A 72,089-nucleotide genomic window follows, 5' to 3' on the forward strand; every position below is an offset into this window, starting at 1 on the left:
CTTCAGTGGTGGTTATTACAGAGGTGGATTTGAACCCAAAATGACTAAACGAGAAGCAGCTTTAATACTAGGAGTGAGGTAAAGGAGATTGATCAGAAGTGAAAGGTGAACAGCATTCCAAAGCCACTTGTAGTCCAAATAAGCCATTTCAGGGAGCCTTGGGGTTCACTTGGTGTGAGGAACACAGTTCTGATGTTCCCTGTGGTTCCTGTCAGCGCTGAGGGGTTCCAGGTGGATGCAGTGTGAAGGTGCTGCAAACCCAAATTCTTGGATCTGGAATGCATTCATCACTTCTGGAACGTTGTAGATCTGACTAGGGTGGCAATCCCTGCCTAAGCACTTGAGGCCAAATACACAAATCCATCAAATAACAACTTTCAACTGTGAATTTTTTTGGGATTCTGGAGGGTTTTTTACCTTAATAAATCTAGCAATTTTTTTTTGTCTTACAGCCTTTAAAAAGTTAAAAAAAAAAAGTTAAAACATAGTTCTGTTTCTTTTTAAGTGTGTGGATGACCCCCACCCCACTAGCGTGCTGTAGCATGTCTTTGTCAGCAAACAGTGCTTTGCAAAAGCCCTAGAAAGCCTCTCCAGGTTTTACACACTGCATATCAGTAGTGGGAAAAGATAAACATACATGTTAGTTAGAGAATTTATGGTGAGACAGAGTGCTCACTTGTTCTCAGACAGCTTCTGATGATCTGGGGAATTTCATGAGGATCCCTTAAGTCAGTTTTCTCTCTCTTTCAAAGCCCTACAGCCAACAGAAATAAAATTAGAGAGGCTCATAGACGGATCATGCTTCTGAATCATCCAGATAAAGGTAAGGAAATTAAGCCACTTTGATGAGTTAATACATGTTTCTAACACAGATGAATAGTTGTGTAGGGAGGAAGTCAGTGATACATAACCACCTCAACTTCTAAAAAGCCCACAGAAAACGGAGTGAAAACAAATCTTATGAGGGTGCCTTCATCCACATGGTCTAGAGCATATTTTTGTGTGTGGATGTTTTAAAAGCAAGCAGACAGGTTCAGCAGGTCAGTTTGTTAGCTGCTCTATCTTCTATGAATACCAGAGTAGAATATTGTTTGTTAAAATGAGACTTAAAATTGCCTTAAGTTTAGATGAAACCCCAGAGTACCCGTGTGTGTTTTATATTCCATGTGAAAGTTTGAGTCCATGTGAATGCCTTGGGAGTTCCCCATAAATGGCAAATACTGAGCCTTCCACAGCTGCTGGAGACATTTAATTATGAAATATTCCTGTTAGTGGTACTCTGAGGCTCAGAATCTAGTTATGCTTGAAGTTAGTAACTCAGGGCATTAATACCTATTCTAAATTCTGTTCAGTGAGTCAGAATCATGTGTTGGTGTTTGACATTTAGCTTCTTAATCATTGCTTAAAAGGTAAAATGGCTTCTTTTAAAGTGACTGTTGAATTCCTTACTTCTATGGACCAGAATGATCCATGGGGATATGGCTTTCATAGGTATTATCAGCTGAAAGTTACCTCAGAAATTAACCTTACTGAACATATGCAGGAGCTAAAAATAGCATTTGATGTTGTACATGACCTAAACACATTAATCTTCAAGTAAAACATTATAGTGCAATTAATGGTATACGTGCTACCAACACAGTCATTGTCCCTCATAGCTTTACAGTATTTCACTCTGGATTCTGTCTCAGTTTCTCTGAGCAATTTTTTGCCTTGTTTGAAAACTGATCCGGTCCCTTGGTACAGCAGCACTTTAGCTGGCCAGGGTTATCTGCAGACCTGTTAGTTCCATGTCTCTGTACTCACGACTGTGCTAAGTCAGTGGTGACCAATTCATGTATGACTGATAAAACTGGAGGGGAAAAAACACTCCAGGAAAATTAAAGCAGCATAACAGGAGTGAGTGGTCTGACACCGAGCTCCTGCAGTGGCTCTGAGTGAACTCAGGTGCCTTCAGTCATATCAAGTTTGTTCTTTATCTGGCAGAAAGACCACACTCTTTCTTCCTGTATCCTGTGGCAGTATTATCAACACAGGAGAAAAATGTTGGGTTTTTTAATCTGAGGTTCTTTTTCTTCTAGGTGGATCTCCATATGTAGCAGCCAAAATCAATGAAGCTAAGGATCTACTAGAAGACCAAGCTAAAAAATGAATGAGAAAGAAAATCACTCATTCAGAGGGTTTGTCCCTGCAAATTATTATTTTTGATAAATGACTTAAGAAAAGTTCTAATGTCAGTTTTTGACTTGATATAAATGAAGCTGGAAATACAAATCCAGGGAGGTGCTCCCCACTTGGTCACTTTTTTTTGGAAATACGTGAGGGAGTGAAGCTTAAAGATTTTTTTCATAGCTGTTCTTTATTAAACAGCAAAATCTGCCACTCAAATACTGTCAGTGCTTGAGAGCAGTAACTTGGTAAGGCCAGTGTGTTACCAGGCACAGGTAAACTCATGTGCTGTCTCCTAATTTCTGTTGAACTGGCCCTGCTTAAAGTTCACGCTGCTGCTCTTCCATCTGCTAAAATTAGCACACTGAACCTGTTTGGGAAGGGGGTGGAAAAACCAAGAGGATTTATTGGACAGGAGGAACTGGGAGAGATGTGTGGTTGTCTCTGCCTGGAGAAATAAAGTACAGGAAACAATGTACTCCCTTGTCCTTGCCTTGTGAAAAACAAGGTTGGTTAAGTGTTACTGATGGATCTGGAACACCCCAGATTTTTTTAGTAACTTTTAGTTTTGACAGGTTTTAATAGCATTTAATAAATTCCATATTTGTAATAGAAGTCCTGTAGTTTTATACATTATTGTACACTACAAAGCCAGAGCTCACACTGAGGTTTGCATTTATGGTGATTAGGAGACAGAAACTCTTTACATCAGTTGCTGATTCCTGAGCTGGATTTGTGCTCTGTGGAGCTTTTCACACCCAGCAGCTTGTGAGGATCTCAGCTGTGGCCAGGGAGCTCTGTCATACTCCCAAGAGTCTTCCCAGTGTTTCTGCCACTACAGCAAAGCACTGCACAGCACCTCTGGGAGTTAATGCCTACCTGGGCATAAACACAGTGGGGCTGAAAGCTTCCACTGCCAGAAACTGGATTTGGGAGTGCTGCTGGAAGCATCTCAACCTGTGAGTGCTGCCTGCTGTGCTACAGCATTGCTGTGGATGAGTTCTGGGCTGTTCAGGAAGGATTACCATAGTAATCCTTAACATTACAACCTCCCCAGAAAGGCAGTAATTTTGCTCTGCTACAGAATTTAAAGCAGGGTGAAGGACAGCTGGATCTCTGGAGTCAGCACAGGCCAAGCCAGATGCAGAATGTTCTGAAGTATTTCCCAGCCAAACACTACTGACTTATTACCTGTTTTTGTAATTTTCTCCACTCCTGTGCCTGCCTCATCAGCTGCGATACTTGTGCACACTTCAGTTAGAGCTTTTAACTGGGTGCGTTGTCCCAGAGGGAATGTTGTTGCTGAGTGTCCAACCCTGAAGTCCTATGACAAAGTGCCCACCCAGGTCGCTGCCTGGGACAGCTTGGCTGTAGCTCTGTCAGGCAGAGCAGCTGGTTAAGAACTCTTGGTTTTGTCCTTCTGACAAAATCAGCTACGACAACTTTTTTCATTAGGTCAGTACAACTTCAACACTGCCCTTTGCTCTGACTTCTTACATCTCCTTGCTACCCAGATGCTTTTCCACACCTGTTTTGTGCTTCCTTTCTCTGGCTCATGTACTTGAGAGATGTGGGGGTGTGCCATGCTTTAACTGATCACACAGAGAATCTGCATTAATGCCTATATATATATATATATCAGGTTATGCAATTCTCCAAGGTAAGGAGTCTGGTTTTAGACTTAACTGGTGTTTGACACCACTGCCTTAACAAAAGGAAGATCAGCATGTTAGAAACTCTTATGAAAAAGAGTTCAAGGTTCAAGCTGCCTCACAAGTAGGTTTGCATTGTTAGTTAACAGCTTGAAAACCTTAAAGTCAATAGTAATTTAAATTTCTGATAGAAACAGTCAACAGATGGAAGATCAAAGTTTATTTTCTTTTACTACCAGCATACAAAAAAAACATATTGCACATCAAACAACCAAAAACAAAAATAAAAATACTCTACTAAGGACTAACATATGTAGTTTATACAGAATAAACTTTCTGGAAATTGATCTTTTCAGTAGTTCAGGTTATGTCTTAATGGACATGACTAATTCAGCTTAGTGTTAACTAAAGCTATGTTTGATTTTTAAATACTGTACAGTTTAATAAATAAACCAAACAAAGCCTCAATGTAGAACAGTCACTGCCAATGTCACCCAGTATCCCTGCAGATTATGAGAATTTAACAAATGCATTCCAGTGGTCTGCAGATTTTTCCTCTACATACAGCATTTAAAAAACATGTATTAAAACAGACCAGTTTCCAGACTAAACTAATGGAGAAATTACATTTCAGTGCAAAATATTTTAGACTGCATTTCTTTCTAGTATTCCTCAGGTGAAGAAGTGGTTGCATATTATTAAAAATGTAACAAAAGCAGCTAATGCTTTCATAAAGAGTATTATGTTAGGGATCCCCCTCACATCTTTGCCATATTTTGAAAACAAAATAACATTTCCTATAGCCAGCAACTTTGTTTATTTAAATGTTACATATACTATCTCAAGGCACATCTGATGATATATTTATAACACAGTAGGTGTCAAAGTATGTTTAACATATGATTTCTCCAGGATCCCTCCCCTTTCTGTATTCCAAAATGGAGGAACTGAAAGTGCGGTGTCAAGACTGGCGATCCATATTCTATCTTTGGCAAGCTTATACAAGCACTATTTTAAATGTAATGTAAAAGAACTGTAAACTAGGAACTTCAGTTTATGAAACACCATTCAGCACTGCTTCTTCCTGATTATTTCCATCCTCCTGAACAGTGACTTTCTTTTCATCAGGGCTGTGCTGTAGTTTAGAAGGCTCATCCCCAGAGGTGCTGGCAGGACCATTCACTGCCTTTTCAGAAGGGCTGTTCTCGTCAATCGCATCTTTTGCCTTGCAAAAACAAGAAGAGGGGAGTATTAAAAACATAACAATACAGAATGTAATCTCAGTTTCTCTCTGGCTCACACAGCAGCCTTGCAAGAGGGAACATCTCTTTGTCTGTCTTTGCCTGTATCCTGTCACTTAAAGCATCTGATCACTTACCTTGTGGTTCATGGTATATTTCTCTATCTGCCACTTTGAGGAAAACACGCCAACATAACCCCAGCACTGCACACCAGCACACCTAGAATGCTTATTTATTTCTATTTGTCTAAGCCCATGAAGGAGTTTACTGAAAAACTGAGCTTTACACCCCTTTTGAAGTCTATGGCAAGATGACATTATGCTAATGGATCTTTCTTACATAACTTGTGGCAATACATTGGCACTTCAGAAGTAAAGAAATTCTGCTTTATTCAGTTCTGATTATTTTTCAGGATAATGTAATGCTACTCTGATCCTTTAAGGAAAAAGGATCAAAGCCATACAATCTTTGTAAAATTAATTCCTTCTAAAATAGTTTATACAAGTCACTAAAAATGCCACATAGTATCCCCTATCCCTAAAGTGTTTTAAGGAATAGTTCTCAAGACTTACCACGGGCAATTTTCACATTTTATTACATAATGCAATATTACTAAATATAGTATTTTAAAAATGTGTACAGACTTAATTTTGTCCCTAAAATCTGCAACAACAGACAACAAATCATTGTCATTTCTGTTTACTCTGGGCCCTTTCTGCTTTTAATGATTTGCTCTTGAAATCAAATGCACTTGTAGTCAAATGAGGGTGAGCTAACTGAAGCCTTCACGCCTTTACTGTTCTGCTGCAAGAGAGGAGAAAAAAGGAAATGCATATTAAAAAAATCTTACCGTTTCTTTCTTGGTTTTGGCTACTGTCTCCTTTGGAGGGTTTCTCTGTCTACTTTGAGATTCAGCTCGTGATATATAATCAGCTACTGTTACTGTTCAAGGAAAAAAATCACAGTGATGCTCACATCAGCAGTCAATTCAGCATGAACCTTCATGTCTTTTCTGCACAAGTTATGCTCTAACTGGGAGACATCTCACAAAAGGCCTTCACACTTACAGGTTATCAACCATACAGCAAGGATCAATTTGTTTCTGTTGTTAAAAACGATTTTCACTAAAATCGGCGGTAACAATGATCTGAAGGTGGACTCTTAATAAAACCAATTTTGGTCCAATTGCAGAATTTATTGGAGAAGGGCTTTCTGTACTAAGTTTGAAGAGATTTGGCTGCAGCTCTTTGAACTACAGACTGTGTGTGTGTCACTGGGGTTTTATTAGCTGAGTAGTGAAGAATTTCACTAAAATGAAGACACTTAAACAGTGCCCAGAACTGGGATGGATCAGAGCCTGGAATCACTTAGGATGATGTGGCATCAAATCTTTGGTACATCTTGGTGACTGAAGAGGGAACTTTCCCTTCTTGAGATACTAATAGTGCCACCAGCACTGTGCCCTGGCTCAGGTGTGGCTGCTGTGGGGTGTGTGGACACAGGCGGTGCTGCCAGAGCCAGCTCAGCCCAGGGGCAGCACAGCTGTGTCTGTGCCAGTACAGCTGCACTCACTGGGGACAGCCAGGACTTCTCTGACCTCTCCTCACCACCTCAACACATGTTCTGTAGCCGGGTTTTGTCTGATCCTGCCCTCCTGTAACCACACCAAGACTCAGTTGTACCCTTAGAATACAGAGTACTGCAACTTTAAATAAACACTTGTATCGCTGACAAGCTACAGCACATTAGGGTTGTCAAGCATTACCTATTGAACTGCACAGTTATTTGTAATTAGTGTATCAGGTATTTAGGTGAGCTATTTTTCTGGATTTAGGAATGACTGTGCATGAAGTCCAAATCAGACTGGGAACTACAATAGATGAATTTTCTGTTAGAGTAACTGGACTTTTTACAACTGGGTCCTTCATGAACTGTGAAGGCCAAAGGTACTGCACAAATACTTTTTCTTTAAAATGAGGTTTTGAACCCAACACCTCTAATATTAGTAAAGAGGAAGCATGTTTCATGCACACAGTGCATTCCTAATATTCCTCTATGAATAAGGCACCATAACATACAGCAGTGTAAATTAAATGGTACAGCTAAGTGACTGAAATACAGTAGCTGGCACTGGGGAAGAAGGGAAGAGTTCCTTCTGTATTAACTTCACTCACACTTTCTAGGTATTTATGAAGACTTTAAATTATTACAGTATTTTACCCAATATAATTGTAAATTTTGTTATATTCTTAGAATACTTAAGATTTAAAACAATTCCCATGGTTTTCTAGAAATGACTAACATTCCTTTACATTGCTGGCTGAGATAAGTTTCTTGGAAGTAAAAGCTGAAATCCTTTTCACTTTTTCTGCCCCTTTACAAATCACTGCTACGAAAACTGGAATGTTGAGAAGAAATGTGTGGGTTTGAAGTTTTTTAGGAGGGTGGAGTGTTTGATTTTTTTCCTTCCCCCAAGTTTTAGCACAATAGAACAACTTTTTTCTTCTTAATCAAATGTTGCATGAGCACCACAGATACAAGGAAGACAAATATGGGTGAAATTTTGAACCTGTCAATCTAGAAGACCTTCTGTTACTACCCTGCGCCGTGTACGTACAAGCATTTTCTAAACAGGGCATTGTATTGATAATTAGCCAGTTCACCTTTAACATTTCAAGTGTTAGTACACACAAAAGAAATGCAACAAGCCACAACAACAAAAAATTGGAAACATGCAATTTCACTTAAATTCCTCCTCCTTCCCACCCTCAATTTGCAGATGACTTAAAACTATTCCCAACAGCCAAGGACTGAGAGCAGCAGTGTGATGCAGGTGTGGGGCTGGCAAACCCCACCTGAGTTCCCTCACTGAGCTCTGCCAGGACCCACATCCTGCCCCTCCAACACTGCTGCTCAGCCAGTGCTGAAAAGGTTGTGTCCCAGTCAGTGCAAGCGCACAGATGCAGTGAGTGCAGACCATGAACCTTCATGTTTGTCGTGATCCTGGACCACAGAACTCAACAGCCCTTTGGCCATTGACTTCAGTGAGAACTGGATCAGAAGCGTAACTCGTATGTCCAAGCAAAAAGTTAGACATCAATTAGTTTCATTAGACAGATTTTAGAAGTTTTCCTAGTAGAAGAAATGTCTTTCATCTTTATCTAGTAGTCTTATTAGTTATTGAGTAACCTTTTGATATTATGCAGCTCTATGTAAAACAGCAGACACAACATTCTCTCATGCTTTTGACCTGAGATTACCCACAGCTCCACTCGAATTACCTGGCTGTCTATCTTCTGCCTGACCCCTGAAGCGACGCCTGCGGCTACGATTGCGTCGCTGGGGTTTTTTGTCACTATCATCTGCAATTGCAAAGTTTATAATGAACTATTTCTGATCATAAAATAAATAAATTCTTCAGCAGTTTCAGCATGGGGCAATTAAAATGGCTTCTGTTAAAGACAGAGACTAAGACAGAAAAGCTAAAAGAGAATTTTATACTGAAAGCATACACAGTAACACAAAAGCTAGATTTTACTTTTTGTTCTTGGTTCATTAAAACATTTAGGCACGGGCTTAATGACCTCAGATTTCATTTATTAAGTAACCATATGTCAAATTTTAGCAACATAACCCAGATTTTTTTTTTCTACATTAAGCAACAATTGTATTCTCATCCCAGTGAGTATTTAGAGAATTTACTGAAGGAAAGTTCTTAAGTAGAAGCTGGCTAGAGACAAATTAACAGCTACTTAAGGAGCTTTCCCACACCAAGACTGAGGTTACCAAGGACAAAACAGAATGTGGATCTGACAGTACTGTTTCTATCAAAGCAGCAGTGCAATGGGAAACAACAAGTAAAGTCTTTGGTGTCTCCATCAGACAATTTTTACAAAAAAAGGCACATGAAAAGGCTAGTGGAGCTCAGTAAACAGAAGATTCCATGGCACTGCCACGGAGGGAGTCTTTCTTTAATCAGACAGCAACCTTGAACAGAACAACAATTTGTCACTTACAAAAACAAACAAGGGCTTTACTACACTTACAGGGACAACACATTTATTTCTTAGCTTGCTCTGGGACTACCATCCAACCATTTACATACCTAAACCATTCTCATTAACAGAAGCTGTATCAGACTCTGTCATCCCATCCATAAGAACAGCATCTTCATCAGTCCTTCGCCGGCGTGACCTCCTGCGGCGGTTGCTGCTGTGGTGGGACTCGCTGGCGTCCGTGTCCACGGTCTGGTCTGACTCCGTGTTATCCAGCAGGCTGTACGGGTTGCTGTCTGGGTCTTTAAGCACTAAACAAACAGAGAGTGTCCACCTAAGACACTGTAGAGATGTATAACCATTTCCAGGCTGACATACAGCTGTGTCTGCAAGTTTCAAACTACAAAGCAACCTTAAGGCAAGGTGTAACACAGAGCTGAAGTATTTGATCTCAAACTGGATCCTCTGACTCTAACCCAACAGTAACAATTTCGGGCACCACATCAGCCCAATCTGCACTTGCACTATTTAACCACAAAGATTTCCAAGGTGACATTTAGAAAACTGCTAAGTATATAAAATACCTTACACTTTGTGGCTGTGTGGTACTTCTGACACTTACAGTGTTATATTAGCACAGATTTTGATAAAACCTAACTTCCAATCAATGATTTCTTCTTTCATTCTGTATCTAAACATGAGCTTACCTCAAAAGGCAGCCATAGGCAACATGCCAAAGATTTACCAACTTTGCTAATAACACTATTATATGTGAGCAGTAAAGGAAGGAAATTAAGATCACTGTGAACAGAAAATAAACAAAAACCTAAAACACTCTGTATGATGTCTGATACAGCTACCACACAACTGCATGGAAATCCCAAGGTATTAAGATCATAATGTAAGAATGGAGTATTTTAAAATAGTAAGAGGTTAGAGAGAAAATTGCCAGGAAGAAAATCCCAAAACCCATTTGGAACACAGTACCAGAGCTAATGGATGACTTTCCACCACGAGGTCCCCCGCGCCCACGACCTCCAGACATGCTACGTCCTCGTCCCCCAGGACGTCGCCTGTTGTCACGTTGGTGCCTGCTCTCCCTGTCATCTTCTCCTGCCAAGGACCAGTCACTAAGTTCATCTTTTCTCTCAGATTCTGTTTCAGAGGGATTAGAGAGCTCAGAGTTTGTACCTTGTATGAGAAGGAAAAGAAAATAGGAAATTAATATGAATTTGGGGATTATATTCTGGTTTCATATCCTCACAGAACTATTCCAAGCCAGCATGGCTGGTTATATATGTATGTTATTTTAACAAACAATATAATGCATATATATAGATATATATATATATAAAAATATGAATATGCACACAGGTATACAATGATAGATATATTTTAGTATTTATATATACACTCATATATAAAAATATATGAACACATAAAATATAGAAGTTACTTAAGTGAGATTCTCATTTTAAGTTTGTTTGTACTAACATGTGAAATAATGGCTGAAAGATCACCAAATCTGTAATTTCTGTACACAGATAAACCAAGGATTTAGCAGTGTTTCCTCTCTTTGTCTACACACTGCAGGCATTTGGTGCAGTTTCTAGGCAACTTCTCTGAAATTCCCAAGGACAACTTTGCCACCTTATAGCCGATGGCTGTTGCTAAGCAACCCCTTCTGGATGCTGTAATGCTGCTTGAACAATTTCAGTGTTTATATCAAACAGCATCTGTAACACCTGGCCATCTCCAAGTACCCAAACCCACCCAGATTTTTACTACCTGAAAACCCAACACCTACTCTTCATTTTAGGTATCCAGGAAATCCCCCTACTACCCAGTCTGGAATATAAAGTTTTAGACCCATATGGCTTAAATTCTTGATTCTTGCCATTTTGGGAGGAAGAAAATCACAGTGTGTATATATAAGTAAAGTGAACAAGTTTCCTTACAGTTCAGTCAGCTCACTGGGAAATAATAAAAAATGAAGTTTATAAACATCATCATCAGAATCAACACAACTAACACCTGGCATGATCCAGGAAACTATAGCCAGGGACAGACTGTAAAACTTAAAACGTGTCTGTTTTTTTAACAGAAATGAGCTACATGCAGATATCCAGAGTAATTTACTGTATTGGATAAATAACATTGTTGTTCTTTGTGAAACATGCCTATACAGAAATGCAGGGTTTCCATTTGGACAAGCTGAGGATGTGCACACCTGTCAGGAACTGAACAGTGCTTTTTAATTGAGAAATGCATCAGAATACCTCACATTAAAGAAATCCAGTTAGTTCCTGATCAAATTAACAAACCCACAGGATTTTGTGCTGTCTCCATTTTACAGTATTTTGGTTCACTTTTCAGAAACATGCTGCTAAGATGGCCATGATAACAGGCAAGCAATTTTTCTCCTTCTCAAAACGGATAATGCTCATTTCAGATTTTTAAAAATTTGTGTCTCCTGAAAAGCATCTCTAGCTCTCTTCCTAGCTTTTGTGATGTTGCTTACTAAGTAACTAGCACAGAAGGACAAGACGTTTCCAGCGCTCACAGTTTGTTCATTTCTTCAGTTTTAAACTTAACTTCAATACTGCAAATCTAACGAGGTGTTTTGAGCTATGAACAAAATAAAACAGCAATTCTGACTTTCCAACCCTATCTTCACTCAAGTACACTGAACACAAAGAAATCCAGAGACAGCTTTGGGTTCCAAGGTATCCTGAGGCCTCGCCCAAGGGCACTCACCGTAACCAGAGGTGTAATTGGGGCCCCTGCGGCCCCGGCCCCGCCCGCTGTAGGACCTGGAGCCTTGCACAGAGGAGAGGGTGCTCTCGTCAGTGGTGTAACCCTTCTCCTTCTCAGGAACTCGAGCAGAGGAGGGCCTGAAGCCCATCCCAATCTGCCGCAGCTGTTCATCGATCTGGAGCCTTTCCAGTCTTAGTTGTTCTACCTCCTGTGTACAACGAAACAAAACCCATGGAAAAGACTGCTGACAAATGTCCCTCACAGAACACCATCCCCACCCAGTCATACTGAAAATAATCACTCCTGTGGGAGAATTAACACCACCTGGGAGGTGACTACAAATAATGAAATTCAAGATGAGTTTTGGAAGAGATCTAAAAACTTTCACCACTATGCAGAAACTTGGCTTTAAGACTACTACTACGTTTCTTCATTACAGTTGAGCAAATTTTTCCAGTAAAATATAGGGGGAAAAAAAATAAAGTAAACTGATGAGGGAACACAATGCAAACTCATAATCTCTGTTAACATCACAAAGCAACCCAACCTAAACAGACAGTTTCTAACACCACACTGTATTACTGTGTTCTATTAGAAATTCTATCCTTCGCCAATAGAGCACTAACCCGACAACAGCAGAACTCAAACACAAGACAAAAAATTCTGAGTTAGTTCCCAAATGTCCCTTAAACCCCCATTCTTTACAGTCTGATTCTTTCTACTCCAACAACACTAAGTAACCATGACAAGGTATTTATAGGCCCATGATACCAATTGGTAAGGGGTGGGCTCAAGGCACCAAGCTTTAAATCCTGATATACAGAGGAACAGTTCAACAACTGCAAATCCCACTGAAGTTGCTCAAAAATACTTCAACCCAAGTTTTCTCTACAGATTCTCTCTCCCAAAACACACTCACTCACCTTTAGATACGCGATGTGATATTCCAACAGAACTTGGACATTCCCAATGCTTTCTTTAGTACCAACAAATACAAATGGTACCATTCCCTACAGGAATAAAGTATCAAAGGTTTTTATCAGGGAGAACATTATCATTGAAACAATGCTTTCTGACCTAAATTACCAAAGTGAGTTAAACAAAGGCAGCAACTGAGCCTTCAGTGGCAAAGACATCTAGGAATAGCTCAGGTTGGGGTGACAGCAATGGCTTCAGACTGTCCAGTTTTCCCAACAACCTCTTCTGGAGCTGAGGTAACTTCATATCCCATGTTCATATTCATGCAACACATGCTTGTGGGGTTAGCACAACAGGTGTATGGAAATATCCACAGTTTACCAAGAAGGTGGTTCATTAAACCACCTTTATAAGACCAAGCACCTTTACGAGCTTTTCCCTTTTGTTCTTTTCTATTTCAAGTATGGGGACACTTTTAACACTAACAATCCCAAATTAGTTATATAGTCCAAGTACATGTAGGAGAAAGAGCAAAAAAACCACAACCTCTTACTTCAGCAGCAAAAACATTCCTTGAATTACTTAATATACAATCTACTGCAAGATGCCAGTTTAGAACTAATGCTCTCTATATCCACAGGTTTTGAAATAAAACTGGGTTTGAAAATAAACCTAGTCACAGCAGGAAAGAATGAAGTACTTACATCTTCACGGGGCAGCTTATTTTCATTGTCTCCTTCAATTCTCACCCTGACGACTCCAGACTTGTCGACGATCTCCTGAATCACTTTTCCATTTTTTCCAATAACTTTTCCTTCAGAGGGCAAGAATAGTTAATTTTGCACCCATGGTCAAAGTATGTTAACCTGTTTATTGGTATTTTATACATAAAATCTGCAAAGAATACCCCACACTATGTCAGAAAAAATGGGTAAAAACTTTTAAAATTAAACTCTCTCTCTATATGCAGAATGACAAGCAGTGATGAAGATCACCACTGCACACAGGCTTCCCATAGAACCAAACCAAGAGTAAAACGGCACAAGAGTTTCTGGTCAAGTTCTAAAACCTTTAAAGTCTTAAGTTATGGGAGATTGCACATGAATTACTTAAATGGCATTATTTATAATATGCAGGCTCTAAGCTCCAAACCACAGCAGGTTAAAGCCTGGGTTTTAACTTCTCCTCTGGATAATCCAAGCTGTTCAATCAGGTACAACACCTCCTAACACTGCCTCCATGCCCACACTGCCCACAAACTGGGCATGGGGAGCAGGGAGCTGCCAGACTTGAGTAAAAAGCAGGACAAAGGAAGGAGAATGAGGGAAGAGGAAAAAAGCTCCCTGTGAAGACCAGACTAGGGGAAGATGTTTGTGTCTTCAAGTGAAACACAATAAACCTTACACCTTCAGGTGGTTTTCAGTACAGAACCTACCAGACTATGCTACACCTTCATAAAGCTGCAACATGGGAAAACGTCAATTTTGAGACTGAGGCCAAGACCTATGAGCACTGCTAATTGATACAGGAGCTCACCAGCATCCAACCACCACCCGTGACAAACCTCAACCCAGGAGGGAGCAGTACAGAGAACTGTCTCGTGTCATTCTTGCAACTCAGCTGAGCATTCCCAGATTAAACTTTGGAATTTAGCTTCAGCACTTTTAAGAAGCCAATTTAGTAGAGCGTGTTTTTTCACTAGAATCTGAACTTCAAATATCACCATTAAATTAGGTGGTACAAGTCTGTAATCAAGTCAGTTTAAGTGCTAAAATCCTGACAAAGTCTTCTGCAGCAACAATACATCCAATTTCATAATAATTCAGATACATATAGTTTTAAAAGATTAATCACTTTCTACTTAAATGGAGAAATCAAATATTGTACTGGCACCTAATTACTCTGTGCAAAGTTATGATTAGGCTCCCTTTTCCCAACTTCTCAAGTTTTAGCAGTATTACATACCAACAAGATTTCTGGGAACTTGAATAAAATCCTCCACAAATTCCAAGTAACTTCTGGCCTTTTTTACTGCATCAGCAGTCTGGAAATAAATTTAAAAAAATGGAATTTATTTGTGAATACAGAATGTTAAGAACAAAATCTTGTAGCAACAGTTGCCAGTCTTCCAAATAAACTTATTTGCAAAAAGAAAAGAATAAAGACAAAATTAATCTCGTTTTGACTTAAATAATAAAGGAATAATTGAGTGAAATGCCCATAGACAAAATTCAGTAGAAAAGCAAAGCATCAGTGACGAATAAAACTTTTTTTTTTCATGTTATTTCAAGATGTTTTGAGATATCAAATGGATCCCCCATCCTTGGAAGAGTTCAAAGGCCAGGTTGGATGGGGCTTTAAGCAAACACCACAAGTGATTTTAGAACCAGGGCACTCTCTTTCCAGAATGCTGGTTTCTGGCCACAGTTCATCTACAATGCTTTCCAAGATAGGACAGCAGCTCTGGTTACTGGGGAGAACTCCTGTAAATGCTCTCTTGCAGCTTTATTATTAAATGACGAAAATCATTTAATTGAGAGTTAACTGAGATGCTGAAACAAGAAACAAGGCTTTAGCAACAGCAGAAGTGTAGAATGAAGGAAAGAATATCAGCATCTAGTCAGTAACAACAGCTTAAGAGCACAATTTCCATTTTACACTAATGCCTCAGCCCTTTCATCTGTCATTTTTAGGCAACACGTGAAATGAGAGTACCACCAGCTCCTGCACCTTTTAATCAAATCAGGCAAATTCTAGAAGAAGATGTATAAACCTCAACTTCTGGCAGAGGTCAAAATGATGGCAAAAGAAACATGGCCAAATTGGATTTCAAGATAATGAAAGCATTGATCAAGCACAAGAAACAGATGAACAGGAAGCCACTGTGAGGAGCAGAGGTTATGCTGTATTTGCAGAGCAACTGCTCAAATGATACAAACTTAACACACAAAGGCCAATTCTTCATCCTCAATGAATTCTGCAGAGTTCTTGCCTCAGGTATGTTTATCAATTCTTTCCCCAAAAAAGACAAAGGAACCATGAATGCATTTACAGAAGCAGAGTCAGGACAAGAAAATATACAGCTGCCAGAGCTGCAGCTCTCCAGGACACCCGTAAGTCTCTCTACACTTGTCATGGGCACTCACTCAGGATTTTTACACAAGTACAACCTGTGTAACTCACTCACACCCCAACATGAGTGAGCACATAAAGCTGACTCAGACAAGGTATTCCCAGCTCCTTGTAGTAGAACATGGATTAACGACCTCACAGGATCCCAGTCACTAGCAACTACCTTTGTTAACTCTGATTTACAGTCTACACGACCACTAATGTTCTCATTACTTTACACAGGAGCCCAAACAATCATGAATGTCCATGCTACCAAAGAGTGTAACAGAATTAAATGCAGGATATTTTTCTAAATTCAGCATTATACCTACTAGTGTTAAGAATTGCACAAGAATTGACTGCAATTCCATTTTGACAGCAATGAAGGTCTAAGAGGAATTTTTCTATTTCTGACACAGCTCTCCCACTCTGAGAAGCACAAATTTCCATAACCACTCCAAGCTACACTGTCCAAACAAGTTCACGGGCCTGTGATCTGTACAGGCATCACAATCAGAAGTTCAGGCTACCAGGAAAAGGGTCTTGAAATCAAAATGGCCTTGACCAGACAGGGATAAATGCATAAACAGCATGCCATACAGTTTAGATTCCTTCTATCCACAGAGGTTTCCAATAGTCTTTAAAACTTATCTTCACGTTTCTTCCCTCAGAGAGCCTGGCCCTGAGCAGTGACCTTTTATTTGTATGCAAAATATCAGCTACGGGAAACCTTCAGACCATGACTGCTATGTCAACAACACTGGTTCACTACACCCACACATCTCAGCCTGAAATTGTCTGCCTGTGCATTCAGCCATTAGGGCCTGGCTGGTTGCCCACTGCAGCTGAAGAGAGGCAAAAAGAATAGGCAAGAGTAGCCAGATGCTGAAAACCTTATCAAGTGGAATAGTTAAGCTGCCTGGCGTTTTTAGAAGCACTTATCACTTCTACGAAGGACAAGGCTGGATGTGCCTAAAGGCATTTTTATTTAGGGGGCATCTGGTATTTATAATCATTGCTGTGACCCTCTGTAAGAGGCTGGTGACAGTCATAACCTTTCCACAAGTTCCAGCATCACATCATTCACATGCAGGAGATCAAAACTGGAATACACTGGACATTCCACTGCATTTAAACTTGTCCCGTTCTTCCTCAGGAACTGATATGCAATTTTCTGGCAGTAGTAGATGAAAGAAGGATCTGCTGCCAACCTGATACCCTGGAAGCATTTAAGGTTTCCAAAAAAAGGACAATTTCAGAGATAATGCAAAGTACAGAAGTTTGACCTCCTCTCCACAGGATCAATCTGAACCTCTGATCACAACCAGGTGCTACTCCTGACATAGATGGTACAGAATTCAAGACCTCAGATTCCTGAAACAGGAGACAACCACAGATTTTCAGTAATGTTAACATCAAAAACTCAGTCACACCTGTAGAGTTAGGGACAAGGGATAAAAACCCTCAACATATTTTCTGACAGAGCCCTGGTGACAGTGGCATTTTTGTCACTAGCCTTCTGCTTCCTGAATGGATCCTTGTTTTGGCCCAAGGACCAACTATATTTCAAGGCAGTTGTGAGATTCAGAAGAGTAACACAAACGGAATCAACCTGGAGCAAATCATTATTCTGCCAAAGCCAGCATTAAATTGCCAAAATGTAACAGAAGCAATAGACAGAGGCTTTAACAGACCTGGATAGGTAGAAGCAGACACCACACAGTAAAACACACATGAAGTTGGGGGGGGATGGGGGGAGGAGGAGGAGAACCAATAAGGTTCTGAGTGAGAAAAGAAACCCCAACAAACCCATGATCAAGTAAAATAGCAGGAAATGATACCTCTCTCAGGTTGACCCAGGATAAACAGCAAAATTGAGTGATTAGGACAGAACACACCTTATGGAGGTCACCACTGCAACAAAGGCTTGTAATTCAAATAAATGCAGTAGAAGCTGCCACAGTGTCAACACACACAATGACACACACAAAAACTCAGGAGGTGTTTTCTGTTCTGAATTCTGGGTACAGCTCTTGCCACTCTAAAAGCAGACACAGAGTGAAATGCTCCAAGGATGCATATGAAGTTCCCCCTTACCTCTCCATAGATTCTGAAAGTACCGGTATCCTCCTCAAGCTCAATGGTTGTAACTCCTGGAACCTTTCTGGCTTGTTGTATGTTACTGCCATGCGTTCCTATAGCAAGTCCCATTAAATCTTCTCTGACTACAAACTCCTCATGAAATGCTGCAGCAAGCTGCTTTGTGCACTGAAGGGAAAACAGAGGCAGACTCATCCACGTGCACTCACTGTAAAGCACTGCTCTGAGCTCAGTTTCAAGCAACAAGAGCCACAAGCTGTGGCTTTACCTCCAAGTGTTTTGTAGCCTCCTCATTTCTCGACATCAGCATGAGCTTGGTGCGAATGCTGCGCAGGTGCATGTCACTGAGAATGTTCACTCTCTTCACTGTTGCTTCACTGGCAGACTACAGAAGAGAGGGAACCTAAGCTTTGGCTTTGTAAGCAAATATACATTCAAAGATTAAATCAGGAACCTACTGAAACTAAGTCATAAACATTATCTCAATTTCCAGAAGTTACATGAACATTATTCTTCCTCAAAACAAAGCACAAGAAATTCATCACCACCAACAACTATTGGTTCTCACTCACAACTTGTTTTATATTAAAGACATTGCTGCTGAATTACACAGTAACCCTTTCCCCTTGATGTTGCCCAAACAAATCTTTCTACCACATACATACTTGTCATGGTGTTTGAGAATAAGAGAGCTAAGGAAATAATCAAGGATAACACAATCCTGCAGAGTGAGGTTCAAGTGGATAATACTGAGTAAATGGAGTTATGAAGAACAACTAAAGCTGGTACAACCCTACATAGTAAGAAAATCACCACAGAGGCATCTAAATGAGCAATTCCTTAATGGCTACACTGAGCTGGTGCAGTTCTCCACAGGGAACTGCAGCTGTGGGTCAAACTGCACAGTGTAATACAGCACAAGGGGAAAGCTCTTGCTCCAAAGTGGAGGGAGATGACTGACCTCTGAGCCACCTGCTAAAATCAGTGAAACAGAACTCAGCTGAGAATGACAAAAGTCATACAAACAATGAGACTCAAAGCTGCTCCTAAATTTAGGCTGCATGCATTGGAGGCCTTACCCCCAAAGATTAAATGCATCTACTTATATTAAACCTCTCACAATTTACATAGCTTGACAAGTTAAACCATTTTCCATATACACACACAGCTGGCTATGTATTTCCTGTAAATAATATACTGGGAATTCATAAAACATTTACACAGAAGCAATTACTTACCAGTATTATTAGTTGAGCAGTTTCAGCATGATAAAAAATTCGACAAGCTCCAACAGCTTTCTTGAAATCTTTATGGGCATTTTCATTAGCACACCTAAGGAGACAAAATGATTGTTATTTCAACAAGCTGCAGCAAAACTGAACACGTAATAAGATGATCAGACCCAAGAACATTCAGTAGTTTATGGCAAGGATTGTTCAGAAACAGGAACGTTTCCGTTCTCCTCAAGATGGTTCCAGTTTCTCTGTGGATTCTATGGCACCAGGGTTATCTGGAAAGCCTCAGTAAGAGGCCCACTGTGAAGTGAGTCACCTGGGCAGGCACTAAGTCCCTGCCTGAGAACTTGTTTACTGCCCCCACCCTGACAGCTCAGCAGGGGTCCCAGTCCGCAGTTTCTAAATGAGCTTGTGCAGCCCTAACCGCCCTTAAGGCTCTGCATGGACCGGTCCATCAGCCTCTAAAACAGAAGCCAGGTGGGCTGTTCTCCCCTTTCCATAAAGTAAAAGCCTTCTTGCATTGTCAGAGCTACTCACGCATCTCTCAGGTCTTCAGGAACATCCACTGTGCACTTGAAGAAGGTGTTCTTTTTGACAGTTTTGTTCTGATTCACAGGTCGCAGTCGCTCGTAAGTGACAATTTCATTGTAAGTGGCATCACAAGCAGCGTATTCAATGACATAAAACTGGGAGAAATTTTTTAAAAATAAGAACTTCAGTAAGGAATAACAAAGACATAGCAATATTACCAGCACCAGCAAGGAAGCACAAAATATGAGTATATATACAAAACCTTAAAACAATGAGACATTTCTGCACAAATGAGCCTGGATATATTTCAGCATCCCTGTGTTCCCCCACTGAAGTCAGGGCATTGTTATCAGCATAGTCTCAGTCCCCCACAACAGCATCTTGGATTGATTTTTCTCATGCCCATCTCTTTCAAATATTTTCATTAGTTCAGTTCAAGTTCCAAAGCCCAAAATGTTTACTGGAGCTCTAATTCTAAAATGTATCAAACAGAGAACACTTCTTCACAGAAATATCTACTCTGCAACACCAAAACAAATAAGGTGAATCCACTGATTCAATGGGCAAACTACCTGGGACCCATGCAAGATCAAAATAAATACAGAAACTCCAGCTTTTTGACACACTGCCAAATTTAGGAGGGCAAGAGAACTAAGAAGATTTAAGTTACCAATAATCTACTCCTACGCTTTCACCCAACAGATGCAAGTTTAAAAAAGCTTGTGTGCACAGCATCCCTGCAGCCTCTGTGCCAGGGATGCTGCCTTCTCCTCTCCTCCCTTCCACCTAGGCGCAGTTTAGGGGTGCAGCAGTACATTCACCTCTTCCTCCCTCCAAGTTGGGATCTGTTTGTCTCAACACAATTTGCTGAATAGCCAGAAAAAGGAAATCACTCTTGTAATGACACACTTTTTTCTAATTACAAGTTTATTTTAAGTATCATCCAAATTATATAAAGCTGCTTTGAAATGTATCAATGCATCATTAACACCTCAAGAAATAATAAGGAACAATAAACACTAAACTACAACTAAATTTAGGAGATCTACCACTACATGCTCTAAAAACCTAACTTCTGTAGTACAAGAAAACTCTGGGTATCAGAACAACCACACAACAAATTCTTGGACATATGGGTTGTTTGTGAATTGAATTTAAACTCTACAGAAAAAATCCAAATACGGAAGTGTGTTAAAGACTGTACAAAGAAGCCAGCATGAAATGTGAGGTTTTTTTCCAGGTTTCATTCCAACAATTCCCTAAAATAACTGATTTGACAATCCTACACAATACATTGAGGGTGAAAAACTTTTTTCTTGTAAAAACTAGGAGATTTATAATTGGTAAAATTTCAAATTTCTGTGTCATTTAAGAAAAGCCTATTAGCTACAAATGACAAACTATCATTTAAATCAGTTTGTCTCCTTTTATCTTGATTTCTTAATGAGCTGTTTATTCACATGGGTCAACACACAGAATCTTCTCTGGTAGGTCTTTACTACCACCTTGCCCTTAGAGAGCTCAACAAAAGCTGGTATTTGTTGACAGTTTTTAAACAATACTAGAAATTGGACAATTATTTTTTCTCGATACTGTTTCCTTTGGTTTTAGGAATCTGATACACCAGAAGCATCAAAACACAGGACTATTTCCACTATGAAGCTCAATTCTCTTGCTGTCATTTCACAAAATAAAGCTTTAATGAGACTGGGTCAAACACCGCCACACCTCTATACACTCAAGTGTCTGAATCTGCAAGTTACTTGGCAGCTGCAAACAACCATTTATTTATGGTAAAATAAAAACCTGACACATGTAAAAACAAAACAAGCAGTGTCCTTCCACTACACTCTAGTAAAAACACACACAGAAAAACCAACCCACAGCCACCCACAGCAACAGCTTGGCCTAATTTACAGATGACAAACAGCTTTTAACCACAGGTGCTTTACTACATTTTCAGCACCAAGTTTAATCCACAGAACAGGTTTGTCAGAAATCCTGTCCTTGTGCATGCCTTCAGTCCTTCGAGCAATTAAACTGCAGATAATGGCAGTCACTTGCTCAGGTCTGAGGGCATGACCCTCTGCTGTGCAATGCAGCAAAGGTCATTCCAAAGTGGTCACAACTTATATTTCTCTTTTGTCATGTTTTTGTATTTGTAGTACTTTATTCAGAGCTTTTTCATGACAAAGAACTTCTATTTACTGTATCTAACATGAAAGCATGAAATCATTAAGTTTTAAAATAATTTACCTCTCCTTTCATCATTCGAACTTTTGCCAGCCACCAGCCACAAGGTTCTTGGTCATTTGCCCTAGAATAAACCTGGAAATGAAAGTAGTAAGAACCACTGAAAGCACATACAAGCAGAATTCACTTGTGCATATATAATGAAGAAAGAACCACAAAACTTATCTAATTTTCATTAAAATGGAATAATATTCTACCCTCATCCTTCTTGCACTACAAGGACTGTGAACAGACTTCCTTTGTATAAATTACTTACAAGTCAAAGGAAATTTTTAAAGGAAGATAAAACTTTGGCTAAACACTTCTTTGGGGGCAACTCCTCAGTAAATTCAAACACTGTCTTCAAACTTGAAGTCCACACACAGAACTAACTTCACACTTCAGATTGCTGTTTTGTCCTTGGCTTACTCAATAAACCAAGAACTACTGAAATGAACCAAGTTATCACATGACTACATATCCCATATTAAAAAAACACTACTAAGTTAATGCATGACCAGCCATAGAACAGAGGACTTCTGCAACCCAGTTTTCTCATCTTTAGGTTCCATCTGCTCCTCATACACTTCCAACAGGCCAAAGTCATTTGCATGCAGACTGAACGAGCTTTAGAGTAGCAAGGAATATTGAAATAAATTCAATATATGTCTGGATGGAGCTTGTCCGGGCTTGTCTAGCCTTTGCTGCGAAAGGCGGCACTGCAGTGGTTTCACCTCAGAGACACCTCTGGCTAAGCTGGATGCTGCAGCTGGCCTGGAGACAAGCTCAGACACACACAAGCCCGCGGTTTACCTCTGTGCAGATGCTTTAAGGCAAGGTGAAGGAAAGAGTGGATCCTGCCAGAGTTTTGATCCAGAGTTTATTCAGACGGCAGGCTTCTGAATCCCGTAACAACTACTAACAGAATGCAGAACCGCGTGGTTCCTGGCTCTTTTAACCCCCGGGAGAGAGGGAGGGGAGGGGTCAGGAACCCACCAACCAGGTACAGGTGGGCAGGTCTCAGGTGCAAGGGAAACCTGGGTGGGCCAATGGACCTCCAGGGTTGCAGGGCATCTTTTGAACTCTGCCAATCAACTCCATGCCCCTCCGGAATGCCAGGATTGACAGACAGCACCCAGCAGGGGTCAGGGTGGGAGAGGGGGAAGTAATTGACATCTGGGAAAGCACAGGATACCTGAGACAAACTATGACATCACACTGCTACAAAGGAAGTAGAAAATAACCCTTTACATCTAACAAAGACAATGTATTTCAAAAAAAGGAAGAGAAAGCCTAGCAAATGTGCAACATTTTTTCTTTGATTAGTTGCCCAAAAGTAAAACAGTATCCTCAGGAAAGGAAACTCATTACTTTGATTTTAAGGACAAGTACAGAAAAAGCCCTAGAAGTTAAACCCAATCCCTCATGATACTAGAATGAGCAGGGAACAGAACATGCATATTTTGAGTTCTAGATTTAATACATCACTCCTATTAACACTCTCTCTGTTGAACACCATAATTCCTACAGTTTCCTACCAGACTGCACTAGACATTTAATCTGGGTTACAACTCTTGTTATTGGAGGAACTTTATTACATCTTCATATTAATTTCCAACACTTTACACTCCAAATCAAAAAAGAAAACTGCCTACATTTTTTGTCAGAATTAAAAGCTTCTCAGCTATTTTAAGTTTTAGATTTTGAAAAAATTTCCACTGGCAGTTTTGTTGGCAAACTGAAATGTCACAGCTTCACTGAAATTCTAATAAACCCACGTGTAGAGACATGCTCCATTTTAAACCTTCACCTTGCTAATGCCCTTACACCCCTCCCCGCTGCCTGGAATGGACAATCAGTTCCAGACCAGCACAGCTCATGAGCATTCACTCACCTCCACCTCATCTCCTTCACCAATTTCTTTCTTGATATCAGGGGGTGGTGGTAATCTGACTTCATTGAAGGGCACCTGGCGCTCTGGTTGCCAACTGCAAATTGAAGAAGCGTTACACATTAATTCTCAAATTTTCCTATTGTTTTCTTTGATTTAGAATTCTATTTCATTAAAATTCTTTCTTTCCATATAATGAGGTCTGTTTTCTTATTGCTAGAAAGCAAATCTTGTAAGCAGAGGAAAAACATAATCGTGGCAAGGCAAAAGTAGTATCTGGGAAGATACTTAACAACAAAATTTGAAAATTAACTGAAAAAATTAACTAATGGCTTTTATAAAACCCCAGTGAAAGATATTGTATGATGTAGTCAACATTCCTACTGCTCAAGTCATAGAGCCCTTACACAGATTTAAATTCAACTTTGCAGTCCGCTATGGGGTTCATCCATTTCTCCACCTCATATTTAACATTTCAACTGCTTACCACCAAAGTTGTATGTATTTCAGGAAAGCCTGACTCAAATCTTTAACAAAACTTTTCACTTGCAAACTTTCTGATGTTCCCCAGTAACAGATTCAGATCAAAATCCATCTTTATATCTGCTTCTCAACACCAACTATTTCTAGGCATACAAAAGAAAGGTTTACTTCCTCATACAGCAAGCCTATTTGTTTTACTATAGTTGGCTGTACAAAAGTATTTTATTTGTAGAAGTGTATGTTTCCAGTGCATTTTATGAAGACTACTGGAGCAATTAAATCCACTGTGTTCTCCTGAAAGTCTTTCTCCTTCTACTCTGTGAATGTCACAGAATGCCATCAGCTGTTCCTCACTCAGTCAGAAATGCAAATAAAGACTCTACAAAGGTTGAAATAAAACCAGGGGAAAGACCCTTCCAAAAACTCATGTTAATTTAGAATAACTGAGGGACTTTTAAATATGTCTGTCAAAGCACTGCAACGTCCATCCTTTCTGCCCATCTGAATCACATTAGACACCACCAGAATCAGAACAAACCTCTGTAACAGTAAGGATTACTGCAAGTCATTTGCTTTGCTGACTTTTAATATCCTGCAGACAGAGCAGCCTGCATTCGAAGAACAAGGCTGAGCATAAGGAGCAAAGGGCATTTCTGCAACTTCCCAGATGAGAAGATGGATACATTTATTCACATGTTTGCTCTGAAACCACAGCTTACACTCAAGTACCTCACTTAATAAAGATGTTATGTATCATATAGTTTTAATCTAGACATTATAATAAACTTTTTCTTTTAATTATAGTTTGAAACAACAAAAATGCATGAATATTATTACTGAGGTGCTGGAATACGTCCAGAGAAGGACAAGGAAGCTGCTGAAGAGTCTGGAGCACAGATCTGATGAGGAGCAGCTGAGGGAACTGGGGGGAGCTTGGCCTGGAGAAAAGGAGGTTCAGAGGAACCTGAGAAGAAACGGTGTCAAACTGTGCTAGAGAGGTTTAGACTGATAGAAGCAAAAATTTCTTCCCTAAAAGGGTGGTCAGATGTTAGCATGGGCTACCCAGGGAGGTGGTGGAACCTCCATTCCCAGAGGTGTTCCAAGGGTACATGGATGTGGCATTTCCATACTGGTGAACACTGTGGTGCAGGGCTAACAGCTGGACTTGATCTCAGAGGATCAAGTGTCAGCCTTCCCAGCCTTGAGGATTCTAGACCACGGAGAGCTTTTGTTTAGGTTGGAAGGTATTTCAGCCACAAAATGTTAATTAAATCACATTCTATTTCTGAGAAATGGTGAAGGGGGCTGGCAAAAAAAATGAGTTGCAATTAAATTGTCCTTGTTGCAAATGTAACAGTTACTAATTTCATGGTCTGGGTTTTTCCATCCCCTCCCTGCCAGTGGAGCAAGCACAAAGCAAGTGGAATAGTGCACAGAAGGCTCAGCTCTCAGAATATAAGTCCAAGTTCTGGTGGCAAAACTTTCTAAGTCCACAATTGGAGCACCTCACTGGTGAAATGCAAACCAAGATGTTTTAAGAATTACTTGTGATGGAATATAAATTGCCTACTAAGACAATCTGACAGAATTGATGCTAAGATACAGGGCACAAATCACAAAAAAAGGAGGTTCTTGCTTATAACACAGAAGCCTCTCCTGCAATACAGCTGCTTCAAACTCCAATGAGTCTCAATGAAACTGCAGATCCATCAAACTCAAGATCCAATTTTCCATCTAACAGTAACAAAAGTTTCCAGGTCCTGAAGCTTCTGCATTCGTTCCTTGCCTCTTTACCCTCAGAAAATGTCTCTTAAAAGAGTTAAGGCTACCTGCCCAGAGACTGAGTGTTGCTATGGCCACAAAATCATCATTAGCAGTCTGTGCTGGTACACTTAACTTTGGGAACCTTAAAATAGCTGTAGATAAAGATTGGCTAACAATAGCAGAAAATGCAAAGTGACAGTTTAGACTGCCTATTGTGGGGTAGATGTGTGTATTTGTTAGTGATTATCACTATCACAACACCGATCCTCTCAGCACAGGACACTCTTGCCAATTTTGGTTCCACTGAAGCCCTCACAAATTTAACTCTGTAAAAAGCATACGAATTGATCAGATTTACGTCACAGAACAATCTGACTGTGTACACACTTCCTGATCAGATCTATTTTTAGTCAACAGAACACTCCACATATGCTGCAGCCCATCCTTTTTGAAACATGGCTGCTGCTGCCAGACTTTCTGTAGAACACATGGATGACATGGATACTAAACACTAGAAATGATTTGCCAACAATTCAACCCTTGCTGTGAGCCCCTGGCACTTCCTTTAGCTTACTCAGTTTCTGACATCAAAGTATGCATTTTAAATGTAAAGAGAAGCAATTACTTTTCTTTAGAAAGTAATACAGATGTTGAAGATGACACTCATGATTTGTCCCATGTTCTTAGACAGTGGACAGAATGAGGTTCATTTTTTTTGTTTGTTCGTTGGGTTTTGGGGTGAGGATATGAAAACCTAGGAGACAGTAACAGGTTCCATAACCACCTCAGATTACTATAAATTATGGCTGCCACCTCATCTCTAACTGTCTTCATAAATAAAGGACTAGAAAGCACAAGTTAGAAAGAAACAAACACTGGGTTTTGCAGGGTAAACCCCGGGATTATTTATGTTCCCCTCTAAGGATTTCTTTTTACACACGTGTATATATGTACACACACAGACACACCTGGGATTATGTCAGCAGGATTATAAATACTGTTTATGAAGACACACTTGCACACTCCCTAGCATTACCTTTATTACCCAGCAATCTTCCTTCGAGAAAGGCTCAAAGACTAATTAATCTACAGGTTAGAGCTGAGAAAGGTTGTAACAATTTTCACACCAAAGGTGACACATTTTATAGGATCTCCACCTAGTAACTGGAAGAGAAACAGGAAAGAGGATGTAGCTCACAGAGTATTTGGAATTAGCACTGAAATCTCCCAGGTAATCCACAGTGTTACCTGTCAGACACTGATCAACAGGTACTCATTTGTACTTTACCAGCCCATGGATTAGCCTTGGCTTGCCACTACAAGTTCCCAGCAGCACTGCTGTGTTTATATATTAAATTAAATGGACCTCATGGATAATTCTTTTTCAATATTTGCTGATGGATTTACACTCTTTTCCTCTCAAAAACAATAGGACTTTTGACTGGATATGTATGTATATTTATCGTCCTAATAGTCAAAGGAAAAAAATCACCATCAGGATATTTTTACTTTTTTCTGGTTGAGAATACTGGTCAGCATTCCAGACAGCAGACACAGAATTGCTCATTTGAGTACTTTGGTATTTTCCATCATTTCCTGCTTTTGTGTAAGAGTATCAAGCCTGTGCCACTGAGTCCTCTGTTAATTAAATTTGGCTGTCACACCTATGGGCATCACTAAAGATACCAAAGAATGTACAGGACTGTGGAACTGAGGTCTGACACAGATTCAAGAAGGCAGTTCATCGAAGCTGAACAGAATAGTGAGCCTGTACTTTTTTTTCCAGAACTGTATCTAATGAAATCTACATCCTCTTAAAGGCAAACAATTAAACAAAAGAACCAGCAAAAGCTGAAATAATCTAATATTCAAATACTTATTTTAAAAATAAAATACTTACTTGTTTTCAAATGCAACTGTGAGGGAGTCCTCATGAACATCTTTGATAAATCCCTAAAACAAAAATATTTTTGTTACAAGAATGCATGTGAAATCAAAAAGGCAGCAATTTCAATACAGCCTGAACCTGAGCTAAGACTACCACTAACACTGAGGTTTCAATCTCAGAAAGCTCCAAAACACACTCCCACTCTTTGCAGGAGGTTGCTGATATTTTTAGCTGGCTATTCCAAGTTATGCAGAGCACAAGGACTGCTCCCAATGACTGCTCAAATCTGACCAGCTCATTTACAACTGAACTCACTGGCACGAGTTTCTTACTCTACCCACACGTGTGCACAGGTGTTTTACAGGAACAGAATGAGAGGGATCCAGGCAAGGACAGTTATTCCAATAGCTGTGCACAGCACTATGTGCTTCACTGGTGTTCCTCCCAACATAAACTGAATCCTAAACAACTGTCCCCCCAACTTGAATCACATTTGGCAGCAGAGGCTGCCACACAGCCAGTTATGGTATCATCTTTCGGGTACTAAACTGGGGACTGGATGAGACCAAATGCCTGTAGGACCTCCCAGGAAAACAAAGAGAATACAGTATTTCATGGATTTTTTTGTGCTTGCATTTAGGGGGCATTCATTATACCAAAAACTTAAAGACAAAGATCAATCTCACAGAGTTATACCCAAGTATCCATGCAGAAATTAAGCTGCTACATTTCTTGATTAAGGAGGGTAGGCACGCTGAAAAAAAATTAAAATATAAAAAGCCTATTCCTGCCTTTGCTCCAGCCCGGGGTTTGCCCAAGCAGAGGTGGTCAAGGAGGACCCTGCAGTTTTAAAGGACGAAGAAAGCTGCACAGCTATGTTCAGAGAAAGAAGTTCCAGGAAATGTGCTAAATGGATTATATCCATTTAAGAAACTGACAACTCAGGAGGACGAAGAACACAGCAGCTGTGCAAGCACCACTGAGGTATTATGTGTCAGCTCAGGGAAAGATAAATTTTGACACAGTCGATCCCTCCATGTAATGACGGACAGTAAAGGAGCCCACACTGACAGCTGGCTGCAAAGGGCCTATAAAAACCAATCTCCTTATACCTGAGCTCATACTCAGCCAATGCTCTGAAAGAATTTGCTCAAAACCTGCTTTTCTGCTCCCTGAGCTCCCCTCAAACCCATCTGTCAGCAACACATAAGACTGGTTCTAGCAGAAAGCACACTGGTAGCCCTCAACAAAGCAGGTCACCAGAAATCACCTTGTTGAACCACCTAGTGTGCTCCTAATAAAATAAACCCTCTCAAAGGCCATCCTGCCACTGCAAGGAAAGACAGGCAAATCTCCCCCTTTGAAAGGTGAGCAATTGAAACAGCTGAAAGTAAAATACACCCAGAATCAGGGACTTTTAGTTTCAAGGAAACTGGATGGGAGTACAAAGTCAGGTCTGTTTAAAGATGCAAAGAGTATATAAAATTTTACTGCCTAAAGCATGTGTAAGCCAGCAACAGAGATAAAGCAGAATTTCTCCCAAATTTATGCTACCAACAGTTCCCTTCAAATGTACCCCAGCACAGGGACAAATGAACTTGGCATACAGTGCAGGAAATAGGAGTTTCTCTCCTACAATTTATCCAAATTCTACACAGGGACTAAACACTGAAGTCATAGCACTTCAAACCAAGTCCAGCGTCCTGCTACATGACAACTTATCAACAGACAGGAGTATTTACAGGGAGAGATTAACTCCCTACTAGAGACAGCCATTTATCTGCATTCCAAGAGTCTGTGATCCAATACTAGTCTCTGCCTCATTATGCTACTTTATTTTGTAGCTGAACCTGGTCTTCTATCCCTGTTGTGCTCTCACAGTACTCAATGTGTTTCTAAGGTAAGCCTGTAGTAGCTAAAAATTTATTTTGCTGAACTGAATTCAGTTCTTTCCTTCACTGAAAAGCACAGCTTCAGAATCAAGAGAGATTCCAATTCAGGCATCCTAAAGCATCTGATTAACATTCAGAACTTAATGCTCTGTACAGTTAAAAAAATTCATGAATCCACTGACTCTAGGTTTCCTTAATAAGACAAAAGAAGTGCAAAAAAGGAATCTAACTGCACTGACTTTTGAGGATTTAAGACAATTAGCCCATGACCAGGTAAAGTGTGGGTTTCTGTGTAAGGTACAGACAGGTTTAATAGAATGCCAAAGCTGAAGTGGAACAGTAATGCAGACACACAGCTCTCAGCAGACCAACAGCTGACACTGCACAAACGTCAGCTGCAGAGGGACAGTTTTTAATAAAATCCAAAGTACAAATTCCAACAAAGAGTCTGTACATTTTACAACACCATGTGGTTTTCAGGAACTCCTTCACGGAAGGAAGTCTTTCAGTTCAAAGTGTGCACACTGCTCTTCCCTCCCACAGGAGAATGTAATGCAGACTCACTGCTGGCAGACACGTAGGCAGCAACTGCCTTGGAATCACCTGCACAGCTTTCTCACTTGGTATTCCCAAACTTTCACTCCCTAGTATAATCAAGGACAATACCTATCAAGTATGCACTTCGGGTCACAAATGCACATATGTAAAGTATCAAATGAAATTATACAGCTATTAAATAATTTTATTGTTGTGAGGCCTGAAAAAAATCTGATTAGAGTCTAACTGTATACATTTACTTCTGATATTATCAATTTCTCTGCAGCTGTGGGGAGGAGATCACATTTACAGCAACTGAAGTACAGCAGTGTATGAGGTATTATGGACTGTATGGTCCATTTGCAATAAAACTAGAAATAATGAGAATTCAGTATGGCTTTCAAATAGTTTTCTAAGAAATTATTTCACTACCATCAAGAAGAATGTCAAAAGTACCATTAGAACATTTTCTAAAAGCAAAACTTCCTGAGCACAACTTTGGTATGGCATTCAACCCTGCCTATACAAATTATCAGCTGTCACTTACAACTTCCAGATAAAACCAGAAACAGATTTCATGCATGTCAGGATGAGATTTCGTGCAGTTTCTAAAGAAGTCTTCACAGAGCCTACAATAATTAAATTTAAAAATAAAGGTTTTACAACAAAACTCGTGGCATTAGGGTATTTTGGTATTTCATAATACAAAAAGGACTTGATGGTAAATCCTATAAATTCACAAGGATTTTTCCAGAAGAGGCATGATGAACATAAACCAGAAAACTAAATAACCTGGTTTTCAATCAGAGAGTTTTGAAGGAGTTCTTTATTTGTGAGGTAACCTATATAAATAGATTTGCACTAGTCATGCCTGATACTGTGTCAAAAACATTCTCTACTAAATTAAGTAATGATCCATCACCTTAACTTCTGCTCGCATGAACAATGTACTCTGTTACTGAAATTTAACTTAGCAGTGTTGCTTAAGACAAATAATGCCAGTTTCTAAGTTTGAAGAGTTCTATGTTCCTAACATATGATTGCACGTACCTTGGGTGACGAGGCAGAGCTAAGAGGAGACCACCAAACACATCATCAATAAACACAGTGGCATCAAAAAGAGTGAGTGAGGAATTCAGTATCAGCAAGTGAGTTTACACATAACCTTTATATGTGTTTTATACCACACACAAATCTGCAGAGGGCAAGAGGGGAAGAAAAATTGTCATGACTTCATCTTGCCAGACCTCTGATTCAGCCTGTGCAGATACGAGTGTCAGTCACTCCTGGATCCCGGGCAGTCCATGTATGCCCTGGCTGGAGCAGCCCTGCTCAGGAGCAGCAGGAGACTGTACTGTACTACAGGCTATTAATGTCCTGCTGCCTCCACAGGCCCCTGGGCTCAGACCTGTCTCTGCCACTCACTTGGCAGGAGTGGGGCTCCCAACACCAGCACCTGCAGAGGGACGGGATGGGAGAGCCAAGGGATCGAACCTGGGGCTGGACAGGGTGCGCAGGGTGAACTCTCAACCAATCATCTGCACCAAAATCACTGCAGCTGAGACTTCCTCATTTCATAACAGACACCCACACACACTCTTTCCCTTTTACCTGGGTTTTGCTCATGGATTTAGGATTAGGATCTGCTGATAACATAAACGGATCAAGACTTACTGAAGTGCCCTTACAGTGAACTGTATGTCTGTGTGTGTATATGCACACACACTTTTTTTTTTAAATCTAATTCCAGGCAAAGTCTCAAAATCTGTAAGACAGGAAGATGCAATCCAAGTTCCCTCCATATCCTACTTTCTGTAAGTTTATCTGACCTCCAAGTAGGGTGATCCAATGTAAAAATGAGGTGCTGTTAGTTTAGCTGCAAACTTTGTTTCCAGGGACAGCCACTGTGTTGGCCTTTTGAGTCACACATACCTGCACACTAAAACTGTATTAATATCACCTTACCCACTGCTGAGCCAATTTCTAACAGCAAACACTTCGGCATCTAGTACCACGGACTGCTCCTGAACCACTGACATAAAGGTCAAGCAGCCTGTATCCAATTACCAAGCCTTTCACTCATTTTCAGATTCAAGAACCCTTGGTATTTCTAACTAACTGCAACACAACTGTTCTGTGTAACAAACACAAGAAATAATTATTGCTAAAGGATGTCTCTCATGCTGAGCCCCCAAAGGAAAAAAAAAGAAAATAAAGCAAACAAAAGAAACTTGTAAATACACAAACCACTTGACAAGAAAGACTGAACTTGGTACTACTTTCATTATAAGTGATCAGCTGCACCTGTTTATACAAGGAACCCATAGAAGCAAGCAGCTGTGGCTTACTGCAAAACACAAACACTATAAGCAGGTATCAGGAAAGAGAAATATTCTCAACTATCACATCAGTTTTAGCAAGCACAGTTTTATTTATGACATTACCTCTTATTTCCATCCACAATCACAATCACATGTAAATTCAAGGGTTGTTCTGACAGTTGTGCAAGAGCCTCAGCAGTGAATTTGTCTCAATGACTCATTTCTTACACTGGGTTCTTCCTATGCATCCTCCAAAAGGGCAAAACTTCTGGAAGACACCCTCCACTGACCATGAACCTCAAAAAATCAATAACCACTCCCTCTGGCATCTTCCTTCCATCAGCCTAAAAGGCTCAAGCAAACAGCTTACCAACAGCAACAACTACAGCTACTTCTTCCAAGACTACACAACTTTCAACTGATCAGGAACAACTTTAAAATTTCTAAAATTCCCCACCCATACAGATGTAGGGCTGGATGTAATAAAATAATGCTAACAATCATAACACAGTTAATATCTTTAAAGAAAAAAAACACCAAAGCTCATTCCAGTTACAGGTTCCTGGTGTAGTAATTGGGCATGAACAGTGTGTAAGCTACACTCCTAATGACAATTTCCTACTTTAATAACTGTCAACCTAAAAACCACTCAGAGCAACTCAAGTTGTTTGCAAAGCCACTAATTAAAAATTGTAAGAAAAAAATTTAAAATAATTGTATTTTCATTGATGCATAAACCTTCACTCCCACAGAGTTGCTCATCAAGCTTTGGCTCTACAAGTGAAGAAATGGTGTGTACTTGTCATTCATCATTTTTTCCCCTTAGTAATATTTTGGCTTGTGTCTGCCTTGAGGCCAATGCCAACTCTTGCTACCAGCATTTTGCTTAGTCCTGTTAGCAGAACAACTGCACCTCTTGAAAGAGGAACAGGCCAACAAGGAAACACTTCAGAACCTGTTAATTAAGGGTTGAGCTCCATTTTAATTCATAGGGGTTTTTCCCCTTGCATAAACAGCTGCTACTGTAGAACTTAAAGAACCACCAGAGCCATTTTCCAGCACAGCTAAGGCCCTACAACGAAGAACACAATGGATCTTCCAGAGTTGTTCAAATGCCACTGAAAGGCTCAGTCAGAGGAACTGATCTGATGTTCAATTTATGTACCTTGGTCTTACTGTAAGGTCCAACCTATTTCAGGGAAGCTGAATGGGAAATCATGAATAACTTGCATCAGCAGGGCTCTTAATCTGCATACAAGGGAGCACATACAAGTGAGCTGATGGAGATACTGAACAAAACTGAAGTTTTGTCTTGTTCTTCCAAGACCCTCCACAAGAGGCAGGTCCAAGGTAATGGCACAAATGGGAATATGGGAATTTCTGTATCAATGTCAAGAAACTTTTTCTCCTACTATGAGAGTGACTAAGCAGAAGCACAGGTTGTTTGGGAGGCTGTGGAGTTTCCATCCTCAGAGATACTCAAAAGCCATCGGGACAAGGGCAACTGGCTCTAGGTGGCCCCACCTGAGCAGAGGTGTGGACCAGGTGAACTCCCACAGACTCTGCCAGCCTCAGCCATCTGTGATTCTGTCAATTACTTCATCATCTTAATGACAGTGAACCATCATTCTGAAAACACTGCAGGCAGGCCAAGACAAGGCTGGGAGCACACAGCTTTCACTCTCTTCAACACATTCAGAAACCAAAGAAATCCAGGTATTTTTGAACATTCCATACATTAAAAAAAAGTCTATTCTTATGTCCCAAAGACAAAAACTTTCCTGCTATCTAGTCCTCACCTAGAAAGCATTAACTTTTCTACTCTCAGGAAGCCCTCACAGCACATTTAATATATGCCAACCCATAACCAGTGGTCTTCAGCAACCCTGTCTGTTCTCCCCAGTTCCACAGCACAAACTCCCCCATTTTTCAGAAGCCCACAACCATTTCAAGTCCCTTCAGTGCCATCTGCTCTCCAAAGACAATGGGTGCTCAAAATTATGATATATGCAAAGTCTCCTCAGCTGCAGGAAGTGGCTAAACACCAGCTCTGCTGTGTAATGATTGAGAACCTGGCTTAAAATATACAGTAAATGCTGTCCTGTTCTCCAGATTATATTGCTTCTTTAAAGCAAATGGGAGAAAAAAGAAACCACAAATTAGTCTGGTGACTTAGATACACAAGTTTAAAATTAGATCATAATATGCTCTTTTAATTTTTTAAATTACCTTGGGATTTACCATAACTGCTCACTGCTGCATGAAAACTCAAAATGCTTTTCATGATGCATGAATTTTAATACAGAATATTAATTTTCCATACTAATTTATTGCAACCATAGTGCATACATGTCATGTATGGTCTCCTGCACTTAGGAAGAATTCCCTATTAAAACTGAAGAGCAATTATTAGAGGAACTAATGAGACTTTATAATAAAGAATACCATTTACCATGGTCATACCTCTAGTAAGTACTGAAAATCCACTAGATTGCTCCAACAGATTTAACCACTATATTTGTTCTACTGCAGCTAAGTTGCAGATCATAGTAACAACTCCTTAAATGAAAATCTCTCATGTTATTGTTTACATAATTATTTTGGTTTTTCTCTCTGTTGACATAGGAGGAACTTTCTGATCTCATTTACCTGGGGTTATGCTGTGCTAATTCATCCAAATTCATTGTTCTAAAGGCAAACCTCATATCTTATTCCATCTTAGAAATTCTTCTTTTTATCTTCTGAAAACTTTTGCCACCTTCCATGGAGTGTCACACAGCTTAGAAAAGATGAGCCTCTCGTCATTATCTTGCAATGATCAATGCTACTGGTGCCCAAAATAGGACATTTCCTAAAAGAGACTGACACACCTCTTTGCTTTAGGTCACTTTAAACAGCAAGTGACCTAGGAGTGTTACCTAGTTCCAAAATAAATGCAAAACCTCTGCCCTCCTCAAGAGTAAGACTCACAAAATGGAGTCACTAACACACACACCTCACTGCATTTAGCTCACAAGAGTAATCTTTGAAGTTGTGTTTGTTTGAATGATTTGGTTTGGGTCTTTATTTATGGGAGTTGTGTTTTTCCCCCCTCCACACTAACAGTGGATTACTCTGAGTTGGGGCTTTGATCATTGTGCATCCAATCATTCTAACCTGCCTTCATCCACCATCTTCACCACTGGACATAATCCCCAGTTCACTGATCTCAAAGCCATTATGCCATTTTTAATTAAAACTTCTGCTTTTTTAAGTCACTGTTCACAGGGCTAAAACACATGATGGTGCTAATCCAAGGCTGATAAGTCTCACTGATTTAGGAGGAGATGTCATCCTTGCAGATTTTAGATCAGGCTTATTGTAGCAAACTCTGTGCACACATATCCCTTCAGTCCAAAAATTCAGCACACCTCATACTCCCGTGTGTCTGACATTCCTATTAAGCAGAAGAGCAACTGATTCATCATTTGGAAAGTTGTCCAAGATCACAAGGTATAAAATGGAAAGCTAAGAAAAGTGTTTCCAAATTCTGGGCTTCTTAATGCTCAGGGAAAAAAAAAAAATCAATTCTATTTAGGAGCATCCTGTTCTGGACGCAAATGATTCTGATGTGGGTTGCTGTGCGATACTTCAGGTTCAACAAAAAAGTCATCCACTGTATAAAATTTATTATCTCCTCCTTTGGGTAAAAATTTCAGAGGGTTCCCTACTAGGGATGCAGTTTATCCCACAGCATTCTTTCCCCATAAGGGTATCTCCCATTTGTCTTGGCCAGTTGAAAGAACTAACTCCTAAAGTCAGCTGGTTACAATCCCTTACACCCAACTGCCTCTACATACTGTACAGTCACCACATGATTCCCAAGCCAAATCCACAGCTGCACACAGGAAATTCTGAAGGGGGGAGGGGGAATCGAAAGGGCCAGCCCCACACCAAGTGCAGTATTGCCTGTGCAATGCCACACCGTGCATGTGGTTAGGCACAATAGCTAAAGAGAGTCCCGAGATTAAATCCTCCCAGAACACAGCCACAATTGCGTGCTCACAATACTGGCTGGAATCAGCCCTTCTGGAGAGGAAGAGAGGAGCCTACTGCCATAAAAAGAGCTGGGATTCTTAAACATCTGAAGCCAGGCTTAGGGGAAAATGACTGACAGGCAACAGCTGAGAGTATTCTGCATTGATCTGTACCATCCTGACATTCCAGGGAGGGTGATGGTGAAGGAAGATTTCTGAAGGCATAAATAAACTCGAAATCTTTAAAAAAATTATTTGAAATCTTTTAAAATCATTATTATCGTCTCGGTTCACCCCATCCCACCCAAAAGCCCCTGCATCTTCCAACACCAATCCCCCCACACGCCCACCCACCCTTCCCGAAACGAAGGCTCAGGGAATCCCCGCGCCGCGCATCTGCTCCCCCCGGCCCCGCCAGCGCTCTGCCTTCCCCGCACACGAACCTCCCCTGCGCGCAGCCCTCACCAGCCTCGTCACCGCCGCCCCCCCGCCGCCGCCGCCCCGCTCCATCCCCGCGCCCCGGCCCCGTACCCCCCGCACCTTCCCAGCTCACCGTCCCCTCCCCCGCCGCCCTTCGGCCCTGGCCCCGCCGGGCGCGGAGCCGCCCGCGCCGCCCCCGCCGCCGGTACCTTGTAGAAGGCCCCGTTGGAGCCGCGCACTTCCACCGTCAGCTCCTCCATGTTGGGGCCGCAAAGGACGCCGGGACGAGCTTCTAGAAACTGTCACCGCGGGGGGAGCGCACCGCGCCCGCCCCCTCCGCCCCCCGCCCGCCGGGCCGCGCCTCCGGCCCCTCCTGCTCCTCCGGGCGGGTCGGCACCGTCGGAGCGGAGCGGAGCGGAGAGGGGCGGGCGCTGCGGGGAGCGCTCCCCGCCGCCGGCGGAGCGGGGCGGTCCCTGCGGGAAAGGCTCCCGGGAAGGACTCCCCGCCGTTATTCCCCCCCCGCCGGCGCGGGGCTGAGGGGGGAGCGCGGGGCGCGGGTGCGGCCGCGTGAGGGGGGCGGCGAGCGCTGCGTGCGGAGACAATGCGGTGCGGGCACGGTGCGGGCGGGCCGTACTGTGCAATGAACGCCGCTCAAAAGGCCGCGCCCGAGGGGGCACCTTCGGCTCCCGAGCCGCCGCCCGGGGGGATAAAGATGGTGCCCGGCATCCAGCGCCCGGCTCGGCTTTGTCCCCCACGGAGCGCCGGCCCCGGGGCGGCCGCACTGCCCCGCCCTGCTCACACCCCGCCGGGGCTGCCCTGCCCTGCCCTGACTGCCGTCACTGTGTGCTGCTGCCGACAGAAACAATAAAAAATAAAAACTGCCTGTGATGTGCTGGCCCTCACAACACACTGGGGAGCGAATTGTGCTGCGAGCTGGATGCTCACATAAGCTTAGTCACGCAGAGCCTGATGAACGGCCTGTACCTGTGCCAAATCCATGTGTTTTTGCAATAGCTTTAAATACAGAACCATAGAATAATTTGGGTTGGAGGAGGCCTTTAAAATAATGAAATTCAAGCACGAGCCCAGCCCCAGGACTGTAACCCCTAAATCACATCACCCAGTGCCAGATCCAAGTACCTCTTAAACACCTCCAAGGATGGTGACCACCATCTCCTTGGACCGCTATTCCAGTGCCTGACTATCCTATCTGTGACATTTTTTTCCTGATATCTAATCAGAATCTCCCGTCTCAGCCAATAGCAATGCTTTCAAATGCTCTTTCATCTGATCTTTCCCATTGGGCATCAGACCCAAATGGCCGGGAGTCCATGATGATATTTTACCCATCAGATATTTTCATTTTTAGTTTCTTCATGTTAATCTTGCTTTTCTGCCGTGTGTGTCAGATGGGTGAGGATTTTGGACAATAAAGGCCAAAAAGTGTTGAGAAATCTGGCTACTGGGTAGGGAGGTGCAAATGCTCAAAATGGTCAAAGAATGTGTGGCAGTGGCACTTGGGACATGGTTTGGTGCTGAACAAGGCAGTGCTGGGTGGATGGCTGGACCTGATGATCTTGGAGGTCTTTTTCAACCTCAGCATCTTTATGGTTCTGTGATCCTGATGTGCCATAACTAAAGGAAAGATATGAGTTCAACAGCATGAATGTTTTTTCCCATGCTGTGTGCATGAATATTCCTAATCTTGAATAATATTCCACATAAATTTTGGTGCCTTTTATTCTAAATTTTGTTTTAATCTTTATAAATTACCTACAGTTTATTCTGTTCATGATGCCAAGGCCACACATGGGCAAGAGAGCCCTTCTTGAAAAAAGGTGCCTCCTTTCCTGTTGGCAGAGTCCACTCAGGATTTTCCAGGATAAAGGAACCAGATAATATAAAACAAACAGTTGTACTACAAAAATTCTATGCCTAAAGTTTTCATTCCTCCAAGATGAATAGACTGATGTTCATTTATTTGGCTTCCAAGACACAGAGTCTCAATATCAACTAAAAAATGGTGTCTGGGGTTAAAAAAAACAAACCACAAATAAGCTGTGCACGAGCTGCTGCCCTCTGGAATAAAAACAGGATGTGGATAAAAAAAAAATAAATTACTCCAGAACTGCCTTGAGGTGCCTGGGTGTCCACATTTGCAGAGCTGGGGGACAGTTCTGGGCTTTAGTGATAATGGGGACTGGCTTGAGCAAATGCAATCTGCATCTGAATTTGCCTGATAAAGTTTGTTTTTCTGGAAGTGTGAGGATGATAGTGGTTAAAGGGACAGGGTTGTTTACATGTTAATTTTGAGGCAGACTGCTGTGCCTGGGTTAAAGGAGGATAGAAAAAGGCTTTAGAAGGTTGTGGGCCATAACAATTTGCAGCATATCAAGCAGATGATGAATCTGTTCTAGTTTAGTTTTCACTGAATGTAAATTATCAGTAACTACTAAATTAAATTGCTTTAAACATTTACTGAAACAAGAAAAGGTTGGATCCAGATTCAAGAACTCAAGAATTCCTCTGATAATAGCTACTTAATATATTTTTTCATGAGACTTTGTAAGGTTTCATTTTCGTTTCATTTTTTGGTTTCGTTTTACAACACCCGCAGTGAAACTGCCACTTTCATTTCCTAGAGCTGCTGTGGTCCAGGAAATACTTTGGGTAAATGTGGTTGAACCATTCCCTGTCCTCCCTGAAACCTCCACAGCTCAGGAGGCAGAGCAAGCTGCATCATGCCAGAAGGACTCTACTTCAGAAGTTGCAGGATCCTGTATCCTTGGTACCTTGGCTGGAAAGAGCAGAAAAAGAGTTCCCTAATTTGAGAGAGCAAAATGAAGGGTGAAGATTAAACACTGAGGGATTAGGATGTTCTATTTAAATATATCAAGGCACACAGAGGGCATTATGATCCATGAGAGACTGAGGCTGTAAAAGAGAGAAACATTACTAGCAAAAGGACTTCCCAAAATGTATAGACTGACCATTAACTGACTTACTCTGGAAAGAAGTTTACAGTGGGAGGTTGAAGAAATTTCAGGAACAGCCTTTCAGAATGAATTAATGAAAGTTAGTAACTCCTGCCTACTTTATTTAGGATGGAAAAAGCATTTATGATGGTGCTATAGCATGAGCAATATGAACCAAATTTTCAAGCATTGATTTCAACAAATAAACAACCAAGCCACACTCTATCCTTCCAAATGCCATTTTCTAAAATTCAGGAACTATGTGAACATACTAGAGAGGGTCCAGGAAAAAGCCATAAAACCATTGAAAATGTAACTCACAGTGAAACAGTATCATAGCAGAGTTTTTGTATTTTGAAATAGTGACTTTTTGTCCAAAATCTGCTATTATCCAAGTAGGAAAAATATACAGGCCTTTTTAGATTCCTGTCAGTATCAATTTTTAAATCAATATTGAGTATGCTCTAGTTCATACATGAATTAATGGAATCATTTGTGTAACTGAAGGCCACAATGGAATTGTCGTTCAGGGACCTTCTGACATAAGACTCTGTTAATGTTTACCTCAGCCAAAAGCAGAAAAATTTTAGCTATTTTCAAAGACTTGGGCAAGAGAGAAATCAACACTGAAATCAACAACATAACTGTTTAGAATAGTGGTCTCTTAAAGTCACATTAGTTGTGAAGAAATGCATACATTGATATTCCTCTTATGCTACTAGTAGCCTGAAAATTTCTTTGAAAAAAATGTTGTAGTTTTAAACTATCAGTTATTTTTGCTGCCAAATAACTTGAGTGCCTCTTCTGATGCAGAACAAGGGTCATTTCTCTGTTTTTCTGAGCACATTTCCTACCTTTCAGTAAAAGAAAAACCCAGAACCATCCTTTCTTAGCATATTTTGTTAAAAATAATAGGCAAAACTCAAGCTCAAGTAAATTCAGACTTATGCTCTTACAATGTAACAATCTGGGTCTTATATTCCATTCAGTGAAGGGAAGTGCTGACACTTAGCAACTCATGCCATAAAATTCAAAATAATGATAAAAAATTAATCTAGCTTCGCCTTTAAGTGGGTAGAAACCTTTTTTGTTCCTTTGCTCATTCTGAAATTTTGGCAGAAGGCTGATGACTATAGAGGCATCCATCCACAGACTTCCAACCTTAGCAGAAGCTTAGGAAACAGGGAGCATGCTCTGTAAATTATTATGCATCATTAATTCTTAGTGATGATGAACAACACAGGTAGATATTTGAAAGATATAAGATCATATTGGCCTCATGTCTTACCAAATGACAAAACCACATTCCAACTCAGCAAAAGTCTTGGAGGAGTTCTTTTGAAAAATTACCTGCTTCCAAGTTTGCTCATTTATGTGTATCTTTTCTTTGTTCTATGAATTGTGCTTGGGTGGCAGAAAGAAGTCTGTGAAACTTGTAAGATTACTTCCAGTAAACCTATTCAAGTAGAACAGAGGATCTGATATCTTGAGGTAGGACACTGGTGTAAAGACATATGGCCTCAATACAGATCATCCTGTTGGGCTCAATAGAGGCACTGTAGTTGTGGAAAACTCCTTTGGAAAAGCATGTGGCTTGATTTGATTTGTTTTGTTTTATACTTCACTGTGATTTTTTCCCTGTTTGTATTTTGAGCTGAAGAAGAGTCTCTACCATTTCTCCTCAGCCTTTCACAACTGCATTCCTGACCTTTTCTAGTGAATGAATTTTTGTCTGGAGGTTTGCTGAACCCCCCATCCATCTCTAGCCACATCTGCAAGTGCTGTAAGCAGACACCACTTCTGAAAATAGGACCCACAAAAGGTGTTGCTAAGTGAGTGTATGTAAAAACATTTTTGTGCAGTTCAGTTTTAAGCCCTCTGTCTGGTATGGAAATTGGAGAAAGAATAAATCATAGGTGTTTCTATTATTGTAAATGAACTTTTGCAGTCATTTACACCTACCTTTAAAGGGGAAAAAATCTCTGAAGCCAATTTCTTTTTGTGTATTATAGCTGATGGCACTCACATTTATCTGTGTAGACCAAATAAACTGATTTGCAGGCATAGGGTTAAAAATCTGTATTTTGAAGGACAAAAGATGTCAAGAATCCACAGAATGCAGTAGGTATTTGCTATTGTGTTCTACTTCCTGTTAATGCAGTCTAAAAAAGAAAAAGTCTCTTAGCTAATTAAATTATATAAAGAAGGGATCAGGAACCAATATTAAAAATGGTTTTGATTACAGTCTGTTTTTATGCTGAATTAATGATGAGCAATATCATTCAGGTTTAATTTGTTCAAAGTCCACAAGATAATGTGCATTTTCAGAAAAAGAAAAATATATACATCCAGGCAACAGACTATGATGTGAAAGTAATTTCACTCTGAATGACAACATATGAACCTTGTTTTTTCACACTGGTGAACTTCTGCCTTACCATTGCTTTACTGGTCTTCCCATTTTTGTCAGGAGCAGCACAAGAAAGTAAGGAAAATAAAATGAAAAGTTTGATGTCATTCTAAAAGCAATGAGAAGCACTAGACAGTGCTTGCTGTAAACTCAATATTCATCCTGGCACCGTGCAAAGAAACTGCAGAATCATTTCACTGAAATTTTAATGAACTCCAATGAGAACACTGCTCTTTAATGGACTTTGTGCAATGAGTGGGAGCTCATCCACTCACAATCCAACTTTTCATGGGGTTGGCTTGGTTTGCCAAATTTTCATTATCACTTTGCATCTGCCTCTTCTGAATGCTGGTGTGGATGCAGCTGGTCCAAACTAACCTTGTGCCTGATTTTGTTCCAAGCCAGGAAGTAAATGCAGTGAGCTCCAGAGGGACCTTGGTACTCCTCTGCACTTGTGGTGATGTAATGGTGTGGGAAAACCTGCCATAGAATTAACTTCAGGTGTCCAAGCACAGAAGTTCTTGTCTACAAGTGTTAGGAGTTATATCCTTCCTTTCTATCTTCTGAATAATTTCAGTGGAAACCAGGAGAGGAAAGTAATGTTTTTCTTTATAACTGATCCACTTTTGGTCATCGTTTGGTTCCCAGGCAAGTCCAGACTATCTTTTTTTTTGACTTGAGACCTCGGTGAAGTTTTAGTGTCAGTGTCATGTAAAGAGAGATTTGCATTTCTAGTGTGGGATTGGACCCAGAGCAGGGTTTCAGGTATTGTAGGTTTATGTGATATGAGTTGCAATCACCAAAATGTGCATGTTTAATCCCTGGTTCTCGGTATTTGTGTTTCATTTCCTAAATTCAGGGCCTGCTCTAAAAAAGAGGCAATGAAGCCCTGAGCAAAATTTGTGTGAGAGGGTGGACAGTGGGCATGTTGCTATCATAAATACATGATCTGAGGTACAGAAATTTAGTGTTGCAGGGCATGAATACATGAAACATTAGCACTTAAACAAAGGTTTAAGGTACCTAAAGCAGGAAAGGGATGCACATCAATCCCAAAGAAGAAATGCACTTTGGAAGAGAGACAACTTAGAGGTAGGAAGAAGTTAGCAATGCATCTGTTGAAACTCAGCAAACAAACTGAAAAACTTATATATTTTCCTAGAGGATTACCTGATATAATCTAAAGCACAAAATAATTAATTTCAAAAGGAGATCAGTTGTTAGCTCAAGGCACTCTACTGTTTAGAGTTCTGAAAGCAGGTTTCTGTCTTGACACACTCTACTTTTTGAAGGCTCTGATACAGCAAAGTACTTAGACAGGTGTTTATTTAGCATCTAAATGGAAGGGATATAAGAATGACTTAATAGTTGGCTTAATCTGTGCTTTTCTGGAAAGGAAGGAGTTGAGAAGAAAATTTTCTTCAAATTTGTTGGCACAACAATAATGTAAAGCATTCTGTGTACATGTATTTTCTGGTTTCTCTGAAAAATCCCACCTGTAGAGCAACAGATATGTATTATATATATACATATAAATTACATATGTATGTGTTTGTTGTATATTTGTCATTATGTGCATATGTGAAGAAACTGCTGATAAATACAGAGCCTGGGTCTCCCAGGAGCAAAGATAAGCATTTTACAAACAAAGTACTAGAATGTTGATGTGTCAGTGTTGGGATCTCAGCATCAGTTGTTCTCCAATATGGATTGCATTCAGCTCCCTCAAAAAACCAGGGGAACCTTTTCTATTACTTTAGTCATAGGGCACTGATTTAAGAAATTAAATACTAATACTCTGAGTAAGGGATTAAACATACACATTTTGGTGATTGCAAGAAATAGCTGGTAACTCACATCATACAAATCTGGGTTCCCTCAAACCCATCTGTGCTGGTAGATAGATAGGGTGAGGCAGTATGGAACAGAGAGCAGCTCAGAGAAGGGAGTTACCAAGAAGTTCAAATGTTTCCTGTGGCTTCTGTAAATGCTCTTTCAACTGAGGTGACCTTCCTCTGGTACGTGTGTTGCAGTTGTATCACCAATGCAATTGAAGAGGGTGGGATAAAATCTGGACTCTTGCCTTTTTCTTTTTTCTATCTTTCTAAAAATACCATTCTATTAATAGCATAGTGTTTTCCCAGACTGCCTGTCTGTTGAGATGAAAAAGGGAACTCGTTAAGCTTCTTTGGTGATAAAATAGACAGTTCTGATAAATACAGCAAAACTGACCATTCTTTTGATCTAATCAGTAAAATGAGTGCTCAGGACGTCATGCCTTTGGCATGCTTCCACATCCTTTTTTCAGTTGTTTGATCCCCTTATGCCAAATGCTGTTGGCTCTCTGGCATATTAGACACTTCAGCACGTGATTTCACCAGTGATTTGTTGCCATAGGCTCATCAGCTGAGCCTGAAGAGCTGAGGTTGCTTTGACCTGCTCTTACCACAGCTGTATGTGCCTGTTTGTTTTGTTCTGACTCTGTGATGTGTCCAGCCCTGGACTTTTCCTGCTGGATTTTGGAAGGGAATTCCTCTGTTCAACATTTAAAATGCTGCTTTAGACAGTGGAAAGGAAGTGCCTTATTGCAACTACATTAGATCTGTCAAATGGATGGGCTGAGGAGGATTAGTGCAAATGGATGAAGTATGCATGAAAAGAAACAAGAAGGAGAAAAATTATAAAAAAAGTCAAGAATAGAGTGAAAAGAACAGCAGAAGAAAGAAAAGTTCAAACAGCAGTGGAAGCAAAGTTCCAAATTCAGGATTTCATGAAAAAGGGTTTAAAGAATGAAAAAGATGAGGTAAGAGAGGAGGCTAGATAAAATGAGTGATAGATGAGGGAAACCAAGAGAGAAAGAACAATTCTGGGGAATACATGAAAAGACACAATGGTCACTGGTGATATTCACATGCTTTTTCTCACTAAAAAAGAGTGGTAGAAGAGATGGTTGCAAACATCAACAATAGAGACCCATAAGATTAATTCATATCCAGCATAATGGTAACAGGTATTTTGAACATCTGAGTTAAAATCTACTTTTTGCTGCCCTGGGACAGGAATTGGCTTGCAGTTCTTCTACTCTCCTAGTCAATGCCATATCCCATCAAGGCACTGCAAAAAGCTGGAATGAAGTGGTGTTTGCATGGGAAGAGGCCATAATGTGGTGTTGCACCCAAGGTAAGATTCTCCACCTCCCATTTGGGTCTTTCACCTGTGAGGGGCACCGAAGCACAGATGCAGTGTTTGACATCCTTGGGTGTTAGTGTGAAGTATAATTCCAGCTTTTGCTGTTGAACCTGTTTCACTTCCCAGAAATACTTTAGTGCTCACAAAGGTACAAAGCATGTGACAACAACTATTTAGAAGTTGTTACATACTAATAATCAGGAATCACAAATACAACAGTTCTTCCAGTCTAAAATAAAAGTATGCTTATCCAAATCAGTTTACTGGAATGGAAGATTCAAAAAAAATTAAAAATATCCACTTCTTGAAACCATTTTCAGCAATTTTATATTCACGTGACAAGGGTTTTGAGAATGTAACATTTTCATCATTAAATGACATTGTATTTTAAATTAAAGTGACATATGTTTTCTAAATGTGTGACAATAAAACCTGATGTCTTAGCTACCCATATTTATTCCTCTGAGAAAATAAAGCCTCAAATACCCTAAATTCCATACTCCAGAGCAATTTAGATCTCCTTAGAGATCACAGTTTGAACTACAAATGCAATAAGGGCTGCATCCTGCTGTAACTGAAATCTTTCCTAAGTCTACTTCTGCTTTTCAATCTCTCTAATTTTTCATTAGATCAAGAGTCACACATTTTTGTTGGCAGTAAAGCAATTCCAATTTGAACTGCCTTCTGTCTTCAATAGGAATTTTCCCAAAGTACAGAAATAAAAATGTAAAACTTTGCTGTGTTTCATTACTTTCATTCTTTTGAACATTGCTGCTCTGAAAGCTCTGTGTGAAATTATTAGAAGATGGGTTTTGAAATGCTTGTGAAAGTAGATGCATATATGGGACTCAAAGGGCCTTATTTAAAAAAGAAATTTGCCAGTTACCCAGATCTCTGGTTGGTTATGCCCATTCAAGGATACAGAATCCATCATTCCTATGATTATTTTTACATCTGAACTTTTTTTTTTTTATACTAGATAGACTTGAAACTTTCAGGGTCATTTGCCCAGCATGTAGTTGAATGTCCTGTGCTATAGATTCCAATTAGCAAGACCATGTTCAATGGTCCTACACCACCAATGCTGTCTAACTGCTTTCCACTTGGCTTTATATGTTTCTTCTTTGTTGCAGCTGCAACCAGGTCTATCTACCCTTTGATAGAAAAATTTCAATTACCCCAGGGAGAAGCTTTTAGCTTTATTAAGCATTGAAGTCTACACATTTGTTCTTCTGTTGAAGAGCAGTTCAAAAGGAGACTTTCTGAGGAAGTAATCTGATAAATTAGGATAAATCTTGTGGACTTTCACTGCTAATGTTTTTTTCCTGTAGTCTGAGCCTAAGATTCTGCCAACTCAATGTACAGTTAAGCATTTCTTTAACACTTTTAGCCTCTGACAGATGTTTCTTATACTTCACAAGTAAATGGCTCTTCAGTGTTTTTTGAGACTGCTGTGCTCTCAGCATAAAATTGATGTCACAGAAGGCTGGAGAGCTGTGCTCCAGCCTTGATAGACAGTGACAGAAAACTGTTCCCATCTGGTGGCTTTGCGTTGGCCTCTGAGTAAAGGAATGGTTTCCTTTCTGCGGTGATGGGTGTCAGCTGCCCCGTCCTCGTGTCCGGGGGTGCCCTGGGTTATCTCAGGAGGAGCGAGACCTGCACACACCAGGGCTCTCATCTGCCCTTGCTCTGTTGCCTTGGCCTCTCAGGGGACTGGGCAAGTGACATGGAGGACAGCTGGCAATAACACTTGTAATATTTTGATGTAAGGCACATCTCTCTGAAGGTGAAAAAAGGAGCTGCTCTTCCTAATGCTGTCCATCTTGTGTTTTATCTCCTTGGTGGGCTCATTTACACAAGTAAATAAAGCTGTCATTTATGCTATTTAATGTTTGAGAATTCCACAACAGTTTCATGTCTCTGGCTCAAAATCGAATCTCTTATTATTGTCTCTATCTTGCAAATTAATTTATTATTGCATTTGAAGTCCTAAATGCCTCTTGAGAGAGCTGAACACACAGTCTAACAATCTGCCCATAAAGAGCAAACATGAGTTACACATTTAAAGAAGATAATCTTTCAGTTGCATGGAAATCCTGTCACTCTTGCTTTTCTGTTTAAGCTTTATATAATAAAGCCTTTCTTGCTGTTTTCAGAAAAGTTTTGGTTCTTGTTCACTCATCCCTGTTCTGTGAGGCAGAAGAAATGACACATTAAATCAAGACTGCATAAAGGGGCACACAACTAAATGAAATTTATATCACTGAATTAGAAGACTAGAGGTCTTGGAGGAAACATATTTTTCTAAAAATCCTGAAGAGAGAATGGGGAGGAAAAAAATAAACATTGAGAGACTTCTCCAAACACACAATCCCACCTAAGTCTGCAGCTACAATGTGCTTTTTGGAGCACTATTAAGTTACAGCCACTATCAGTTTCAAACATAGGTAGCACAATTTACATAAGCAAATCTCATCTGGCTAAATACTACCCCATAAATATACATATCATAATCTGTTATTAATACACAAGATTATATTGTCATAATACATCAAAATATTACAAGTGGGGATTTTGGGTGAATTATCACTCCTCAATTCTCTGCATCCATCATAAGGTCAATATGCCACCTACATCTACATTCCAAGACACACACATCCTCTCCTGTCCCTCAGGACTTCTTTGTCAGCAACTCGACCAACACCAAATACTCCCACTGAAACCAAAACAAAATTGAATGAGAAAGAAAAGAAAATCCCCAAACTGTTTGCTCTCTCTTAGGAAAACACCATCTCATGGGGCAATAAAGATACTAAGACTGGGGCAAAATAATTAAGATTACTGAAATTAATTCTATATCAAAGTCTACAGAAGGACTCCTGTTGACATCAAAGCTTTGTCTTCTCTTTGATAATGAGATTGCACTTCATACTTGATTTTCTACATATTCTTCTGTAGATGTATTGCTGCTGTCTGTCAATGATTCTGCACAAGAAAAAAAAAGCAAAGGACATATTTTTTGTGCCACTGGGCTCAGAAAACCTGCAACCCAAGACCTGACACCATAACCTTGGAGCTGAAACTGTAGTTAGAACTTGTGTTTCCAGTGTTCCATCATGTGCATACATATTTTATGCATTTACTTTCAGTTAGTCAAGACTTCTCTGTTTCAAATTTCAGCTTGTATCATCTACCCAGTTTCATTAAATACATTTGTATACATGTATTGTATACATGAAATGTAGTATATAATTCTTTAGACAAGACAAAAACATTAAAAAATTGTCTCTCACTCACCTATTTGAAACTGGAAAAATTAGCTGAAGTAAAATCCAATTCAAAGGCCACAGATAAGACTGAACATAAAGGGTTAGCTTTTTAATGAAAAAAACCTAATCTGCCTATCCCCTTATCAGAGTAGAAATATCATAAACCAAATAATTAATCATACTTTGGTACTCTCCATTTTCTGAAGGCTCTGGTGACATTTTGACACATAACCTTTGAGAGAAGACTTGGTAAGCTCCAAGGGAGTCCTGTCCTTTCGAAGCCGTGTTGGGCTCAGGTGCCAAGTCACTCTCCAAAGTTCAAGGTATTTGCTGCTGAATCAGTCATTGGTATTACTGCCTTTTGCAGCATTAAGAGAGAGAAAGTACTGGAGGAAAGTCTTGCACGTGCCAGACAGACACATGCCTATATTAAGACTTATGTTGAATTGTTAATTTTTAGTTATCAGCAAAACCAAACTAAGAATCTGCATGTTCAGCTGAGAGTGTTGTTGGTGCAGCTTGTTCATGTTTCAAAGATAACAGTTGATTTCAATATGAAATGCTGAGAGATTTTTTTCTTCTCCTAGGTTTGAGCTCTTCAGTTCAAAACATGAAGTTTTTGATGTTTACATGGGCTAAAGAAGATCATCCTCTCAGCCAGGGTTACATCTGACCAGCAGTTGGAGAAGGCCAACTTCATTTTCCATGTGTGAAAACACTCAGTCCATTGCAGCCTAGCACACAGCTCTTATGATATCAGTCCATAGGGTATTCCCACCATAGCTCCTGCCATTCACCTTCCCTGCCCACACCTTTGCCTACTTCTGCCTCTTTTCTGCAGCAGCTGCCTATGGATACAGAAAATGAGGTCTGTAGCAGGGCCTTGCAGGGGAAATGGAGCTGCCTGGTCAGCCATGGGAGAGTCTGGCTGCTCACACAAGGAGGTAATGGGGAACTGCTCAGGAGATGAGCAAGGAGCTGCTGCAGATAGAAGGGGAAGAGGTTGGAGGCTGCTCCAGGGCAGGAGAGCTGTGCCAGGTGGGGTTTGAGTGAAAGAGGATGGAGCTGCTTGCTGGGAGAGGGGACAGCCTGCAGCTGGACAGGAGGAGAGGGCATGTGTGACAGGGCATTGTAAAACAGATCCAGCTCATAACTCCTCACAGCCCAGCTCTGCATCACCCCACAACAGCAAAAAGCAGGTGAAGATGATTTCAAATGAGCAGAACAGTTCTGTCAGAAACATTATGCTGATCAATATGACAGATTATTTGTTTCAGCACAGTGCTTTCACCCAAATGGAACTTTATCTTCCTGAAATAATTTTATCCGAGTTATCTTTATTTTATGGACTTCTAATGAAAGATCTGGCCATGATCATTTATACTGAGGATCAGTTTATATTACCTGCAGAAAAGTGCTCCTCACTACATAACCTTCACATGCTATTAAGCAAAGATCTCTTTTTAATTCAAATATTAGCTAGAGAATTTCCCTGCTCTTAGTGATATTTCCAAGGCACTAATTTTAGAGAAAGTCTGCCAGAGGCAGTCCAAGGAGCTAGTGAATCACTTTCTTTAGGATTTATGATGTAGCCTACAGTGTGAGACTATGCATTGGGGGAGGGACTGTGTGCTAGAAACCACAGGAATGATCTACAAAGAATAGGTTAAAAATAACTTAAATGGTGGAGAATATTTCAAAGAAACCAAGTTCTGCTGCCAGGGTTCTGTGACAATCTCAGCCAGTGCTTTCCAGCATCTTCAGCCATTGTCTCCTTTCAGTAAATTAAGACATCTCCACACCTGATCATTGCAGGAGCTCACAAAGCAAGAAGTAGTTTAGGTCTGTGCCTGGCGCTGGTGCCTCCCGGGCTGAGAGAGCACTTCAGTGAAGTGGCTTTGTGTCAGTGAGACAGGCACTCGTGCACATGCAGCAAATGTTTGTGTCTTAATGCATTTTCCTCTCCAGAGAAAACACACGTTCTATAGCCTTCTTGTGTCATTCCTCCTGCATTGCTCCACTCCAAGGTATTGTTTCTAGAACGTGTCTTTGGTCCTTTCTCTGTGCAACCGCGCAGTGGGTCAGACAGCAGGTATGTGCATTATGGCCTCAGGCACAGGAACTTCCTTCCAAAGAAATATTCAAAGTCGTTGCAATAATAAGGAAATAAAACAATGAGCCCTGCAGATTGGTCTCCTGCAGTATGTAGCTGCTATTTACCTGACAAATTACGGTGGGCAGAAAATAACACTACTATTACTGCATGTATTAATAATGGAGAGGGCAGCAGCTGTCTTTGCCCTCATCCCACCTACAAATTAGCTGGCATCATCTAATGGGATTTCTGCTATCAAGAGTTGTCCAAGCCTTGAAGGAATCTACTCGAAGCAGAGAAGGACCAGAGAGCTTTAGCCCAGGTGAAAGATACACCCCTCTGTTTCACTGTGCCTTCTCATCCCACCCGTGGAACAGCTTTGTCTGCAAATGTGGCTACAGCAGATGTGCAAATACACATCTGGCCAAACTAATGCCAAAGGTTAAGTTCAACAGGACTCTCACTTTAACAGGAAAAAACTGCTATTTCCATGGAAATATTTCTCCTGGAACAGCCTCCCAGCAGGCACTTGTTCCTACAGCACAGGGGCTAAGCTGTGCCTAATCCTCAGAAAACTCAGATCTCAAACACATCACTGGCTTGCAACCATGGAGTTATGCAGGGCTGCCAAGGACAGGGAGCTTGTCACACGCCTCACAGTGCAGGTGGCACCTGGTATTCACCAGAAGAGAGAAACCTCAGCACATCTACTGGCAGAGCTCCAGAGCAGCCTGAGCACCCCTGTGCATGGGCTCCTTTCTGGGCTGTGGAGAAAGCCCCAAGTGAGGGGCTCAGTACCAGCACCACCACCTGGCTCTGTGATTGCTTCACTTCTTCTTCCAACAGACTACAGGAACAGAGGAGAGAGTTGAACATTTTTTGCAGTCTTCAGTATCTGATTTTTCCTGTACTTGCTTTTATCCTTGCTTTCCTTGGTGAAAGACATCCAAAATATTTTAAATTTAATTTTAGGATTTGAAAATGCATTCAGGCCTGTTTATTAAAAGCTACTGGAGTTCAGCTGGAAAAAGTGCCAGAAAACTTTGCAATAGTCTTAAGCAGCCTGAAACAATAGTTGGCTTGGCTTACTTTTGAGAAAAGGAAGGTGTTAGCCACTGCAGAGGAACTGAAAAGAGAACTCAGTCTTTTTGTCAGAGTTTTGTTCAGGCACTAAAGGTTTTTTTCATTTCCCTGTCAAAATATTAATGTAACTTCTGAGTTGCAGATTCACAGGATGAAATTCTTTAGGATTTATAATCAAAGAGTTAATAATAAACTATTAAAAGTTTATAGTCAGTCTTTGGAACTGATGATCTGATAATTTAATTCAGTCCTGATTTACCAATAGCTTATAAATATATTTAGATTAAAAAAATTCTTCAATTTGTATTCACTCAGTAAGTGGACTGCCTTAACTTTTGCTTTAGCTTAATAATGATGATATCAGCCCAATTTTAGTTTCCCACTTTTATCTTGTTTTCCTAGACAGATAAAACAATTTTTAAAACAAAATAATAATTTAATTAAAAATCCATTCTCACAGAACAAGAACCTTTTCATGTTGAGTGACTGTTAAGTGATCAAAGAACAAAGGAAAAACCCAGTGGGTCCCCAATTAGTGGTTGGGTCTCTCTCCTAGTCCTACTCTTGGATCACACTAACAGATCCCAGTGAGACATCTCAGCACAGATTTGTACCTTTGTACAAGGCACATTCCCCAATATGGCACAGGAACCACCCCCATGGTGTGACCCTGCCACGGCACTGGGCAACTGGACCAGGAGATAACCTTCTCCACCCCACAGAAGCCTCTGAGTCTGAGGATAGTACAGCAGCCAGCTGGACAAAGTGAGTTCCCCAGAAGAATCTCTTCATACACTGGATCTCCCTTCATATCCCATTTCAGACCTGGTGGTGCCTTACCTTGCTGGTCACAGTCTCTGCTGGACACCTGCTTTTTTTGCCATAGCTCAGCATAATGACACAGGGGAAGTACCCACAGCAACCTGAAAAACAGACTCAGATACTTAAATAATGCTCTGTAGAGTTCTGTGTAACCTCCCCTGGCAGGTAATGGTTTCAATATGAAGGTATTACTGGACTGCTGGAGCTTTTCAACCAGCTGGGATCTTCTTTCCATCAGGAGAGAGAAAAGCAGGAGAGATGAGGTTTTGTGGTTCCATCTCTAGGCCCTCCTGCTGCTGGCCCCAGCTCAGCCTTCTACTGAGCTGGCACCGATGATGCTTTCTAGTCAAACAATACTCAAAATGGGTTTTACCAAAACTCTGTATCTTCTAAAGCAAATGCCCTCTTTTCACCTCAAAGTCTTTTGACCCAGCCTTATGCACGTGAAGTCCTTGTCAACTGATGTGTGCAAAAACCTACACTTGAAAGACTGAATACATGCTGTGGTTGCTGTTACTGCCTTCTCTGGCAAAAGCTGTAACTCTCCTAATTCACAAAGGCATGGCAGGTATGCACATGCACAGATTTTTTAGGATCACTGTACTACACACACCTGCAGAGGTGCTGTCATTTATGTTTTCTGCACATCTGTTCTCCATTAGAAAACCCAGAATGGCAAAACCTCACTTTGCTTCAGAAGTGATTTACCTGTGATTGTACATGATATTTAACAATCACTGATAGGGCTTTTTTCTTTTTTTGTGGTAGGAAATGCCTACAGGAAATCTGCATTTCAACCTCTCCAACTTTAACCTCCAAAAACTTGAAGGGGTTGCATTCTCAGACACAGCATGAATACAATTAATCTTATTTTTCTGTATTTTGTGATGCTGCTGCCATCTAGAGTGTAAAAGTAACACTGTGTCATGCAATAGCATCAGCAGTATTTAATTAATGGATTTTGTATTAACAGGGAGCAAGTATAATCATAATCATAATCATACATTTTTCACTATTTTGTTTCACTGCTGCCACCTAGAGTTATAAAACAAGTAGATTATTTTTCTAACTGCATCTGTTTAATTAGTGGCTATTTCTATCTCTGGGTGATACCTTGCTTTTCCACAATTTCATCATTGTTTTGGCTTGTCTTTGTCCTGGATGCCAGCATAATCTGAGTATGGCATGGCATCATATTTTCTTTAAAAAGAAATAACAAAGTTTTTAAGCCAAGAAATTAATTTGTTGCACTTTACATTTTTAAAGGTAATCTTTATGTAAGAAATTATCTTAGGTCAATCTATCTGTTTTTTTCCAGTTGCATGACATCATTCATTATAAAAATTTAATGTAGCATTCGTGTGAGACCCCCTAATTAGAATTAATAGGCAAAAAAATACACTGCTATTGTCATTAACAAGGAGAGACAGCTGCTTGTTTTTTGTAAAAAACCTCACGATTTTACAGATTTTTTTTTTTTTTTGTGGCACAGAAAGCAACACACAAACCTTGGGGACTGTAAAACAATCAATAAAAGAAAATAATGAATAACAGGTTACCAAATCTGTAGTCACTAATGCATGTGACCTCCTTGTATATTTGAAGGTTCAAAAGAAGTCTCCTTTGATGCCTAGTAGGTAACTACAGAAATTCCTGGAAGAAATCCTAGGCATTCTTGTTCTTTTAGCCTATTTAATTTTTAGACAGCTTTGGATGACTGCACTGGAGGTAACAGCAACCCTCCAAGATCAAACATCCACCAACTCTTTACCTGGATTGTTCCTTCCTCTTTGCTGATGTAATCACTTTCATTATCCCTCCTCAGGTGGCCTTACTTTGTTGGGAATCCTTAGCTTGTCATGTCTCGTGGAAACAGTGGCACTTTCTATATCTTTGTTTGACAGCTCTATTACAGTGCCTCAAAACTCAGGAATTTAATACATAGGCCTCCTCAATATCTCTAATGGCAAATTTCATGGAAAAAAACCCCCTTTTCTTGGACTTTGATCACAGAACTTTCTCTGGCTGGCTGTTCTTGGTTCCTAGTTCCTCTGGCTGTGCCCCTTGCCTTCTTTCACCCACATGTGAAGCAAAGCCAGTGTCCTGGTTTTGTCTGTTCAAACTGTGTGAAAACTCCTCACAGCTCTTGGCACAATGGCCTCACCTTAATAGCAACATGAAAGTCACACATGCTTCTGTACATGCTCCAGATAGCTCACCCCAGGAAAGCTACTGCAGATAACAGGGAGCCAAATGGAGCAGGGTTTTATTCTCAGGTTGGCGTCGTTTGGCTTTTAGGCTGTAACATGGAAACTTTTGAATAAAACATCCAATCAGCTCCACCATTTCTCAAAGAATGTCCTAGGCATAAATTCATAGCTATTTACAGATTTAAGCAGAATCAAATGAGAAAAAAAGCTAAACAGGGAATATCTGAAGCTTAGATATTGAGCTGGCAGACGCAGAGGCTACAATAGGATCTGTAATTGCCCACAGATCAAAGCTATTAGCAGCATGCAGTGTGACAACAAAATATCTCATCTCTGCTTGTGCTCCCATTGTAGAAATAGAATTAATAATGGTGTGAAAGGAGTGTGGAGGGAGAAATCCATATAGGTCCAACATGTATAAAGTATGAAGAGTGAGTGGTGTGGGCATGGAAGGAGTCCCTGTGGGGCTGGAAGCCCCTGTGGGGACTCAGATCTGGGCATGTCCAGGCATTGGGAGGACATCCATAGTGTCTGACACAATGGAGGAAAGGGGAGCCTTGGAGCATTCCCAAGAATGTGTTTCTGTAACTTCCAGAAGGTTTTTTCCCATGCCAGTTGTCCTGTCCCTAAGCTTCAGCCTGATGGGAGTGTGAAACCAGCAGCTGCCCAGGTACCTCAGCATGGAATGGCTCTTTTTAAAGACTCACCCTCTGTGCAACTTCCATTTGGTGCTCTGATAAATTATTCAGGGAATACAACTTCTGTGTAGTTTGTTAATCCTTTCCTGGCATTTGGTCCCTGAGATGTGAAATACAGGCTGTCTCTCAAACTGTGAGACTGCTTCTGTTTTACTTCACATAAGAAGTCCAGAGATAATCACTTCTGAATATTCAGATCAGGGCATTTTGATGGCTTTTAACAGTTGGGTTTGGTTAAGGCCAAAGAGAAAAGTGGGAAAAAAACCTACTAAGAATGGATGTAACACTTCTAAGTTGGTTCTACTCAGAGTCATGCTTTTTTTTTTTTTTTTATTAGTTAAATAATAACACTTCAGCATTTCAAAATGCACTCAGTGTATCTGCCACTATCTTTGTGTCTTCATCTTTTTTTTTTTTTCAACAGTGAGTTATTTTTACCTTAGGAGAAGTCTGAACTTATTCAGTAAGTTTGATTTTGGCAGCTTAGCTTTCTCTTGGTGTTAACAGTTCAGCACAATGGAACTTATGTCAATGTGCAATCTTTTGCTAAAAACACACAAAGAACTTTAGGAGTGCTTATGAGATTTAAGAGAAGCATTCAAATCCTGATCAGCAGAGAAGGTCTACCCAATGCACAGAGTTGATAGCTCGATTCTGCATCAGAGATTCCTCCCAGATTCTCACTGGATCCCTGTTGCATCATTTCAAGTGCTATTTTCATCCTCTTATGATGTTATTCAAAGTGTTTCAGGCATAAGGGTTCCCATTCTGTTCACATTATTAAACAAGCATAGCCTATGCTTTTGACACTGTGTTTAGACTCATAATGCCTCTAGTAATTATCTTTCACTAAACACCAATATTTATTTGGAAATTTAAAACAGTAACTAAATCAGGTACAAAATCCTGCTTTGAAAATGCATTCAGAGCCTCAGTGAGAACTGCTCCCATGTCACCACAGCTTTTTTGGTCCTTTTTTTTGTCCTCAAGCTGTTTGTTCAGATGTGCCTTTACTCCATACCTCAACAATTTTTCCTGTGTGGTGCATGTTTGCATTATATAAGTAAATAATATAGAGTGAAGAAAGGTGGTACAATTTACTAGAAAAAATGCTATAAGTGGGAAAGACCAGCTTTATAGTGTTTTTTGGCTTGAAATAAACAGAAAACTGAAGCTGAGTTTTGGTACAATTATACCAGCTTAGCTAGACACATTCATTATTGCACTTCTTTTCATGGAGCAGTTTTGAAATGTTTTAGAGTTGCTTCATAGTTTTGAAAACCTATTTGTCATTCTTTTTATCTTCTTGTTTTCTGCAGTTGTGCCAAGGTATACATTTCTCAGGACTGCAGTTCAAGTCTGTACCTGTTTGCTAATACCATCTTTTGGACAGAAGAATCCTTCAGTAGCTCTGAAAATATTTGGTCAATTTACTGCAACAATTGCTTTGGCCTCGTTATTCTGTCTACCACGAATATTTGGTCTGACCAACCTCACATTACACAAATTCATTAGCCAGGATCAAACCATAAGAATCAATGCTCTTATTCAACAGTTTATTATAGAGAAAAAATATTTTTCCCAAGTAATAATGTTGATTAAAGGTGCCTTGAAATACATTTCCCTTTAAAACTACTGTACAGCAAACAAGAAGGGTACTACCTCCCATCCTGGGATTATTTCAGTACTCAATCCTATGACTGATGGTTGAAGAAGACATTGTTGGCTGCAATGGCTGGAAATGAACATAAAAATCACAATCTTGTTCTTTCTCTGACTCCATAAAGGTCTAAACTGCAGCAGCCTGCAGAGAAGGAATCAGCCCCTGTGCTCTCTGGGCTCCCCTGAGGCAGCACAATGCATAGGCTGATCTTCAGACAGGATTTCAGGAACTTGGAGAATGTGAAATTGTGCACAGCTATGGCACATCCACATCTCCAGCATCACACTGCAACTGCATGGAGCACCTGAGGGCATCTGAGGAAATTTGGGAAAGCCCCTCTTTAGAAACAAGCCCCTTTGTCATCAAATTCTGTAAGAAATAGATTATAAATTCCACCTCAGATTTTTCATCAAAGTAACAAGAGCTTGTACCCCAGAGTTTACCAAAGTTGCACATTTTTGGTTTAAGATGTGGAGAGGGGGAAGTAGGGGAGGGCATTCAGCTTTCACAATTCTGTCAGTCCCCCAGAGAGGACCTTTCATGGCTTATTACAGAATTCAAAACTTTGGATTTTCAAATAAATTCGTCAATTTTACTATAAAAGGTCTCACTGTGTGTGTAGGAAAAAGGCCTAGAGTTCCAGCAGTTTGGAACAATAACTCTGAAAGCAAGACTGTAAGTCTCAGGGAATTTAGTTTTGTCTATCCAGAAAAAAAAAAAAATCAGTCAAAAACATTAGGTGCAGAAATATATCATTATTTTGACCTTCCTAAATGGTTCTGCAAAGATGAAACAGAAATTTGTACAACACTCCCAGAAAGTCCATAATTTACCCTGATATTTCAGAACTGCACTATGGAGACCATGAATTGTCTGTATTTCCCAAGTATCATCTATGCCAGTTTTTATTGATTGGCAATTGTGTTATTTCTAAAGCAGGCCATTAACAGAGTCATGGTTTTCCAAGCAGGACTGTGTGTTCCAGGAATAGTTAGGAATTCAAAACAACACTTTGGAAACAATGATTGGTAGATGTAGTGCAACCCTCAAATTTCTTCCTCTGTTAAATTAGATAAAGCAACAATGCTACTGCAAAAGAAAAAAAAAAATACACCTATTTAAGGAGTCCAGATTCTGAAGTTTTGTGTAATCAGAGCATCTACCAGATACCTGTCATTTAGATATTCCAGTATATTTTCTATCATAGGGAATTTTAGTCTAAAATAGTAATAATTTTATTTTAGAAAAATGATTGTTATCCAAACTAGAGGAATTATTTTGGAATAAAGTAATGTGTAATTTGAAAGATGGGGAATTACTCCAGAGTGGGAAAAGTGAAGTGCTATTACCTGTGTTTACAATATCATTATCAGCATTTTATCTTGGTTTACTTGAGTCCAGAGACTCAAATCAGGCCAGTCCACCCGGCTGTGCTCAAGCAGACTGGATGTGGAATTCCCTTCCCAAAGCAACCAGGGAACCTTGTAAGAAACAACAGAAAAGGAGTAACTTCAAAAGGTGCTTGATGGGGAGTTACCCCAGGAAAGACAGAGGGTTTAGGTCTGAATTTAGAATCAAATTGCCCTTGTCCTTAAACAGCAGCTTTTCCCCTATTGCCCATTTCTTTTGTTCTGCTGGATTCCATGAAGACACGAAGCTGAATTTGCAAACTCACAGCCATTCCCATGGCAACAGATGTGATGTTATGATGTCCTCTCTTGGAGCAAACAAAACAAGCAACTGAGCTGGACTAAAGAAAGAGTAGCAGCACTTTATACCCTAAAGATGCACTTCTGAAATCGTTTTTAACTGATACCATAGCCATTCTATAGACATCAACTACCCCCACAGGCCATGATTCTTTACAGAAGATGAGGAATTAAAGGGCTGATCTAACAAAGTCAGTGGAAAGTCTTCTGCTGTGTTTTGGGGAGCAGGATTGGACAGGAGACCATGTCCTGTAGGTAAGTATTGTTATTCTGGTTTACATGGGATAAAAAATAACTCAATGTGATTTATCTAGAATCATGTACTAGAACCCAGAAAGATCTATCATGGAATTGATAAATGACAGGGTAAAATAAAATATATTAGGACTTCTTTTTAAAATAAATTATAATCTAATATCAACATTCTACTGACCCTTCAGGTTTGCATCAGAAAATGGAATTAAATCTACTTAGAAAAAATGAGTTTCTATTTTCTTCAGGAGAGACAATCCTTTTCTGTATTGTAGGGTTAAATTTAAAATTTGATTTCAAGTTCAAGGTTAAACACACAGTGAAGTTCCAAAAAATTATTGGGGGGAGGGGAAAAAAAGAGGGGAAAATGAACTGTGCTTCATTATATTAGGCACTTGCTTGACTATGACATTATTTGTAGAAATATAAATATTATATTTAAAGCTATGGAACTCAGTTCTGCTGCCATTGAAGCCAACAGAGATTTTGTTTTAATCATCCCCATTGTCAGGTTTATATTTTAAAAAATACTTTATTATAAAGAGTTATATATTTTAAAAGTGTCTCTTTGATAAATGGAAGCAGCAGAATGGAATCTTTGAATAAGCTCTTTGAAGCCTGCAGTTTTATGAGTTCAGTGCCTTCAGAAGCTTCTAAAGTAGTTATAGACAAATGGAGCCAGCCAAGGCTTTGCAGGCCTACTTCAAACATGAGTGAGTGACTAACATAAAATTGTAGTGGCCATTAAAACTTCAAAGGAGAAGTGTGACCTGAATATTACTTGTCATCCTACAGGATTTCTTACTGGAAGATCTGATCAAGTTTTTATAATTATAGTATCTCCACCAAAAGCCAAGATCATGACTTAGATACATTATTCTTCCTCAAATAGAATTTTATTCCTGAGATTTCATTTGCAATACCAGTGGCAGCAAACACTGGCTAGAGAGTCACATGGTGCTGGCTCCCCCCCCGGCTTCCACCTAAATCTTGTCTCTGTCTTGCTATAACTGCATCCTCACAATCTATTCTACCTCTTCCTACCACTCCCATTGCCTTTGCCCAGAGATCCTTTCCTTCTGCTGCAGGCCATAAAACCTCTTTTCTTGCAATTTCCTCTTCACAACTCACAGTATTTCATTTCTTGGGCTATGACCAAACTTCTCACCATCCAAATGATGATAATGAAGAAGATTACTGTTACCAATTCCTCTGTTGGCTATCTCTATTCCAACTTAGTATATTCTATGATTATATTATTCCTCCCATCTGAAATGTAGTAACTTTGTGAGTGATTTTATAAGCTTTTGAATAAATCAAGTGATTTACTAGTCTTGTATATATTTATCTTCCCTTAGACTGTAAGGTCTTCATATACAATGATTTCTATAATTATATGTGTGTACACACAGTGAGATGTAGTGGTGTTAACATCTCAGCAGTTATTCTTTCCCTGGAGAACAATAAGAAACAACTGGAGACTTTGGATGATTGAGCTTTATCTATGGAGAAGCAAGATAATGTGGCCTTTTACTATTATTTGCTTTAATTTTAACTTTTTATGGATCCTATGTTTATGGACAAAAAAAATATTTCTTGTATTTCATCATCTCTTTAACATTTGAGCCTCAGTAGGCTGAAGGAGGACAATTATTTGCATGCATAGAGTTGGGTTGTTGATAAGCAAAACTTGGGGCTGTGTTTGAGGTTTGTGCCAGAAGCAGTGCTGGTAATTCAGGGATATTTTAGCTTTGCACAGAGCCAAGGTCCTTCCTGCTCCTCACCCCATCCCAACAGCCAGGGCTGGGGGGGCAGAAGAGACTGGGAAAGGACAAAGCTGGGACAGCTGATCCCAAGTGAGGCAAGGGATACCCCAGCCCATGTGGCATCATGCTCAGCACATAAAGCTGGGGGAGGAGAAGGAACAGGGGGGGTTCAGTGATGGCATTTGTCTCCCTGGACCACAGCTGATGGAGCTCTGCTCTCCTGGGGAGACTGCATTACTTCCACAATTTGTTTTGCATAATGTCCATAGTAAATTCAGATGAAACTGGCAATCCTGGAATACATCATTGTTTCTCTAGAAGAAACCCCAAATCTCTAAAAATTAATCAGAAGTGATCTTAATGACCTCTCTGCTATGGTGCCAGGAGGCAGTTTCATGGCTCTTATTTTAAAGTATCATCTTTAATGGAAATCTGATATAGGGAATATAAATGAACGATCCAGTAAAAATAATGCAGACAACAAATGGACCACAACTGACCTCTGCTAACTTTCACAAGAGACAGTAAGGAAGGAAAGAAAAATTAGGGAAAAATATCCTAATATATTAATGAGGATGAAGAGAATTTTGCAGGTAGTGGGAACTCTTTGATATTGCTCAAGTGAGTACTTTATCAAAGTACAGCTCTACATTATAAATTAGTTTATAGCCTTTACACCAGCCCCATATTTGGGGCATCCTGCAGTGACTAATCCACCAGAGAGTGCCAAGAACATAAGAATTGCCAGCCTGGACTGAATGAAAGGTCTCTTCTGTAGTTCTGTCTCCTGACTGTGGCCAACAGCAAAGGTTCAGAAAACAGTAAGGACAGAAAAAGGCAAATTCCCTTTAGAATGGCATTGGTGATATCTAAAAAAAACCACCCAGTTTGGGAACTGGCAGAAAAAGGAAATACACACTCCACTTATTCATCAAATATATGCTCAAAAGAGGGTACTTAAGTCCCTGCAATTGACTGATCACACACTTACACTAAAGGTAGTAACATATCCATAATTAGCTCACAAAAATAAAGCAACAGCCTGAAGATTTTGTAGAACAGGTCTACTATCAATTAGTCTTTGAATTTTCCTCCCCCTCTACCCTGCTCCAGCTATCTCTGAACACCCCCCAGCAGTGTGTTTACCTGAGGTCTGGGAACAGACACTTGGCCATGTCTGAGTCTCTCTCAGGAAGTAGCTGCAGTGAAATTTTATGGAACAGGTAGCTATTGTTAAAAAACCTGTTGTTAAAAACTGATAGTTTTCTAGAGAATCCGCAAGGAGAAGAATCAAGGGACAATATCTGTACTCTGGGCCTCATATTCATCCAAATTGTGGCCCTTTACACCTCCTTCCTTCTCAATACAGGAACCCAAAAAGAGAAGAAATAGCACTACATTTCATTGGCAGCATGTCTTTATGAGAAAAAAGAAATGTTGCTCTTAGAAATCTAATGTATCCTAAATGGTATTAGCAAACAGGTACAGACTTGAACTGCAGTCCTGAGAAATGTATACCTTGGCACAACTGCAGAAAACAAAAAGATAAAAAGAATGACAAATAGGTTTTCAATGAATTACTTGGCCATTTAGAATTAGCTATCAGTTCCTATGATCTACTGAGAACTATTGCTGTAAAAACAAGCAAAACCTCATTTTGTTTTAAATTTAGGAAATAGCTGTGTTATTTCAATCACTCACCACTTGATGCCCCTATTTACCTCCTTCTTCTCATGCCTAAAGAAAAACTACCTCCACAACCTCCATGATTAAAAGAATTTTATGTGGAGATTTGTACTTTCTGCATACAGAAAGAGCTCCCTTCCTTTCTTCCATACTCTTTCAAATATTTCTGTAATCATCTCACAAGGCTACGTGCACATACCGTGGGCATTTTATTTATATATGTATGCATATACAGACACACAAACTCATAGCTGTGTAAATGTGCACGTATATAAATGTACAGAGATTGCCTGAGATAGTGCTTGGGCCATCATGCACAGTAGCTTGTGTTGATGTATAATGAAGCACCACTAGACAGAACAGTCACTTGTGGCAGGTAGCTAAGAAATTTCAATAAAGTAAACTCTCAGTATTATCAAAATTATACATTTGGGGCTGTTAGCATGGCCTAGAAAAAGATGAGGACAGGCTCATCTCATTAAATGAGAAGAAATAGTGGAATTAGCTTGAATCTAATTACAAGCCACACTATCTAATGTAAAAACATGACTGTTTTTTCACTCCCATTCATTTTGGCTAGTAATTAGTTTTGGCCTCTAAAATGCCACCCTTTAATCATCCAAACACAGATGTGATTTGCCGTGCAATTTAATCTTGCTTTAATGAAGAACTAATGGACGCATCGCAAATTACTTTCCCTGTTGGAGAAAAATTCTATTTCCTGCTTTTCAAAAGATCAAGAGTATCTTGTGATAATAGCCCAAGCGGCCCTGGCAGCCTCGTTGCACAGAGCAAACAAGCTCTTTTACTCAACTCCCAATTCAATGGAGAAAAAGAGGCTACAATTAGCAACAAAGCAGGGGAAACGCGGCATTACAGCCGAATCACTTTCTGCAGCTCAACCCCCAGCAACCACTGCCTTGTTAGAGCCAGGTCTAAAGTGTCAGGAGCGAACAATGTGCTGTGATAAATTACTCTCTTCAAACAGCTGCACTGCTAATTTTCAATTATACACACAAATGGCTCTCAGATTGGAAGAAAATGGAGTGCATGGGGAGAACAGTAGTAGATTTCTATGTTTGTTTGGTGGTGAGTGTGGAGGCGGGAGAGTGACATCCTGAAAAGAAAGCTGTAGCATGTGGAGTCAGTATTTCAGCACCGGATGATGAGCCCTCCCAAATCTTACAGAACCTGGTGGCTTCCTTCTCACATCTCTGCTAGGCTGATGGAGAAAAAGAAACATTAGATCTGGCTGATGAGTCTGATTAGGTTAGATCCATTAGATCTGTTTTTACAGTAAAATCTTTGGCCATTGGATGCATTAGAAGCCTTGGTAGGAGGTGCCAACTGAACAACTTGGAGACACAGGTTCAGATCCCAGAAGAGCTGATTCCCTTTCTCAGCTGTTGAGCAGACAGGCAGTGGAACCCACATGCCTCTTTAAGCAGGAGGTGTGCTGAAGTGTGTGAGCCCGTGATTCTTGTGGACTCTGATCATATAAGTTTGGTGCCGGCACCAATTTCCCCATGATGAGGACAAAACTCGTTGCCATACAGTCATCTACTGTTGGATTCAGCTACAATTTCTTTGGGAAAAGGTGATAGTACAAATGATTAGGAGCTTTGCTTAGCTCATGATATCATTTTTAAAGCATTTGGAATGAAAAAGGCAATATGGAGGTACAATTAGGAGTACTGGAAGCAAGATGGGGCTCAGCTTCCAAAAATTACAAAGAACTGATAATGATTTTTTCCTTGCCTTCACACATTCCCATTGACCTCAAGAGCTATGCCTGAATTTGACCCAATAAAATGAACTTAGCATTGTTGCTTCCTAATGATTTCTTTCTAAGAGATAAGAAACAATTAACAGAACTCTACAAAATCAAACAGGTTGCACCAAGGAAGAACAATCAGTTCAGTACAAGCATCACAAAAAAAACCCCCCGAGAAATGTAGCTGATTTTCCTTGCAATGTTTTACTTGACCTTAATTTTGATGAATGGCTGCACTGGGGGATGGGAAGGATGGCAGTGGTGGTTTGTAATATTTTTTACTTGCCCAAACTGAGATAACTTAAACCCATCCTTCTTTAAGATTTGATACTCAGAAATCATGATTTGATTGTTGCTATCAAATTTGATGTCCACAACATAAACATTTCAAATCCTTTCAAAAGCTTGGCCAATTTTTACATTTTCACATAGCTAGAGAGAGAAAAAGCAATCTTGGCTGATGGGAGTGGGGAATCTGGAATTTGAAAATGGCAGTATATTGTCTAAACCAATGACAAGGTTCCTGAAGTTCTGTATTTTCTGTAGAGCATCAGCCAGAAATGGCTGCTGAGCAGAGCTCTCACAAAGGCACAGGAGAGAGGGGCCCAAGGTGTGCAGAGAACAACCAAAAGTAGATTCCCAACAGCTCCAAGTTAATGCAGTTCCTTTGGCTGGATTTTGGAGCAACAGCGCTGTGATTTGCATTCTTTAAAGTTCTGGTTCATAATGTTTTCTCTTTGCACCTTCCTATTAACCCTGTGTTCAAAATGAGTTTTGAAACGGATTTATGGTAATTGCAGTCCATAGTATCCCTGAGACAGTAAAATATGACACATGTTATTAAAATGTTTATGGAAAGGGTTGGCAAACTCATCAGATTTGTTTTATAAATAGCTATCATTTCAAATGAAATGGGCAAAAAAAATCTAGTTGATTTTAATACTTTTCAGCTGAGTTTTTTTCTACTTCTAATAAATGCTAGCATTGTGTCTCCTAATTATAAAGCGCATTACCATACAAAAAGGATTATTTTTAAATTTAAAAATGCCAGTCACAATTTAAAATTACTTTTCTCAAATATGGCTCCTCAGAGAAGCTAAAGAGAGAAGAGAAAGTAAGGGGGGTTGGAATGAGAGGGGGAGAGAGAGAGGATGCAATATTGAATTGTAACAAGACACTTTTATTTTTTTGCTGAAGTGGGATTTCACTCCCTCTAGTTTATAATCGTTACAGAAATTTAAACCTCAAACCATTTCAGTCCAAGCTTATACTAAGCTTGTTAGTGGTTTCTGATGCTGCATATGATAGTGCTACAGCATTACCATAAATCAGCAGAATTAACTATGATCTTCAGAAGCATGCCTGAAAGTGGGTGACAGAAGTCTGCAATTTGGTGCTCTGAATATTATGATAACATTCTATATTAAATGTTTATAATCTACTTAGAGCTGAGCTTCAAGTATATTTTATATTTGTGCTTTACCCAATATTAGAAATCATGGGCTATTATGGCTTTCCATGCCTATGTTGTTTGCAATATCCAAAATTAAAGAAAATATAAAAACACAAGGTGAGCAAGTGTGTTTTCCTACCAATGTAATGTTATTAATATTAAGAAGTTAAAGTTTACCTACAGGTTTGAAAATTTTAATGCACCTTGCAATAAATATACTTCACCTTTTTCCATTCATATATGGAATAATCTACAGCACTGACCGGATTTCAGAAACTCCATCCTAATACAATTTACAAACTCTCTGCTGGTGTTGGAGATACAGACTCAATTTTCCTTCCAGTCTTCGTAAAAGTAACATATCTAAATTATTCATCTAGGAGGAAATAATGATGATGGTTTGTAGAGACTAAAATGACAAACTCAACAGTTTTGATAGCCGTTACAAAAGTCAAGGTTGTCACATTACACAAAGAAATGTTCTGATCCTAAGCAAGCAGGATCCAAAATCTAAAAAAAATAGTGCTGCCTGTGCTAGGTGCAGGATCCCATTTCTTCCCTGTTCCAATTTCTATCATCTCCACTTAAAAAAAAAAAAAAAAAGGATTAATTAGTGTCTTCCTACTTACATATATAAATACAACTGACTTCAGGAGAGCAGGAGTGGAGGTGCTTTTATCAGAGTTCCTCCTGAGGAATGCAATGGCCCTGCTTCATAAACAGTCTTGAGAGACAATGAACTACATCCTCACCAAGACAAATCAATAGATCTCTCTGCATCCCAGCAAAAGGAGGTGCAGTCTGCACCAGTCAATAATCTAACTTAATTAGTTTTCAAGTAATTCTGAGCATGGGCTAGAAAACAATGTTGGGTTTAATGTTAAAGTTATGATTAAGAGCAGATTACTTCAGATTTATACTTCCAGAAATATGAACAAATTAGGTAAATTTGCAATTTCTTTTTTTTCTGAAAGAAGCATGTCTATACACACATCCACAGGCTGAACTTGACATGGAAAGCAACACAAAAACACTTGACAAATTTTTGTCTTGTGAAATTAGTTAATTCTGATTTTAGAAAAGTTTTATAATTAATGGACAAGAAAAGCAGAAGTTAACAAGTCCTTTGCTGTTTGTAAAGCATCTTAGGCCCCAGATTGCCCACCATCAACAGAGATAGATGGCCAACAGGACTAAAATGCAACCTTGCAGGGCAGGTGAGTGGACCAAAGGGACATGAGTAGTGTGACATGTTTGGGGATGGTCTAAAGGTTGCTCCTTCAGGGCAGCAGGCAGGAATCCCAGGGATTCAGGCTTCCTCCAGTGAACTGAATTCACTTAGCTCACACTGAGCTGGTCGATATGGCCAGGGCTTTTCATGGTCACAGAAATGACCTTTGGTTGCCGCTGGAAGGTACAAACCACACTAAATATCATAACATATTTGTTAAAATGCAGAAAAAGAGGAATTAAGTGCAAATGAGCCAGAAAATAGAAAAGTAGCATTCAGCATCCTGGGTTGGTAACTGCAAAGATCACTTCACAAATCCTTATAAGGCACTAACACCTATTCATGGGCTGCCCAGAGCCAGCCCAGCCCACCCCAATCCCCTTTTTCCCTCACACAGGCACACCCCACACTCACCTCTAACAGCTGGGAAATTTTGCCTAAACTTTTTCTGCTACTTATGGTGTTACATTCAAGCCAAAATAAACCTATGTATCTGTCCAGCCCATGCATCTTCCAAATGGATTATTCTTGAAAACAGGGACAAATTGATGGAGCAACATCTGTGGATGAAGTTTCAACACAACACACATACATCATAAAGTGAAAAAGCACTGAACAAGAGTGCTGTTTGTAAGCAATGTACTTCATGTTTTCTCTTCAATATACCTTTTCTCCCAGCCCAGATTTTCTGCTTTGGCCACACAATCCCCACTTGGAAATGCACACAGCTGCCCCTGGCTTCTGCCTAAAGGCTCTGCCTTTTCTCTTTCTTGAACAACACTTAGTAAAATCGACTTGATTTTGCTGTGGTTCAGTAGCATTACAATTGGCAAATGATTGGGTAGGTGCAGTTTCACCACTTTTTAAGAAGAACTGCACCAACAGGGAAACAACTGCACCTTATAATATATGGCAGGTAAAAGAGAATAAAATGCAACCTGTTCTTTCTTTATTTTAGTTCCTTTCTGGACTATTCTGAAGCCTCTTCACATTTTTTTTTTAAACTCTGAATACACTGAAGTGTAGCTGAACACTCCACCAAGTTAGTTTGCTCTAAGTTTTATTGGAGCTTTTAAGTTTCTTTAAGCTGCAGCATTTTCCAAGTGAAGGACGAAAGCAGGGATTTACCCTCACGACATCCACTGAAATAAATTTTTTGTGCTAGTATGAAGTCTACGAATTAGCATTTTGTGATGTTCCTGAAATTAGAAGCCCCATGAACTAACCATTTTATGATATTTATGCTTTGCTTCATAATGCATTCTCCACAGATGAATCAAAGGGCCAAATGCAATTGCTGTTGTGAGATAATAAAGCATGAAGTGGTGTGTTTGGAATTAAATTTCCATAAGACGAAGGCTGGTGGGCAGTTTGTGATGACAGTAACAATCAGGGAGCACTCCCTGGTGCTGCATTCCCAGAAACTGCTGCACAAAGCACCGCATCATCTGCATGAATAATTAAAGCACTGTCTGGGACTCAATCAATTTAAAAGGGTAGAAGAAAACTTTTCCAATATTTTTCCTGAGTTTTATGATCAGAGCTATGTCTAGAACCTCTATCAGAACTATTTCCCCAAAAAAAGACTCATAACTTTGTGTGGACTGCTGGTTTTGTGTTTGTCTCTTACAGATGTGTTCTATAGTTAGCAAAAGCTCTGTTGGATTAACCTAGACAGAACACAGCACAGAACTCCTGGGTTCAGATGAACCTACAGATTAATCTTCCAGCTTTTTACTCTGGGAGGGAAACAGCCTTGTATCCCTGACTGTGCTCTGCTGCTCCAGAAGGTCACTGGACAGAGGGAGCCCCTACCTTGCAGAAATTGCCATTGAATGTGTTCTAGGGTGGGGCAGGGACTGCTGCCTGTCCCACTGCACTTTGTGAGCCCCTGGAATGGAAAAGCACATGGTAACAGTTAATATCATTCACATATTCAAAGCCTCCTACAGATATTAAGAAATTAGTATCCCTCTTACCCTCGTGTCATAGGTTCTGTCTCATTCTGCTGGAACCTGGAGGAAACTGAGGCATGGAGAAAAGGAAATGCTTCAAACTCAGCTTTTCATTTCTAGAACATGTGGGGCATCTCATTTCAAAGACTTTGCATGATTGCAGTTTTAAGCTGAAATTGTTTTCAAGCTATGTGAATACTCAGGCCTTTTAAAGTCATAGCTCCTTAGGCACAAAAAATTAGGATGTGGCTTCAAAAAGCAGGTGACACCACCCTCCCTGCCACCCCTGCCTGGGGTCATGGGCCACTTTTGTGGAAGAGGCAAGATGAGATTTCAAGATTTCTCAACTCTTAAATCTACTCAACCATAGAACCTGCTCAAAATAATCATTATTATCTAGTAGTGATACTTTTCAGTTCTGTTCCTGATCATGCTGAAGCCAACTGGCCATGGGCAAGGATTGATGAGGGAAGGGGTAAAAGGAAAAACTTCCAAGGAGTTTGTAAAAACAGTGTTATGTTCAAATCCCACAGAAGCTCATTGTTGAGAGGGTTTTGACCTGCATGTTGCTGTCCATTATTATCCTGTAGAGTCCCATAGGAGGGTGGGCACTCTGAGAGCTCAGCATGGCACATCCAAATATTCAGCAAAATGGACAAGGGTTTCTTTTGGCTGATGAGATCAAAGGCAGACTTTTGCAGGTTTTTACCCTGTTGCCCAGGTTACACAACCTTTAAGACAAGGACAAAACTTCAGATCTTATTCATTAAAGGCTTGATGAGTTCCAGAACACTCTGAAGTTGGGAAATATCTTCAAATGAATGTTTCTTAAAAAGATTAGAGAGCAGAACTCTAGTTAGCTTTTGTCTGTCTGTTTTGCTGAGGGTGTTATTCTAAGAGCATGCAGGAGATGAATGATCTACACTGAAAACCTTGACGCTTCTTTAAATGCCTTATTTTCATTTTTTAAGAAATATGACAGCAAGAATTAGTACTGGCTCTTCTATTTCAATAATGGCAGTCATGTTGAAATGACAACAAACATCATTACATTTACATGCACATTTATGTGGACAAAAATTGTCATTACTTATTTCAGTGGAACATTTTATAATTTGCCCTATAAACAAATAAAATCTGTATAAGCTGTTTTTAGCCTTCAGCAGTATGTCAACACAAGCAACTTAGAGCTAGACTTACTGACACTCAGTAGTATCTCCTTCCATTTTTAAAACGCTTAAGATTAAAAATATAGTATTTATTTTTCAGTTTTTAATAACACAGAGAAAATACTTTTTTGATTGCTGGCTGCAAATAAAAAGCAGAAAGTTGAATGCCCTCAAATATTGTATATTAAATGAAAACGGGGGGAAATAAAGACATATGCTTGCTTTGATTTTGATGTTCTGAGTAGGGAATAAAATTTGACCATAAAAAAGAAGATGCAAACTGAGAAAAATGTACACCTTCTTTTAGTCTATTTGCAGTTGAAAATTATTCTGATGTTCTTCCACCATATTATCTACTCACTTTTTTCTCACTTCTGTCTTTTGTTGATTCTCTGATCGCTGTTATAATCAAGTAAAATACTTTGTACTTCCCTACAGAAGTCTCACAGTTGAGGCCATAAGTGCTGAAGGCCTCGCTATACAAAGCTGTAAAGCACCACAGGTAAATCCCAGAATGACAGCATGGTTTGGGGTGGAAGGGGCTTTAAAGATCACCTCATTCCAACACCCTTCCACGGGCAGGGACCTTCCATCAGAGGAGATTTCTTAGAGCCCCATCCAACCTGGCCTTGAGCAATTCCAGGGATGGGGTAGCCACAGCTTCTCTGGGCAGCCTGTGCCAGGGCCTCACCACCCTCACAGTCAAGAATTTATTCCTAATATCTGATCTAGATCTGCCCTCTGTCAGTTTGAACTCATTCCCCCTTGTCCTATCACTACATGCCCTTGTCAAAATTCCCTCTCTGACTGTCTTGTAGGCTCTCTTTATTTATCAGAATGCTGTTAGAAAATAGAAATATGATATGGGAGAAAGCATTTCCTAGCACTGAAGGAGTTGAACAGGATTTTCTAAGAGATATTTGTTTGAATGTACAATTGGATAGTGCCAGAAGACTCAGGAAGTATCTGGGCAGTCTATGGAATAGCAGGGCAGAGCTGAAGATCCCCTGTGCAGGTCTTCTATAAAAATTGACTTAGAGCAAAGTTAAAAGGAAAGAGACAGCACTGAAACAAACTTGCTGTTATATGTGGTTGGTCAAAATTTTTCATGGAGGGATGTTTTGGATCAGCTTTCCAGTCAAGAATTTTTGGGGCAGAGAACCTGACTTGCTTTAAGATGGAATTTCAGATATTTATGGTTAGAACTATGTCACACATCTTGAACTTCCTGCAAGAAACAGATGTAGTGGTCCATGATCCTCCAGAAAGTCTTGACCTAAGTTTCTATGCTACATGTTAGCATCACATAAAAATTACCACTGGTCAGTTTATTTGTTAGGAGGGGTGGCACAGAATGGGGAAGGACTGATCTGGAATAAGGACTTACTCCTGTTCCTGTGTTTCAGCTCTCCCATGCCAGCAGGAGCCAGATCTCAGCACATGCTGGCAAGGTGTCCATGCACCTCACTACAGAAGTTCCAGGTTTTTTTTATTTTTTCACTAATTTCCTCTCTCTTTTACATAGTT

At 40.1% G+C, this 72,089-nt stretch overlaps 2 protein-coding genes across 3 annotated transcripts in view; one reads left to right on the forward strand and one right to left on the reverse strand.

The window, feature by feature from the left end:
* Positions 1-2,647, forward strand: part of DNAJC19 (DnaJ heat shock protein family (Hsp40) member C19) — a 3,849-nt gene extending 1,202 nt beyond the window's left edge. Inside the window, exons 4-6 of the mRNA XM_059855715.1 lie at positions 1-78; positions 753-823; positions 2,082-2,647. The exon at positions 1-78 is cut by the window's left edge and continues 2 nt beyond it. Coding sequence (XP_059711698.1) covers positions 1-78; positions 753-823; positions 2,082-2,152 — 220 coding nt within the window. The 3' untranslated portion in view covers positions 2,153-2,647. The remainder of the gene's footprint in view (positions 79-752; positions 824-2,081) is intronic.
* Positions 2,648-4,026: 1,379 nt separating this feature from the next.
* On the reverse strand, positions 4,027-37,503 carry FXR1 (FMR1 autosomal homolog 1). 2 transcript variants are annotated; one of them, XM_059855712.1, is made up of 17 exons: positions 37,363-37,503; positions 27,980-28,032; positions 23,836-23,929; positions 21,966-22,037; positions 19,716-19,864; positions 19,182-19,275; positions 18,212-18,328; positions 17,941-18,111; positions 14,698-14,776; positions 13,437-13,546; positions 12,738-12,824; positions 11,815-12,022; positions 10,045-10,248; positions 9,168-9,368; positions 8,344-8,424; positions 5,913-6,004; positions 4,027-5,046 (listed from the first exon to the last, which is right to left on the reverse strand). In XM_059855712.1, the coding sequence occupies exons 1-17, from the start codon at positions 37,411-37,413 to the stop codon at positions 4,876-4,878; spliced, it is 2,034 nt and encodes a 677-aa protein (XP_059711695.1). In that variant the 5' UTR covers positions 37,414-37,503; the 3' UTR covers positions 4,027-4,875. The 2 variants fall into 2 exon arrangements, with proteins under 2 accessions (XP_059711695.1, XP_059711697.1); XM_059855714.1 differs by lacking the exon at positions 8,344-8,424 and having other exon boundaries at positions 37,363-37,502.
* Positions 37,504-72,089: the final 34,586 nt, after the last annotated feature.

The sequence above is a fragment of the Haemorhous mexicanus genome, chromosome 10 (genome assembly GCF_027477595.1).
Source record: "Haemorhous mexicanus isolate bHaeMex1 chromosome 10, bHaeMex1.pri, whole genome shotgun sequence".
Taxonomy (NCBI): domain Eukaryota; kingdom Metazoa; phylum Chordata; class Aves; order Passeriformes; family Fringillidae; genus Haemorhous; species Haemorhous mexicanus.

What these genes read in the sequence shown, in the direction of transcription:
- FXR1 (XM_059855712.1), bottom strand. Translation starts at nt 37,413, where the DNA reads ATGGAGGAGCTGACGGTGGAAGTGCGCGGCTCCAACGGGGCCTTCTAC. An exon ending in CTGCTCAACTAATAATACTG is followed by an intron (nt 18,329 to 19,181) that starts GTAAGTAATTGC and finishes TCTCTTCTGTAG; the next exon opens with TCTGCCAGTGAAGCAACAGT. An exon ending in AAAGTCATCCATTAGCTCTG is followed by an intron (nt 9,369 to 10,044) that starts GTACTGTGTTCC and finishes CTGTTTGTTTAG; the next exon opens with TGCTTAAAGACCCAGACAGC.